Source organism: Sorex araneus, chromosome 2 (assembly GCF_027595985.1).
Source record: "Sorex araneus isolate mSorAra2 chromosome 2, mSorAra2.pri, whole genome shotgun sequence".
Lineage (NCBI taxonomy): Eukaryota > Metazoa > Chordata > Mammalia > Eulipotyphla > Soricidae > Sorex > Sorex araneus.
Window position 1 is genome coordinate 220,811,455 of NC_073303.1, and position 72,089 is coordinate 220,883,543.

Consider the following 72,089-nt stretch of genomic DNA (forward strand, 5'->3'; position numbering starts at 1 on the left):
TGCCAAACCACATTGATGAATGAGCTCAAGAGTTTCCGAAGACAGGCATCTGTTTGTGGCTTTCCCACTCTCGGCATTCTTCGCACAGACATGGAGGGGCTGAACCAGTCACTCGTATTCCTCGACGATGTTGTCAAGGACGGCATCTTCTCACATTGCTGCAGTAGTGCCAAAGAGCTCCTAGTTGGTGCTCATTCTGGGAGTGGCCTTCTTAGACTTAAATATTGCAGACTTTTCTCCCTGCTCTGTGAAGTAGAATTTTGCACGAAGGAGACCGTGGTCCGATCCTGTTTGGAATTTTGGGACAACAGTGACATCGGTCAGGCAAAACATTCGATTGAATATGATGCGGTCAATTTCATTGTGGAACTGTCCACCGGGAGACTCCTATGCTGAGCATTTAGATTCAGCCTTCTGGAACTGTGAGTTACCATGGATAGTCTTGATCAACATTATGAATTCAGACAGTCTCTCACCCTGATCCTTCCATTCTAGGCCATGTGTCCCAATGTGAGTTCTTCGGGCGACCTTCTCGGACCTATCTTGGCATTAAAATCACCAACAATGATCTTGTAGAAGGTGTGGTCTTCTTTATAGAACTTTTCCAGTTCCATGTAGAACCTCTCAATTTCTTCTTCATCGTAGTTGGAAGTTGGTGAGTAGACAATGAAGATAGAAACTGCAGGCATTGAGCCACATCTATTCAAGCATAATCATCCAATTCGGGTTGGTAGGCATTCGAATGAATCGATGCTCATGGCCAACTTTGTGTTGACAAGGACACCAACGCCACCAACCAACACCTCTGTTGTCGCATGTTCCGAGGAACAATTCTTCTGCAATGTCGAAAATGGCGTGATGTGATTGATGTCTCCTCATTTCGGTCAAACCAATGACATTGTACTTGATCTTCTGTGTTTGCACCAGCAGGTCCTCGATGGATGCTTCTGATGCCAGTGACTGTGCATTGAAAGTACAGACAGTCATTTTAGTCTTTCTAGTCAGTCTAGTTCGTCCCTGAGATTTTTTCAGCCTGTTCTTGCTCATATTTATTAATGCAGCTATATTGGGGGCTCTTTCAGTGACAGATGAATGAGACCAATTGTTGTTACTGTTGTTGGCATATCAAATATGCCACGGGTAGCTTGCTAGGCTCTGCCGTGTGGGCGGGATACTCTCGGTAGCTTGCCGGGCTCTTCGAGAGGGACGGAGGCTTTTAGGGCAGCCTCCAATTGTCCTTAGAGGTGTTACCATGGTTCACACCAAATTTGAATAGAATATTCATCCTGAATAGAATAGGCAGAACACTAGATGAAGGACAACCATGCGAGCAAGCTGGGTTCCGAAGGGGATTCAGCACGATAGACCATATCCACACAGTGACCAAACTCATTGAAGTTTCGAGAGAGTTCAAGATGCCACTCTGTCTAATGTTCATCAACTTTAAGAAGGCCTTTGATTCTGTTGAGACTGAGGTGGTCATCGAAGCTCTGGCCAAACAGGGCGTTCAAAATCAGTATATCAAAATCCTCCGTGAGCTGTATTGTGGATTCACCACCAGGATCTCACCATTCTACAGGGAAGTGATGATTGATGTAAAGAGAGGGGTGTGGCAGGGTGATACCATTTCACTGAAACTTTTCAGTGCCACCGTAGAGAACATCATGTGACGACTGGAATGGGAAGGAATGGGAGTGAACTATACTAGACGGTCGGCAACTATACCACCTCCACTTCACTGATGACATCGTTCTCATAACACCAAACATTAGCCAAGCTGCATAAATGCTGGCCGACTTCGACCACGAGTGTGGAAAGATCAGACTGCAGCTGAATCTCAACAAGACGATGTTCATGAAAAACGAACTGGTCCCTGAAGCTCCATTTGCTCTCAATGAAATGAACATCTCCGAATGCAGCAGCTATGTGAACCTGGGTCGAGAAATCAATATGAGGAACGACTTGGCACTAGAACTGTGCAGGAGAAAGAGAGCAGTGTGGAATGCCTTCAAGAGCGTCGAAGAAGTGGTTGAGAGAACAAAGAACCTCCGGGCACATCTTTTCGATTCCACCGTTCTTCCACCACTAACATATGCCTCAGAGACCTGGGCCCTATGCAAACAGGATGAGAACGCTATTAGGGTATCCCAAAGAGGAATTGAAAGAGCTATGCTGGGAATATCATGTCTCACTCAAGTGAGAGAAGGAATCCGGAGTTCTGAATTCTGTTGATGATCAAAAATCAGGGATACTGTCTTGTTTGCCAAGGCATCAAAAATCAGATGGGCCGGTTATGTAATGCGATTCAGAGAAGACCATTGTACTAGAGCTGTTACCAACTGGATTCCATGGGACGTCAGAAGATATCGTGGCTGCCCACCAACCAGATGGTGAGATTTCTTCGTCAAATCCCTGAATGAATGATTTGAGGCTCTTCCCGTACCTAGAGCAAGGAGAAATCATTGGGCTGCACTCGCACGAGACAGGGACAAATGGAGACATTGCTGGCAATCACTCTAGCAAATCGAAGATCAACGGGACTGCAAGTGATACAAATGATACAAAAAAGTGATCCAAGTGTGGATCACTGAACCAAGAGGCCTACATCTCCTTGAGCACTATCATTAGGAGTACTGCATGATATTCTGAGCACTGCTTGGTAGTACGAAAAATAAAGTAAAATAAAAACAAAGAAGAGCTGTAAACGGGAATTTGAGATGATGTCATTGACCATATTATACTAAAGAAAAACACCAAAAAACACTAAATAGGTAATTCTTTTTTCTTAGAGAACATGTTGATCAAAACTCATATGAAAAAGGTAGTAAGTTTATAGCCATGTTAACAAAACATTCCTAAAAAGCAAATATTTTTGATAGAGATTATTGAAATGAGAAAGCTTATTTCAAAATCATTTTTGATAGTTAAACTTTGTTCACTTTCATGTAACTATAAACATTTGTTAGTTACCTTTTATTTATTACATATGCATGTACATAGAGATGACATATAGATATGAACTAGACATAAAATCATTTACATAGACATACTGCCAATCAATATATGGGGTGATTATTATTGATTCATAAAATAATTTTCAGTTAGAAGTTTTTGCATTTTAATCAGGGAAGCTAGTCTATATGGAGAAGAGTGACTTGATCACCATTGGTATACATTTTAAAAGATTACAAAGGGACTAAATACATAAGGCTTGAGTTTGCTGCATGTTTAATTACCATACTCTTAATTTCTTCAGAGCAGTAGTTTTTGTGTTTTTTTTTTATTTTATTTTTAAAAGGAGGCACACCAGGAATTTCCCAAGGCTTACTGCTTGATTTGATTTTCAGGAATCACTCTCAGCTGTACTCCTGGGGCAACCCTGATTAGCTACATGCAAGGCAACTTCCTTAACTCTAGTGATATCTCAAGAGCAGTAGTTTTTTAAAAATATCATTTAAGGCATTTTTCACTTGCTTGTTTCGAAGAGTATAAATAAATGGGTTTAACATGGGAGAGATGGAAGTAACTAATATTGATACTCCTTTATTACTAGCCATTTCATCTTTTGCAGAAGGTTTGATATAGATGAAGATACAGCTGCCATAAGTGATGGAAACCACAATCATGTGGGAGGAACAAGTGGAAAATGCCTTTTTCTTTTGCTGAGCAGAGGGGAACCCAAGAATTGTGTGAACGATACTTCCATAGGACCAAACCACAAATGTGAGAGTAACTAGTAGGATAAATGAAGAGCAGAAAAGAACCATCTTCTCTATGAATTCTGTATCCGAACATGAGATCTTCAGGAGGGGATTAGCATCACAGATATAGTGGTCCATTACAGAGTCACAGAATTCCAGTGTCAGCGCATAGCCAAGTGGTGGTATCATGAGCAACAGTGTAATTAACCAACAGCCAGAGAGTAGCTTTTTGCAGACCAGGGGATTCATGATAGTCATGTAATGAAGGGGTTTGCAGATGGCTACATAACGGTCATAGGACATAGTTGCCAGAAGAAAGAATTCTACTATTCCAAATAAGTCTGTGAAAAATAACTGAGATATACAAGCGTTATAGGTAATGGTTCTATCTCCTGTTGCTATACTGTACAAGAATCTAGGGATACAGGCAGATGTGAATGAGATTTCTAAGAAGGAAAAGTTTTGCAGAAAATAGTACATGGCAGTTTTAAGGTGAGCATCCACAATGGTAAGAATGATGATGACCAGGTTTCCAACAAGGCTCAACATGAAGAAATATAAAAAGTATAATCTGCAGTTGTGGATCATCTGTCAATCCCAGGAGGATGAATGTGGTTATTGCTGTGTGATTTCTCATTCTTGGTTTCTGAGTCTTCTTGATCTGTGTGTAAAAGGGAGAGAGATGAGTGAATAATGAAGAAAAAGAAAACAATGTTTCTTTCACTTAGATTTTGTTTAGAAATATCAATTTATTAGTTTTTTATTTGACTTGTATTCCAAATCCTATGTACTTTTCAATAGTTTAATGGCATTCACTTCATTTGAGGCCTTGATTTTTAATATCATAAAGAAAACTTAAGTGAAGGTATTTCACATGGAATCAGATATGGAATGTTTATAAATGTGCACCTTTGTCTATACAATGACAATATAGTTTAACAGGCCAAAGAAACAGTACTGCAGATAAGCTTTTGCTTTACATATTTTCAACCCAGGTTAGATCCCCAATACTGCATGTGGTCCCCTGGGTTTTGTCAGGAGTAATCCCTTAGGGGGTGCTAAAAGTATGCCCAGTCTAACTTGGCTAGGTATGGTCCAAAGCAAACAATAAATAAATTAATAAATAAAACAAAAGATGAAAAATGAAAAAAGAAAGAATTTCTTTAAATTTTATAATGGGGAAGATTCAGGTAAACCTGAATTATTTTTGGTATTTCTGGCTTTGAATACAAGAATTCTTTCAGGCTCTGCTCTGGGAAATATATCTGGTGCTGAGGATTGAACCTGGGTCACCTAGTAAGGACAGTACTTTAAACCCTGTATTATTTTTCCAGATCTATGGTCATGAGTTCAAAAGTCCCCAAACATTGATATAACTGCCATCTTGATTCATTTTCTAACATATGAGACGAATACAGATTGTTTATTTCTTAAAGCAAATATCATTAAATAAGAAATTTCTAGACATTGCCTAGGAAATGTCTAGAAATTTCTAGACAACACCTATGGTTTGTAAGCAACAGTCATTTTTAGATTAATTCAACAATACAATCCAAGGAACATAGAATATTTTGCATCATTATCAAAACTTGCTTTACCTTCTTATCTAATCTTTAGAACAGGATTATTCACAGCATATATTTCATAAGTATAATGGCATAAAGAAATTAAACGATTTCTTTTTCTTCTATAAACCAAAATCCAGCTTTTATTTTTATTAATCCACCTGAATATTTTTTGTGGATAATTTATAACTCTTGGAATATTTATCATTGAAGACCTCCAGAACCCAGCCACAGCCATGCTCAAGGCCACTTTCTACATGTTCGGACAAGTCTCATGCAAGAAGGCACCGGCAGAGGCATCCAGGTATGTGGGACCTGGGGCCGAGATCTCCAAGGCTGCTCAGATTGGGACTGGGCCTTTTTCACCCAGATTCCCCATTTTTCAATAGCTAGGCAGTCACACCCAGAAACTGCACCCGGTGCCGTGTAATCTCATCAACGGCCAATATCCAGAGATTATACAACCAAGCTTCTGGAAGCAACATCTGATAACCTAGTTATCCCTCTTGAAGAACCTGACAAGCTACCGAAAATTTATTGCCCGCATAGGGGAGAGCCTGGCAAGCTTCCCATGGCATATTCCTATGTCAAATACAGTATCAATGATGGGTCTCATTTCCCTGACCCTGAGGAGCCTCTAATGCAGCACCGTTGGGAAGGATTAGTAAAGAGAGGCTGCTAAAATCTCACGGCTAGGACGAATGGCGACATTACTGGGCCTGCTCGAGCAAATCAATGATCAAAGAGATATCAGTGATATAGTGATTTATCATATATTTTCATTCTGTATCTTATGACTATTGAAAATCAACGACATGCAAGGCATATTCCTGAACTCTGGTTAAGGAATAATTTATTATTAATAATTCAATAATAATTTCATAGAATTATTAGTTAATTTAAATGGAATCTGAAGTTTTAATTTATATATTTTAAATTGTATAATAAAATATTTACCTACCTCCAGCAGAAAGTAGAAAGTCTTTCAAACTTTACAGTCACCTGGAAATAGAGGGAGGATTGATTCAGTTTGCAGGCTATGGAGAACACATTAATCACTGTCCTAATACTGAAAGCAAGACTAGTTTATATCACATTAGAAAAAATGGAACCCGAGATTATGTATTCAATTAGATTAGTACTTCAAAGGAGGGATAGTGTTGGTGGATGTGATATGTTGGTATTGTACTGCAAAACATAAATAATTATTTACACTCTTGTTATGCATTGTATCAGGACAAATTAAATCAATTTTATAGATAGAGAAGAACATGTAATAGCCAGCATTTCTAGATTCATTGATTTATGCAACACTTGAGCTTAAGGATTTCGTAAATTTTATACCTGGGAGATTTTTCTGGAGACCTGCTGAAACAACATGACTAAATGCTGTGGAAAAAAAAAACATTAGAAACCTTCATATACTTGATTCTTCTCTCATTTTTACATATGTCTTTTAATTCGTGAAAGGTACATTGTACTGTTATCTAACAAATTAACATTTATTCATAAAAAATAAAAAATAATCAATAAGAAAAACACCTATTTTGTACATGCATTTTGTCTTTCAGTATTGCATAACAGTGACCATAGATTATTAGATAATCTATCATAGATCATTTTGTTTCTAATTTTTGTGCTACACTCAGCAGTGCTTAGGTCTTAGTCCTTGGTCTGCACTCAGGGATCACTCCTGATGGTGCTTGAGTGATCACATGTGTTGCTGGGGATTAAACCTTGGTAAGATGTGTGCAAAGCAAGTACTCTGTTTGCTATTCTATTTCTCCATATTCTTGATTATTTTAAAGGTTAGAAGAGTGAAAAAGAATGTATTTAGAGAGATTTGCATATGGACAGCTATTCACTCTTTGTGGCCCTCCTCAGAAACCACTTTAGGATGGCATTGATCGTCTCATCTTTCCTTTTTCAAACATGGTTTTCAAATTTTATCGTTTTATCACAATTTTGTGCAAAGGCAAAAGAATATGATGACCACTTTCTTGTTTGGAAAGGGATTATATTTATTAGTGTAGTTTTAGGAGCAAACTGTAACAATATGTAAATAAGCAAGACAGTTTTGTATTTGAGAATTTTTTTGACATCTTATTGAATGGGAGAAAATATTACAGGTAACATACATTTGACAATCTGGTTGTTTCATGACTTCCTAATAAATTCACAAAATTAAATCAGAATACTGGCTGTTAAAACCTGGGAGAAAGAACTGAGCAGAAAGAGAGACACAGAGATGGCTCTTATGCATATAAAAAAAAAACCCAACTCATTATAACTAGTTATCAGTGCAACAGAAATCAAAACATTAACAAAATATCAGCTCAAACCTGTGAGAATGTCTAGCATGAAGCTAACCAGACACCAGCTCCCTGCTGCAGGTAAGGAGAAAGGAAACTTCAAACCCTGTAAATAGGAATACAAACTGTTTTTAGTCTCCATGAAAAGCAATAGAAAATATCTGAACAAACTAAAAATAGATCAATCATATGTTGCAGTAGGTTAGTAACTAAGTAGTGTTAAAATTGTGTATTTCTAAAATTAATATATTTGTAACTTAAGATTACAGATTTCATGTAAATAGAATATGTTCATGAATAAAGTTATGAATAACATAACTTATGAATTATGTTATGAATAACGAATGTTGTTAGTTAATAATGTTGTTAGTTAATGTTAATAGCTATGAATTAGTTATGAATAACAAATTAAATATTTGTAAAATTCGATTAATAAATATAGAGTAAACAGAGAAGTGATCACCAACTACATTGTAGTCGAAGGCCATGTGGGGGAAGGGAGTTGCGGGCTGAATGAGGGCTAGAGACTGAGCACAGCGGCCACTCAACACCTTTATTGCAAACCACAACAGCTAATTAGAGAGAGAAAACAGAAGGGAATGCCTTGCCACAGTGGCAGGGTGGGGTGAGGGGGAGATGGGATTGGGGAGGGTGGGAGGGACACTGGGTTTACGGGTGGTGGAGAATGGGCACTGGTGAAGGGATGGGTTCCCAAACTTTGTATGAGGGAAGTATAAGCACAAAAGTGTATAAATCTGTAACTGTACCCTCACGGTGATTCTCTAATTAAAAATAAATAAATTTAAAAAAAATAAATATAGAATAAAATAACAATTTATAAGAATAAATACATTTCTTATATTAAAAAACACAGTAAAGTAAAATCTTTTCAAATATAGTTTATAAAAATACTTTAAGGGAATAGAGTTTAAAGTTTCTTAATCTTTTATATAATAGTATACACATAACAATACAAAAAATATATCTTCATTTTTTTCTGCTGATTTACTGTAGAAAAGTTTATAATTTTTAGGAGTATTTTTATGGAGGGTTTGAGGTTTTTCTACGTACAATATTATGTCATCTGGAAGTAGTAATAGATTAACTTCTCTACCAATTTTTATTCATGAAATTTCTCTGTCTTGTCTAATTGTGTTAATTAGGCTTTTCAGTATGATGTTGGATACAAGTAGTATTTATGGATATCTTTGACTTGCTTCTGTCATAAAAAGTTAGTATAGATTTTCTCATTTAATGATGTTAGATCTGAGTTGTGCATATATTGTCTTTATGATATTGACATAGGCTTCTATATTTCCATTTGATTAAGAGTTTTTATTATAAATGTTTGCTTAATGTTGTCAGAGAAGTCAAACACTGAAATATATCTAGCACTCAGTCCAACAAATTAAACAACATTCGTGTTAACTATCTATTTCTGAAAGAAATAGCGAGCAAAAAGAAATGAAAACAGCCCTGCTACAGACCTGAGGGAGCAGCATCATTTAACTAACCAACTTCTTCAAGGCAATTTAAGGATGCAACGTGATTTGGTTGCAGGTCAGCCATTTGCAAGGCAAGTGCATCCATTAATGGTTCGAAGGTATTATGTAATGACACAGAAAAGCACTTCTAAAACTCAAAAGGAATCATAAAACTCCGTAAATAGACAAAATAATTCTGAGAAAAAATATTCCCAGATTTTAGGTTTAACTACAAATCTTTAGAAATCTAAATCTGATAATAGAAAAAAAGGTAAACTCTAAGACCACTAAATTGAATTGACATAAAGTCTCAAATGTCTGAAAGCTCTTTTACAACAAATTAGTGTACAAGAACCCCTAACCTTATTAGAGCAAAGAGAACCACTTCAACAAATTGTGCTGGGAAATCTGGTTGGCCAAATAGTTAGTGCAAAAATGAATGTATGTCTCTATCTCGTGCCATTCAAAAAGGTTAACTCACAGTATAATTAAAGACCTTAATCACAAATCTGTAACTATAAAGTACTTTTTTGAAAACATTGGAGAACTCTTCCAAGCTTTTACCTGAGAGGAGCCTTAATGATAAATCACAAAGGAAAATCAGATAAAAAAGGAAATAAATAAATGAGAGTATAGCATACTTATAAAATATTCTACATTGCTTTTGTAAAAGTTTCAAATGGCTTATCAATTTGGGAGTATTGATTGCAATATTGCACATAGAATATCTAGGAATAAAGGAGATTAAAATTTTTTTGTTTGTTTTTGTTTGTTTGGGACCCACCTGGCAGTTCTTAGGGATGACTCCGGCCCTTGGCTCTGAGCTCAGGAATCACTCTAGGCAGGTCTTGGGGTCATCACGGGATGTGAGAATCAAATTCAGGTCAGCCATTTGCAAGGCAAGTGCACTTTCCTCTGTACTATCGCGCTGGCTCAAGGAGTTAAAATTTTGACCCTTTATTATTTTCTCTGGTATTATCCTTATTGCCCATATTACTTGTTATTTGATTTAATCTGAAGCTTATGATATTACATTTTTACATTAAATAAAATCCTTTGTGATCAGTGTTTTGCATTTTCTGTATTATTCATATAACAGGTGAATTTTGCTGACTATAAATATCTTTTATTAGTTAAGTAATTAAGGCCAGAGGCTGTACTATTTTTAGTATTTCACTGTCACTGTCATCCCGTTGCTCATCAATTTGCTTGAGCGGGCACCAGTAATGTCTCCATTTTTGATACTTGTTGTTACTGTTTTTGGCATATTTAATACTCCACGGGTAGCTTGCCAGGCTCTGCGGTACAGGCGAGAGATACTCTCGGTAGCTTGCCAGGCTATAAATCATTCTATTTTCAAATTTTTTCTCAAGCATTATTATGTAAAAATTATATGGGAAGATATTTTCAATAGTTAACAAAAACATAAAGTAAATCATTTTCCTCCATGGTAACACACAAAGAAATTCAACACTAAGAATACTATTAGCTAACTCTACTGTGGTTTCTAGATATTTACTCTAGATTTATCCATAAGAACTCTAAGTTTGAATTTTATCAGTGCCTAGATTATTCAGGTTTTATTTTTCCCTATCAAATATGACAGATGACAGTCATGACTTTCTAAAAATTAAAATAAGTCTAATTAGTAAGCTAATAATATGTGATAACAGCAATAATTTCATCTCAAAAGGAGAATAACCATCTAGTAATCTGAATATGTTCAACAATCTTTTTAAATTGAACTTTCTTAAGTAAATGAGAAAATTCCTCAACTTGCACTTTAAGAGTGTCATTTGAACTCAAAACCATTGATCCACCTCACAGTCCATGTCTATCATTGGTGATAGTCAGAAGAATGAATTTTGAAAAAACAAATTATTCAATGCATATTTTCTTTTTAGTGCATTTCCATTTAATTAAATTGATAATCCCAATTGCAACAATGTTATTTTGGTTCTAATAGGTGATATAGGTTTACCTTCGTATAAACAATATTTTGGAACTTACAGTATGAAGAATCTTACTTCAAAGTATTCAGAAAGTTATTTTATTCTAATGAGTAATTTGAATTCATTTGAAACAGTGCTTAACCTAATCATCCAAAAAAGAAAAAGTAAATGGAATATATGAACTTTCATGAAAAATTGTTTCTATCAAGTGTGATTATTTTGTATTTCATTGTCTAGAACAAAATGACAAAGAAATATTTTCTGAAAATATCTGGCTTGTTACTGCCCTTTTTTTTAAAAAAAAAGAGGCAAAAATTATCTTACACCAAAAAACTAGAATGTAAAAAAAAAAAGAAATATGCTAGTATCACAAAATTCTAGAATACTTACCAATAGTATGGAAGATCATAAAGCCTCAGTTGAACACATAACCATAATAGTTCTACCATAGTTTTAAGTGTCTTTCCTTGTTACCACCCCATTGATGGGATATTAAGAATTTTCAGTTAATCTTGCAATAAACAGTCATTTTTGAAGAACTTAATACACTTTCAATTAAGGAACTGATTTTTGGCAACAGTACTAAAACAAAACTGTTTCTGTAAAAGTCTGACAAATATAAAATGACTTTCAAAAGATACAGAAACAGATACAACCTAATTGCTCTAGACAAAGATCAACTTTCTTTTTGTTCATCGGTGGAACAAGTAGCAATTCTCAGGACTTACGTGGATCACTCCAGTTGGTACTGGGCAGCCGACCTGGCATGCAAAGCATGCACCATACCTGCTCTACTTCCTCCAACCCAAGGATAGAATTTTAAAGACTGGCTTGGGATAAATGTCTTATTACCACGGTGTCTTATGATATATAACTCACTCTGTGTAAAAGTGAATGGCCCTTGTGACTAAATTTTACGCCTGACTAATGAAACTACCAGGATGGAAACCTGGCAAAGTTTTACACAGAGGTGTCATTGGGAACTATGTCTTTGGGGACAAGAAATAATAACTCTAATAGATATGTAATAGGGTTTTACAGTAGCCTGTTGACAACCCCTACTTAAGGGAATCTCTGAAACTCATATATCCAAATGCAAACAGAACATATTCTGAGTTTACTACAGAAAAGTGCATGTATGCACAGAAGTGCTACTCAATATTACCATGAAATTTAGTTACAATTTTCCATGCAAATAAGTATAGATTTGGTGGAACAGTAGAGATAGTACAGCAGGTAACGTGATTGCCTTGTATATGACTGACCTGGTTCAATGTCCTGCACCAGACTCCTGGCACTACATATGATCTCCAGGCACTGAGAGAATTGACCTTTGAGCAACTAGCTAGGAGTGATCTCTGAGCATATTCGGGTGTGATTCCAATCAAACAAAAACAAAGAAGGAAAAAAAAAACTTTTCTGTGGAGTCTTTAAATTATGGTCTCAGAAATTTCTTGTTAATTTCATTGTTTCTGAATAATACTTTGGTATCACTTGTATCACTTGTCATCCCACTGATGTTTGGTTTGCTTGAGCAGGAGCCAGTAACGTCTCCTTTCGTCCCTGTCTCATGCTAGTATATCACAATGGTATCTATTCACTCCAGGAACAGGAAGAGCCTTAAACTGTTTGTTCAGGGTTTTGACGAAGAAGTCAGACCATCTCATTGGTGGATGACCAGACGGTCTTTTGACGTCCCATGGAATTCAGTCAGTAACAACTCTAGTCCAGCAGTCATCTCTGAATTGCATTACATGTCCGGCCCATCTGATTTTTGACGCCTTGGCAAACAAGAAAGTTCCCTGATTCTTGTCGTCAGAATCAATGTCTCATCAATGGAGGTCAGAACTCCGATTTGTTCTCTCACTCGAGTGAAACGTGATACTCCAAGCATAGCTCTTTCGATTCCTCTTTGGGATACCTGAATAGCGTTCTCATCCTGTTTGCATAGGGCCGAGGTCTCTGAGATGTATATTAGTGCAGGAAGAACAGTGGCGTCAAAAAGATGTGCCCAGAGGTCATTCGTCCTCTTAAGCACTTCTTCAACACTCTTGAAGGCGTTCCACTCTGCTCTCTTCCTCCTGCGCAGTTCTAGTGCCAAGTTGTTCCTCATGTTGATTTCTCGACCCAAGTACACATAGCTGCAGCATTCGGAGATGTTCGTTCCATGCGTTCGATGTGCATTGAGTATGATAGTCATTTTGAAAATGCATATTCTCCAAACTATGAACATGGAATATTTAAGCAATTTCTGCTGTTGTCTACTATTTCTCCTAATAATGATTTATAGGTTTTACATATGTAAGTCTTTCACCTCTCTTGTTAAGTTGAATTGTAGGTATTTCATAATTTTGAACTGGAATGATAGCACAGCAGATAGGGCGTTTGCCTTGCACACCACCAACCCAGGTTAAATTCCTCTGTCCCTCTCAGAGAACCCGGCAAGCTACCGAGAGTATCCTGCCCGCATGGCATGGAGTATTCACTATGCCAAAAACAGTAACAAGTCTCACAATGGAGACATTCCTAGTGTCTGCTCAAGCAAACTGATGAACAACAGGACAACAGTGCAGTACAATGCTTTTGGACGTCACATAAATCCACCTTTGAGTGTAGTAGTAGAATTGGTTGGTGGGGAGTTCAAGCAGTGCTCAGGATGCTTAGGACGCTCAGTGGGGCCCACCAGAGATTCTTGGCCAATCAGTCTGGTGGTTCAATACTAAGCTCATGGATGCAATGATCTTAAACAAGCTTCCACAGCAGTCACAGAAGTCGGGGCATCTAAGCTGTACCAAAGTTGCTTAAGTGACAAGGTGGTACTGGGATGATAGGTGGGTCAGTTATACCTTATATACTGTACTCTTCTAGGACTTGAAGAAGCATTTTATTTCTTTACTAAATCCTTAACTGTATATAGAAATGCAAACCCTAGATTATAGAAACAAAGCTGCATGTAAGAGAAGCTAGAAAAATTGATCTGAAGGAATTTAGGGACAAGATGTAAAGTCAAGTTATCTTCATATGACTAAACTACTAGATACTAAACTGCAGTGAGTATGGACAATAAATACTCTGAAATATGTGTTTATTAATGAGACAGTTTTGGGCTGGAAAAGAACCTGTGATTATTGGTGGAGAGATGTAGATATTTGTTATTGTATTGCAATTAGCATGTCATTTGCCTGTTAAAACTAAAATACAGAACTTGCATATATGGCAGCACATATACTAAAGTTGGAATGATACAGAGAAGATTAGCATGGCCCCTGCACATAGATTACATGCAAATACATGAAGCGCTCCATATTTTAAATACTATGCATTTGTCATTGTGGCCACACGACCTCATATCTCTTCATTCTCTGCAATGGAAAACAAATTATCAAATTCTTCCTTTCCAGCAGGTCCAACTTTGGGGGGGTACTCCAAACAATAATTGTGAGTTTTTTATTGAAATATTGAATGTGATCAAGGTAAAGAGAAAGTAAAGTGAAATTTATCAGGTACACAGGAAGGGTGAGGGTTGGAGGAGTGGGGGAGTCGATGGGGGAGGTATACTGTGGTTCTTGGTAGTGGAATCTGTGCACTGGTGAAGGGATGGGTGTTTTGTGAACATTATATAACTGAGACTTAAGCCTGAAAGCTTTGTAACTTTCCACATGGTGATTCAATTAAATAAATAAATAAAATAAAATAAAAAAAGAAAAGATGAAATCATGAAATTTGTATATAAGTGGATGAACATAGAAAGTATCATGCTAAGTGAAATGAGTTTGAAAGAGAGGAACAGACATAGACTGAAACTTAAGGACATGGTTTAAAAGCCAGCCTTACATGCTGTGGGCAAAAGCAGTTGGGATAGAGAAGGGACCACTAAGTAAATGATGGTTGGAGAGATAGCTTGGAAAGGGAAATGTGTGCTGAAAGTAGACTATGGACCAAACATGATGGCCACTTAGTACCATATTGTTATTGCAACCCATAACACCCAAAAGGAGAGAGAGAGAATAAGAGGGAATGTGCCTGTCACAGGAAGAGCGGATGGGAAGGGATGGGAGTGGCAGGAGGGTTACTGGGAACACTGGTGGTAGAGAATGGGCACTGGTGGAGGAGTGGGTACTCGATCATTGTATGACTAAAATGTAATTATAAAAGTTTGTAAGTCTGTAACTGTATCTCATGGTGATTCAATAAAAAATAGTTGCAAGTTAAAACAAAAAAAGAACTTACGACACAAAACCCATGAATTTGAAAGGATATATGCACACCTATGGTCATCCCTGAACTTAGTTGAATAGCCAAACTATAGATAGAATCCAAATACCTAATCACAGATAAATTAATTAAGATGCGTGGCATATGTATATACATAGTGGAATATTAAGCAGCTCCATGTAGCATATTCGATATGCCAAAAACAGTAACAACAAGGCTCACAATGGAGATGTTACTGATGCCCACTCAAGCAAATTGATGAACCACGGGATGAACGACAGTGTGACAGTGCTACAGATTTTTAACTATGCAATACTAGTTTTACAAGAACAGTCCTCAAGTGGCCGTGACACTACAAAAGTCTCAAAGCATGTAAATAATGTATGGCATATCTTTGAGCTAAAGTCATGACACCATATCCACTTTTAAAAATTATTATTGAAGGGCAGATCTAGGGTGGCAAGCAGGGGAGCCTGGGGTTGGTATGCCATGAAACAAGAGTACCCCAAAGAAATGCATAAATTCCTATATTCCTACAATCTCCCAAGACTGAACCCAGAAGACTTGGAATACGTGAATAGACTCATTAATATCAAGGAAATTGAAACTGTGATCAAAAGTGTTCCCAAAAACAAAAGCCCAGGTCAAGATGGATTCACTAGCGAATTCTTCCAAACATTTCAAGAGGACCTGTTGCCAGTTCTTCTCAAGTTTTTCCAGGAAATTGAAAAACCAGGAACTCTCCCAAACAGTTTCTATGAGGCACATCCCTCCACCAGTGCCCATTGTCCTCCACCAATGTTTCCAGTATCCCTCTCACCACCCCCACCCCATCCCACACCACCCCACCCTGCCTCTGTGGCAGGGCATTCCCCTTTGTTCTCTCTCCTTTTGGGTGTTGAAGTTTGCAATAGAGGTATTGAGTGGCAATCATGTTCGGTCTATAATCTACTTTAATCTCGCATCTTTCAACCAAAATGGGTCCTCCCAACATCCATCCTCCACTTGGAGTTCTCTTTGTTATCTCTGCTGCCTGTATAATGCTTTGGGTAGTATTGCCATTTTGACAATGTTGATTCTCCCTATCCATGAGGGGGGAGGAGGGGAGATATGTTTCCATTTCCTAATGTTCTTTTTTATTTCATGAAGTAGCTTTTTATAGTTTTCTTTGTAGAGGTAGGAAGGCCTTTCGATGTTGATTTTGCTACCAGAGTGGGGATAGCCTGCACCCAGAGGGCAAGGGGTGGAGAGATGAGTGGGGGAGAGGCAGAAAAAAAGAGTCATGGAGTCATCAGAGAGAAGATATCAGTAAGAATCCAGAGGTCAGAGTCAGAAAGAGAATCCGGAGATCTGGGATCTAGGAACGAGGGGCTAGGAAGGAAGGTCTGTGAGATGGAAGAGATGAGAGATTGAATAAATGGCAACTAATCAGCAACCAGGTTTGTCCTCGTTCTTCTTTCATCTAAACCATGGCATGGGTCATCCCATCTGGGCGAGTGGTTCAAGACCCCCCAACCAGGGCAGTGAGAGGGAGAGCATCTGGGGTTCCCCTGGCAGCCTCAGAGATTAAACACAGAGTAAAAACTAATACAAATTTTTTTAAATTTTATGTAAACTGTAATTCTCTAAACAAATGTAGGTTAATTTAAATTTATTGATTAAATTTAAAATTGGACAAATTTTGAGAATTACACCATTAGATACAGTGGATAGATTGTTAGATATCTGTTAAGATCCCTGTCTTATCTATGGGTGACAATTTTTCTATCCCCATCGTTGCAAGTTTTCCTGGGCACTGTTAGGAGTAATCACTGAACACTGAGTCACTAGTAATACCTACCTGAGCACAGTTGGTTTGGCCCAACCCCACTCCTTGAAAAACAACAAAACTAAATCATAACGCATAGTATAATGTTTGACATATAGTGGATAGAGCACTGTGGTCCACCATGGGTTAATCCTTGCCATCCCATGTAGTCTTTTGGGCCCTGCAAGCATTGATCATCAGTTGAACACAGAGTCAGGATTCGCCCTGAGCAAGCCACATGTTAATTCAAGACCCAAAAATGTTTTATTCTGATACTTTTAATAAGTTCATGTTAATATTTGACATTAAGTGACTTTGTTTAGGCCTCATGAATACCTTATGTATGATATGAACATAACTTCTGGAAGTAAGGAATAGAAATATAAATACAATAAATTTTTTGAAGAAATGTGCAGCAATAAATATTCAAAAGTAGTGTCTACTTATTTTTTAAGCTCTTAATAACTTATAAACATCAATATTTCATTAATAACAAGTTCATTATATTTTTATTAACTCGCAGATACAACTCCCAAAAGATAGTTAGTCATACCTATTCTATTTCATAGTGTTACTTTTTACCTTTTTTGGGGAAAGGGAGCACCCCAATTGTTGTTCAGGGGTGACTCCTGGCTCTGCACTAAAAAATCACTCCTGGGAATACTTGGGGTACCATGTGGGTAGCTGGGAATCAAACTTACGTCGTCCATTGCAAGGCAACTGTCCTACCAACAGTACTCTTGGCCTCTCAGACTGTAAGTTTTAAGATTTTTCCTACCTTGTTGGACTTTCTGAACTGACACAATATGACACCAACTTTATTAGCTCATTTCTGAACATATGATAAAATAGTTGATTATTCTCTTCTTTGTTGGTGAATTAAATAAATTAGAACATTACAAATTTTATGTCACAGTATACTATTTAACAAATGTTTAATTGTTTAATAATAAAACAAATACTTCACTGTTCATAGTTGACATTTGCTCTCAGGGATAAATGTCCTGGAAGTGAACTTTTGACAATACAAACTATGTTTACAACTAACAGTTTTCAGGTTGCTGTGATACTACCAAAGTTCTCGAAGAACAAAAGCCATGTACTGCACTCTTTGAGTTATATTCATAACTCCCATATCAACTTCTAAAGATCATTATTGACCCCTACTTCAGATGGAATCTTGGTGACAAAGAGCCTCCACAAGCAAGGCCCAGTTATTTGGGTTCCAGGACTGTATCTCTAGGTTTCGTGGCAACCTAGGATCCAGGCTGCCCCTCCCCAGGTCCCTGCCCACCCAGCTGATTGGCTATCACGTTCACAAGTTGCCTCTAGGCTCCATCTTAGCACACCAACATCCCTGCCCAGAGACTCCCAACTGAATCCCATAATGGATTAGTGCCATACAGAGATGTCTCTGGAACCCAATCATTTACACTTTAAAAATTTACACTTACAATCACGGCCATGTGAGGTCTTATGATATTCAAAATGAGCAATGAAAAATAAAATATCTAGCATCTGCCCCTGGCAGGTAGTTTGAATGGTGGTGGGAAATTTTGAGCTAAACTAATGCCTAAAATTTGATAGAGAGTCTTGGGAAATTGTATGCCATAGAGGCAGGGTGAGGCCTGGGAAGTGGGTGTCAGAAAATGTGCACTGGTGGAGGGATGGGTGTTTCATCATTGTATGGCTGAATCTCAAACATGAAAGCTTTGCAACTCTATCTCATGGTGATAAAATTTAAAAAAAAAGCAATGTGAAGTTTGTGCCCAATTCAAACAGCTTAATAAGTGGCTGAACAAATAGCAGTATACTCCTACATTATTTAAAATAAAATAAAATAAAATAAAGTAAAATAATGATTCAGTCACACTGACCATTGGTAGAACATACACCTGCCTCAGTGTTCATATGGAGTATTGGACAATTAATGTGCATTGGCCATATGCAAGGTAAGAGCCTAATTAACCTGTACAATTTCATCAGAGTTCAATAGAGTATATATGTATTTGTGTGTATATATACAATATTTTTAGAAAAAAGTTTATTAGAGGAACGATAAAGGGATGCAGGCAACTTACCAGATTAGGGGAGGTGCCTTCAAAAGAAGGATTCCCCTCACATATTTTTAATGGCTTCAGTTCTCCTAGACATTATACTTTAGTCATCAGACATTGCATATGTCTTAGACATAACACATTAGGTATAAATTATGTTGAATTAAAATATAATGAATGAATTTGTTTTGCTGTAAGTAAATAATATTTGATCATTTATCCAATTGACTACACTTATTTTTAGAAATTTTTCTTTTTGCTGTTTTTTACTATGCTCTGTTGGATTTTTGGGGCATAGAATCAAGTAAATTACAAAAGTAATAATTCCCCATTGAAAGTGTATAATTAGCAATTATGTTATCTTGTTTGGAGAATATAATGACTCTGGTGTGAAGGGCTATTTTGTTCTTGCATTTCTATTACCAATTTTAAAAATTGTAATGCATTATTATTTTCCACCAATAAATGTGTAAATATTAGAAATGAATATGCTAGAGATAGAAACCTGGAATTTTGTAGTTTTAGCTACATAAACTAAGATTGTAGACATTTTAAATAATATGCTAAAGTATAATTAGTGTTGGAAAATTTCAAAGAGAAAGAAATTAGAGATCAAAAAAGACAATATGAGATAAAGTCATTAACTGCATAATTATTTTACAATGAATAACTTACATATTATTATTTCATTTATTATTAAAAGTCTAAACCTACCCCAACTGTATTCTTCCTACCATTTAAACTAGTCCCTACTGTCTTGTTTGATAACTTCTGGAACAAAATACAGATTCATCAAAAAAATTAAGCATAAATGCCTCAAAATTCCAGTATTTTGCACAATGTAAATTAAAGCAACTGCTGATAGAATCAAAACCAAATGTGTCTACTATTTTATCTTTTGTTTGTATTTGAAATGCACTCAATGGTGTACAAGTAAGTGTACTCCTGATTTTTCATTCAGAGTTTATGTGTGGGGTACTCAGGGAACCATATGTCGTGCTAGGGATTGAATTGGGATTGTCTGTGTGAAAGGCATGAACATTACTACCTGTTCGATCTCAATAGCCTCTTTAATTTTTACTTTGTGATTAATAATTATAAAATATTTTATAGCATAGTCTTAAGGACATAAAACTCGTTCAATATGCTAAATTCTCTGGCCAACGATCATATTCATTGCACATTAAACTTGACAACCAGAAGCTGAGCAAACACTGTCAGTCACTGTAGAGACATATTTCCTCTATTACAATCATTTAAATGTACATTCTTAGAACTTTTTAAATAGAATTCCAGAAATGCATTATTTCTTTAAGTAATGCAAACAATCCAAATAGATGGTAAATGTACAACAGAAGTTGTAATTAGGGTTTTATTGTCACTCCTTAGTCAATGAACTATAAAGCTGTTTTAGCCTTAGAAAAAGATCAAAATTATCACAAATAGTTCTTACTTGATTATAAAAATCATTATCAAACTTAGACAATCCTCTAGACAGGCACATACATATTCATCAAACTAGAAGGAAACTTTCCTTGTTTGTATGTTTTGGCATCACATCGTGCTGTGTCACAGGCGTACTTGTTCTCTGAGTGTAGAGATCACTCCTGGGAGTGCATGGGGAACATACAGGCTGCTGGGGAAAAAACCCGGGTGGGCTGTGTGCAAGGCAGTTGCCCTCCCAGCTGTCCTACCTACTCTAACCCTGAAGTAGAAGGAAATGGTAGGAGAAAAAAATTACTCTGATGGCTAGACATAAATTTTAAAATTAAGGATGCTGCAAAAATATACCAAAATTAAAAGGTAAACTATCAGATAGTTTACTCAGTTGGGGTACTTACTCTCAGCTGTGCTCTGGGACAACTCTGATCAGCTAAAAGCTACATGCAAGACAAGCTCCTTAACCCCTGTGATATCTCAAGAGCAGTAGTTTTTTAAAAATATCATTCAAGGCATTTTTCACTTGTTTGTTTCTCAGAGTATAAATAAATGGGTTTAACATGGGAGAGATGGAAGTAACAAATACTGCTGCGACCTTATTAGTAGCCATTTCCTCTTTTGCAGAAGGTTTGATATAGATGAAGATACAGCTGCCATAACTGATGGAAACAACAATGAAGTGGGAGGAACAGGTGGAAAATGCCTTTTTCTTCTGTTGAGCAGAGGGGAACCCAAGAATCGTGCAAATGATACTTCCATAGGACCAAACCACAAACATGAGAGTCACCAGTAGGAAAAATGAACAGCTGAAAAGAACCATCTTCTCTATGAATTCTGTATCAGAACATGAGCTCTTCAGGAGGGGATTAGCATCACAGATAAAATGGTCCATTTCAGAGTTACAGAATTCCAGGGTCAACCCATAGCCTAGTGGTGGTATTAAGAGCAGCAGTGTAATTATCCAACAGCCAGAGAGAAGTTTTTTGCAAACCATGGGATTCATGATAGTATTGTAATGAAGGGGTTTGCAGATGGCAACATAACGATCATAGGACATGGCTGCCAGAAGAAAGAATTCTACTATTCCAAATAGATCTACAAAAAATATCTGACATATACAAGAGTTATAGGTAATGGTTCTGTCTCCTGTTGCTATACTGTACAAGAATCTAGGGATGCAGGCAGATGTGAATGAGATTTCTAAGAAGGAAAAGTTTTGCAGAAAATAGTACATGGCAGTTTTTAGGTGGGCATCCACAAAGGTCAGAATGATGATAGCCAGGTTTCCAAGAAGGCTCAACATGTAGGCAATAAATAGAAATATGAAAAGTAGAATCTGCAGTTGTGGGTCATCTGTCAATCCCAGGAGGATGAATGTGGTTATTGTTGTTTGATTTGTCATGCCTGGCTTCTGAGTCTTCTTGATCTGTATGTAAAAGTGAGAGTGATGTGTGAGTGATAAAGAAAACAATGTTTCTTTCACTTGGATTTTGTTTAGAATTGTCAATTATTTAGTTTTTTATATGATTTGTATTCCAAATCTTATGTACTCTTCCATAGTTTAATGGTATTCACTTCATTTGAGACCTTGATTTTTCAATATCCTAAGGAAAACTTAAATAATTAGTTTTTATTTCCATAAATAGGGAAAACTTAAATAATAGTTTGATATTTCACATGGAATCAGATAAAAAAATTTGTATAAATTTGCACCTTTTCATCCAGGATGAGAATTTTTTGTAACGGGCTAAAGATACAGTACTGCCGGGAAGCTTTGGCCCTACATATTGCCTACCCAGGTTGGATTCTCAACACTGCATGTGTCTCCTGGGTTTTGGCTGGAGTAATCCCAGAGAGGGTGCTAAAACTATTCCCAGTCTATCTTGGTTAGTTATGATTCAAAGCAAAAAATAAATAAATGAATGAATAAATAAATTAAAAGAAGAAGAAAAGAAAAAAGAGAATTCCTTTAAATTTTGGAATGGGGAAGATATAGGGAAAACCTGCTGAATTTTGGTATTTCTGGATTTGAACACAGGAATATTTTCTGTTCCATGCTGGGGAATTTATCTAGTACTGGGGATTGAACCTTGGTCACCTAGTAAGAAAAGTACTTTAAACTCTGTATTTTCTTTCCAGACCCATGGTCAAGAGTTTTAAAATAATATCCAAACATTGATATCACTGCCATTTTGATTCATTTTTCCATATATCATAAAAATGGGCTGGAGTGACAGCACAGCGAGTAGGGTGTTTGTATTGCATGAGGCCAATCCGGGTTCGATTCCTCTGTCCCTCTCAGAGACCCTGGCAAGCTCCCAAAAGTATCCCGCTTGCACGGCAGAGCCTGGCAAGGTACCTGTGGCATATACGATATGCCAAAATCAGTAAAAACAAGTCTCAGAATGAGACATTACTGGTGCCTGCTGGAGCAAATCGATGAGCAATGGGATGACAGTGATACAGTGATCATACGAATGCAGATTATTTTAATTCTTAAAGGAAATATCTTTAAAAAAGAAAGTAATTATCACATTTTGTTTCATGTCTTATGACAATTGAAAAATATTTTTATTACAATAAATATATATGCTATGCATTTATAAACCATAATGATCTCTTTAAATATTTCTTTGGGTCACTGCAATGAATATTCCTTGCCTTTTTGAACTCACTCACTAACTATTTATTTTATTTCTCTTATGTAAAATAGAGATTGGAACATATGATGCAAGTTTGAATAAAATACTGATTTTGTTACTCACAATGAAAAGTTAAGAAGACTGTATATCATGCTCACTTTTAGGTGAGTTAGTCTCTGTTTTTGATAAAACATTTGTATTCTTTCCTTAATTTAGTCACTGATATTATTATTAACTCTGTGGTATCCATGGTCTAATTTCAATTAAGATAAAAGTTTTCTACAACTTTTAATTTCCAGATTTGTTCCCCAGTTCTATGACACAACTTCTAGAGAAACCAAAGCAGAAAAAAAAAGTCACTGGGTGAGAACTCTTGGTTCCAATTCAAACCATCAACAAATCAAGCTGACTGTTCCAGGGGGTGATTTTTAGGCTTCCAGAGTGCTGCTGGGAAGTTCTTTGATTATTATTTTTAATTTGTTGATATCTTACTAGTTCAAATCAAAGTTAGCCACTTTAGTTTTTTTTTTTTGAAGTTGACATTTTCCTCTACATTTTACACTCAAGACCTTTCACTTGCATCAGAATCCTCATTCTTATGCTTTTTCTGTTTCTGATTTTCCTTCATGGATTTCCTTTATTTTGTACTTATTTAATGACATTTACATTTGTCAGACTTCACTCCTCTGTTTCCTTTTGTGTTTCTTCTCTGTTCTTAATGAACACTCACTGTGCACTGAGTTCAATTTTGTGTTTAAGATATGATGTGTCTAATATACATATATGAACACACTGTTGAAATCAGGAATCTTCCTATTTTACTAACAGCTTCATATCCATTATGGAATGACCTTGCCCTTAGTCCTGTATTGTTTCTTGTCTCATTCTTCGCTTATTATACGCAAATGAAAAGCCAACATTTACCTCTCTATTTTCCAAATTGAAATCTGTCATGCTTCTTTGTTATCTCCTGTTTCCACAATTGTGTCTCTGATATCTAAATATCAGATTCTTCTTCAAAACTGAGCATAAGAGTTTTTACTTGGAGTTTGCCCAGAAGTTGCTCCATTTTTGTTCCCCAGGAAAGCCCATGGATTATGTAGCATATCTTCTAATACCTTTGTTTCCAATGCTTCTTCCAGACCATCATGAGATTTTCCTGATCAACAAATAGAGTCAAATAAATTCATAGAAATATGAATTAATTTAAATGGAATCTGAACTGCCAATTTAAATATTTTAAATTGTATACTAATGTATTCCCTACTTCTAGCAGACAGGAGAATGTCTTTAAAACTTATAGTCACCTAGAAATAGAGGAAAATTGATTCAGTTTGCAGGCTATGTGGAGCATTTATCATTTTCCCAATACTGAAACAGCACATAGTTTATATCACATTAGAGGAAATAGATGCCTAGATTATGTATTCAAATAAATTGGTATATTAGAAGAGGCATAGTAGTGGTTGTTGTGATATACTAATATTGTACTGAAAAATATAAAGAATTATTTACACCCTTGTTTTTCAGTGTATCTGGACAGATGCAATCAATTTTATAGATAGAGAAGAGTATGCTACAAGTTTGTATTTCTAGATTTGTTGATTTATACAGCAGTCGAGCTTGAAGGTTTAATAAATTTTATACCTGGGAGATTTTTCTGGAGATCTGCTAAAACAATATGACTAAATGATGTGAAAAAAAAAACCAGTAGAAACTTTCATATGTTTGATTCTTCTCTCACTTTACATATATTTTTATATTCCTGAAAGTTACATTATACTATTATCTAAAAGGTTATATACATGTCTTCTTTTAATACTAAATTATAATTGCAGCTCACAATTTGTGCCTCTACAATTCTGATTAAAGAATAAGATTCATTCATAAGAAAAAATTAAAAATACTCAACAAGAAGAACGCCTACTTTGTATATTCATCTTTTTGTCTTTTAGCATAGTATATCAGTGACCGTAGATTATTTGGTAATTAGTCATTGATTCCTTTGTTCCTATTTTTGTGCCACTCAGCAGTGCTTAGGTCTTAGTGCTGGGTCTGCACTCAGGGATCACTCCTGATGGTGCTTGAGTGACCACATGTGTTTCTGGGGATTAAACCTTGGTAAGCCATATGGAAAGCAAATACCCTGCTTGCTATTCTATTTTTCAATATCTTGATGACTTTAAAGGTTAGAAGAGTGAAGAGGAATGTATTTAGAAAAGTTTGTCTACAGACAGGTTATCACTCATTATTGGTCAAATAAGGCACAAAACCCACTTTAAAATGGCATTGATCTGTTTCACCTTTTCCTTTGTAACACATGGTTTTGAAATTTTATCTTTTAATCATGATTTTAGGGCAAAGGAATATCATGACCACTCTCTTATTTAGAGAGGAATTATATTTGTTAGTGTAGTTGTAGGAGCGAACCTTAACAATATGTAAATAAGCAAGACATTTTGTTATCATGATTTTAGGGCAAAGGAATATGATGACCACTCTCTTATTTGTAAAGGGATTATATTTATTAGTGTAGTTTTACGAGCAAACCGTAACAATATGTAAATAAGACATTTTTGTATTAGAGAAAAATTTTTGGTATCCTACAGAATGGGAGAAAATATTACAGATAACATCCATTTGACAATCTGGTTGTTTCATAACTTCATAATAAATTCACAAAACTAAATAAGAATACAGTCTTTGAAAACATGGGAGAAAAAACTGAGCAGACAAGGAGACACAGAGATGGCCCTTATGCATATAAAAAACCCAATTCATTATAACTAGTTATCAGTGTAACAGAAACCAAAACATCGATAAAATATAGCTCAAACCTGTGAGAATGTCTAGCATGAAGCTAAGCAGATACCAGCTCCCTGCTGGAGATAGGGAGAAAAGAAACTTCAAACTCTGTAAGAAGGAATACAAACTGTTTTTAGTTTCCATGAAATGCAATAGAAAATATCTGAACAAACAAAAAATAGATCAGTCATATGTTGCAGTAGGTTAGTAACTAAATAATGCTAAAATTGTATATTTCTAAAATTTTTATATTTGTAATTTAAGATTACAGATTTCATGTAAATAGAATATGCTCATGAATGAAGTCCATTGTTATGAATAACAAATCAAATATTTGTAAAATTCAATTAATAAATACAGAGTAAAATTACAATTTACACGAATGCAAAACGTTTCCTACATTAAAATATTAGTAAAGAAAATTTTTTCAAAGATAAAAATTTTGAAAAAATTTTGTCAAAGATAATGTATAAAAATACTTCAAAGGAATATATTTTAAAATTTCTTAATCTTTTTATATCATAGAAAACACATAACAATGCAAAAATTTATCTTTATCTTATTGTCTGATGATATACTCTACCAGCTCATAACTTTTAGAAGTATTTTTATCAAGGGCTTGAGGTTTTTTTTGGTATGATATTATGTTCTCTGGAAGCAGTGATAGATCAATTTCTTTTCCAATTTTGTTTCATTCAATTTTTCTGTCTTGTCTAATTGCATTAGTTAGGACTCAGCTGGAGCGATAACACAGTGAGTAGGGCATTTGCCTTGCATGCAGCCAAGCCAGGTTCAATTCCTCTGCCCCTCTCAGAGAGCCTAGCAAGCTACCGACAGTGTATCACCCCCATGGTAGAGCCTGGCAAGCTACCCGTGGCGTATTCGATTTGCCAAAAACAGTAACAACAAGTCTCATAATGGAGACGTTACTGGTGCCCGTTTGAGAGAATCGATGAGCAATGGGATGGCAGTGACAGTGACAGTATGATGTTGAGTATGAGTAGCACATGTGGATATCTTTGATTTGTTTCTTTTATAAAAAGATATTGAAGATTTTCACATTTAAGGATGTTAGATCTGAGCTTTTGTGTATATTGTCTTTATGCTATGGACATAAATTTCTATATTTCCACTTGGTGTAAAGTTTTTATCATGAATGCATGCTTAATCTTGTCAGAGAAGTCAAAAGCCATCACATATCCATATCTAGCAATCAATCTAACAAAGAAGTTGAAAAACTCTTGAGTTTTAACTATTTATTTCTGAAAGAAATAGCAGAACAGAATGAAATGAAAACAATCCTGCAATATACCTGAAGGATTGTCATCATTCAACTAACCTTCTTCAAGGCAGTTTAAGGATGCAATGTTATCTCCATTAAATGTTCCAAAGTGTTATGTAGTGACATAGTAATGCACTTCTAAAATTACAAACTAATCATAAAACTTTAGTAGCCAAAATAACTCCTAGACAAAGATAGATTGTAAGATCTCTAAATTGAATTGAGATCCTAAATATAAACCCTTAAACGTTCAAAAAAGATTTTACAACAAATTAATGTATGAGATGGGGCAAAAGAACCTCTTCAAGAAATGGTGCTGGGAAATCTGTTTAGCCATATGTAAAAAAATGAATGTAGACCTCTATCCCATGCCATAAAAAATGGTCAACTCACAATGTGATTAATGACCTTAATAATAAATCTATTTCTATAAAATACATGTAGGAAACCATCAGAGAACTATTTCAGGCCTTTTTATGAGAGGAGCCTTCAATGATACAACCACAGTGGAAAATCAAATAAAAGAGAAAAAAATAAGTGGGAGTATTCCATATCTATAAAATCTTCTACATTGCTTTAGAAAAAGTTTCAAATGGTTTAACAATTTAGGAATATTGATTGCAATATTGCACACAGAATGTTTATGCATGAAGGAAATTGAAATCTTTTTGTGTATGTTTTGATTGTTTGGAACCCCACCTAACAGTTCTGAGGACTGACTCTGGTTTGGCCTTTGACTCAAAGCTCAGGGATCAATCTAGGCAGGGCTTGGGGGCATCATGGGTGTGGGGATCAAATTCAGGCCAGCCATTTGCAAGGCAAGTGCCCTACCCTCTGTACTATGGCTCTAACCTAGGGAGTTAAAATCTTGACCCATAATTATTCTTTCTTTAATATCCTCTTTGCTCATATTATTTGCTATTCGCTTTACTCTGAAACTTATGATCTTACATTTTCACATCAAACAAAATCCCCTGTGACCAGTGTGTTTCATTTCCTGTATTATTCATATACCAGGTGAACTTTGCTGACTATAATTATATGCTAGTAGTTATGTATTTAAGGCCAAAGATTGTTCCAATTTCCAATTTCAGTATAAAGCATTATATTTCCAAATTTTTTCTCAAGCATTAGTATGTAGTAAATGATATAGGAAGATATTTCCAATAGTTGACAAAAACTTCAAGGAAATAATTTTCCTCCATGGTAACATAAAAAGAAATTCAACCCCAGAAGTATTATTAGCTAACTCTACTTTAGTTTCCAGATACTTACTCTAGATTATACCTATAGGAATTTCATGTACGTATTTTATCAGTGCCTTGATTATTCAGATTTTATTTTTTCCCTATCAAGAAAATAACAGCCCTATCAAGACAATAACAGATGATAGTCATGATTTTCTAAAAATTAAAATGTCTATAATTAGTAAGCTAATAATATGTTATAACAGAGAAAATTTCATCTTGATAGAGTAAAACCATCTGGTATTCTCAAAATCTTCAAACAGATTCTCTGGATATTGTTGATCCACTTCACATTCCATGCTATGATAATCAGGGAGATCAAATTTTGATAAAATAAATTAATCTATGCATATTTTATTTTAAGTATATGTCCATTAATGTTTTCATTTAATTAAATTGGTAAAACCAGTTGCAATGATGTTACAATTTTTATACTAATTAGGTGGTATAGGTTTACCTTGGTATAAAAATATATTTTGAAATAACATTATGAGGAATTTTACTTCAAAGTATTCAGGAAGGTTTTTTATTCTAATTGCATACTTGAATTCATTTGAAAACATGCTTCTCCTGATCATCTGATAAAGGAAAAGTAAACAGGAAATATATGAATTTTCATAATGCATGTATTAAATGTGATTTGTTTTTATTTCAGTTGTCTTGAACAAAATGACAAAAATTTTTAATTTTTCTGAAAATATCTGGCTTGTTATTGCTCTTTTTAAAAAAGAGGCATGAATTATGTATCTCACACCAAAAAATTAACATAGAAAGAAATTCAACCCCAAGAGTATTATTATCTAACTCTACTGTAGTTTCTAGATATTTACTCTAGATTATACCTGTAAGAATTCCATATGTGTATTTTATCAGTGCCTAGATTATTCAGGTTTTATTTTTTCCTCTTTCAAAATAATAACAGATGATAGTCATGATTTTCTAAAAATTAAAATGTCTATAATTAGTAAGCTAATAATATGTGATAACAGCAATAATTTCATTTTGATAGAGAATAACCATCTGGTATTCTCAAAATCTTCAAACAGATTCTCTGGATATTGAACTTTCTAAAACAAATGATAAAATTCTTCATCTCTCAGGACTTTAAGAGTATTATTGGAACAAAAACCCATGTCCTAAAGGTTCAACATTGCTGATCCACCTCACATTCCATGCTTATGATAATCAGGAAGAAAGAATTTTGATAAAGCAAATTAATCTACCCATATTTTCTTTTAAGTGTATTTCCATTAATATTTTCATTTAATTAAATTGGTAAAACCAGTTGCAATAATGTTAACTATTTTTGTGCTATTTAGGAGATATAGGTTTACCTTGGTTTAAAAATACATTTTGAAATAACATTATCAGAATTTTTTTTCTTTGCCTTTTGGGTCACACCCGGTGTTGTTCAGGGGTTTCTCCTGGCTCTGCACTCAGGAATCACTCCTGGCAGTGCTCGGAGGACCATATGGGATGCAGGGAATCGAACCCGGATTGGCATCGAGCAAGGCAAATGCCCTAACCCACTGTGCCATCCTTCCAGCCCCCAGAAATTTTTCTTCAAAGTACTCAGAAAGATTTTTTATTCAAATTGCAAACTTGAATTCATTTGCAAATATGCTTCACCTGATCATCTGATGAAGGAAAAGTAAACAGGAAATATATGAACTTTCATAATGCTTGGAAAAATGATTTTATTTAATTGTGATTTGTTTGTATTTCAATTGTCTAAAAAAATGAAAAAAGTTTTAATTTTTCTGAAATATCTGGATTGTTATAGCTCTTTTTTTCAAAAAGACATAAATTATATATCTCACACCAAAAACCTAAAACACAAGTAAAAGAAATATACTAATATTAGAAAATTCTAGACTACTTACCAATAGAATGGAAGGTAATACAGCCTAAGTTGAACACATAGACATGGTAGTTCAGCATATTTCTAAGTGTCTCTCCTTGTTACCACCCATTGATGGAATATTAAGAATTTTCAGTTCATCTTGAATGAAAAGTCATTCTTGAAGAGCCTAATCTACTTTCAATCTAGGAACTGAGTGTTGGTAACTCAGTACTAAAATAAAATTGTTTCTTTAGTAGTCTGACATATATAAGATAACTTTTAAAAGATACAGAAACAGATAGAATCTAATTGCTCTAGACAAAGATATGAGTGTCTTTTTTTTTTTGGTAGGTGTAACAAGTAGTAGTTCTCAGGACTTACTCCTGACTCCACACCCAGGGATCACTGCAATTGGGACTGGACAGAGAACCCGGCATGCAAAGCACTCACCCTTCCTGCTACACTTACTCCAGCCAAAGATAGAATTTCAAAGAATGGATTGGGGAAAATGTTTTATTACCAGAGTGTCTTGTGATACAGAAGTCACTCTATGTAAAAATGAGTGGCCCTTGTAACTGAAGTTCAAACATGAGTAATGAAACTAAGAATGGAAAAATGGCCAAGACATATGCAGAGGTGTCATTGGGAACCATGTCTTTGGGGACTAGAAATAATAACTCTCCTAGATAGTAACAAGGGTTTAACAGTTGCCTGTTGACAACCCGTCATTAGGGAATCTCTAAAGTTCATACACCCAAGTGTAAACAGAATATATACTGATTTTTATACTGATTTTAATATAAAAATATATGTATACATACAAAGAAGTGCTACCCAATGTTACCATGAAACATAGCTACAGTTATCCATGCAAATAAATACAGATTTGGTGGGACCGTAGATATAGTATAGCAGGTAAAGTGATTGCCTTGTATATGACTGACCAGGGTTCAATGGCCTGCTCCACACTCCTAACTCTACATATAGTCTTCAGGTACGGTCAGGATTGATCACTGAACACCAAGCTAGGAGTGAGCCCTGAGCACATTCAGGTGTGATCCCAATAAAAAAAGACACAGGAGGGAAAAAAAGCTTTACAGTGGAGTCACTGTCACTGTCACAGACATCCTGTTGTTCATCGATTTGCTCGAGTGGGCACCAGTAACATCTCCATTGTGAGACTTGTTACTCTTTTTGGCATATGAAATACGCTTTGGATGGCTTGTTCAGGCTCTGGCATGTGGGTGGGATACTCTCGGTAGCTCGCTAGTTCTCCGAGTGGAACAGAGGAATTGAACCCGGGTCAGCCGTGTGCAAGGCAAAGGTCCTACCCGCTGTGCTATTGCTTCTGTGCAGTATAAGTCTTTAAATTATGGTCTTGGAAATTTCCTGTTAATTGCATTGTATCTGAACATTGCTATGGGTGGGATAGTCATTTTGAAAATGTGTATTTTCTAAACTATGCATGTGGGATCTTTAAACAATTTCTGCTATTGTCTTCTATTTCTTTCAATAGTGTTTTATAAGCAAGCAATAGCACAGAGGTAGGGTGTTTGCCTTTTATGCAGCTGACCCTCGTGTTCGATTTCTCTGCCCCTCTTGTAGAGTGTAGAGCCCGGCAATTACCGAGAGTATCGCGCCTGCACGGCAGAGACTAGCAAGCTACCCATGGTATATTGGATATACCAAAATCAGAAACAATAAGTCTTAGAATGTGAAACGTTTTGGTGCCCGCCCGAGCAAATCCATGAGTAATGGGATGACAGTAACAGTGACAGTGTTTTATAGTTTTCTATATTTAAGTCTTTCAACTCCTTTACTAACTTGAATTGCAAGGTATTTTATATTACTGGACATCACATAAATCCACCATTAAATATAGTAGAGTTGAATACTGGGGATTTCAAACAATGCTCAGGATACTGATGATTCTTAGTGAGTCCAACCTGATATTCTTGCCCAATCAGTCTGGTGGTTTAATACAAGGGTTCATGGATGCAATGCTCATTAAATGAGCTTCCAAAGTAGTCACAAATGGTTGGGCCATCTAGGCTGTTTCAAAGTTGCTTAAGTTGCTACCAATGCACTGGGATGATATGTTGGTCAGTTAGATCTTATATACTGTACTCCTCTAGGACTTGAATAATTATTTTATTTCTTTACTATATCCTTATTTGCATATAGAAATGTAACCCTAGATTACAGAAAATAAAATATACATAAGTGAATCTAGAAAGGATCTGAAGGAACATAGGGACAAGATGTATAGTCAAGATATCTGTGTATAACTAAACCATCAGATACTAAACTACAGTAAATATGGGGTGTATGTCTTAAAAATACTCTTAAAGTTTTGTTTATTAATGAGAAAGCTTTGGATTAAAAGGAAACCAGTGATTAAGAGGCATGGTAAATATACATAGTGGAATATTAAGCAGCTCCCCGTACCGTATTCGACATGCCAAAAATACTAACAACAAGTCTCACAATGGAGATGTTACTGGTGCCCACTCAAGCAAATTGATGAACAACGGGATGAATGACAGTGCGACAGTGGTACAGATTTTTGACTATGCAATACTAGTTTTAATATAACAGTCCTCAAGAGGCCATGACACTACCAAAATCCTCGAAGCAAGCAAGTAATATATGGCGAGCTAAAGTCATGACACCATATCCACTTTTAAAAATAATTATTGAGGGGCAGATCTAGGGTAGCAAGCAGGGGAGCCTGGGGCCAGTATGCCATGAAACAAGAGAACCTAAAAGAAATGCATACATTTCTTGATTCCTACATCGCCCAAGACTGAACCAAGAAGACTTGGAATATGTGAATACACTCATTAATATCAAGGAAATCAAAACTGTAATCAAAATCTTCCCAAAAACAAAAGCCCAGATCAAGATGGATTCACTAGCGATTTCTTCCAAACATTTCAAGAGGACCTGTTTCCAGTTCTTCTCAAGTGTTTCCAGGAAATTGAAAAACCAGGAACTCTCCTAAACAGTTTCTATGAGGCACATATCTCCCTAATACCAAAAGAAAGCACAGACACCACTAACTAAGAAAATTATAGACCAATATCCCTGATGAACACTGATGCCAGGATCCTCAACAAAATATTAGCAACATGAAAAAGTAATCCTGTTCACAATCTTGCCCTAGAAAATCAAGTACCTCGGAATCAGCTTAACTAAGGAAGTAAAGGACCTCTACAAAGAAAACTATCAAATGCTACTCCAGGAAATAAAAGACGAAATGAGGAAATAGAAACATATCCCCTGCTCATGGATAGGAAGAATCAACATTGTCAAAATGGCAATACTCCCCAAAGCATTACACAGATTGAGTGCGATCCCTATAAGGATACCCATAAAATTCTTCAAACAAATGGATCAACCAATCCTGAAATTCATATGGAACAACAAACACTCACGTATAGTAAAGCAATGCTTGGGAAAAAGACGATGGGAGGCATCACCCTGCCCAACCTTAAGCTCTACTACAAAGCGGTAACTGAGTTTTGGAGTTTAGTCAACATCATATGGGAAGTAGCATGAAAGTTGCCCTGTCTACCTGCTGCCAGAAGCAGCCATTTCAGCATTGCCTACCAAATTCAGCATCTCATGCTCCTGTCAGAGATTGGAACATTTTTTCATTTATGATAATTAGTACTTTTTTCATTATACAGACTATTGTGCTCATATTTGGGCTAGGCAAATTGTCCAGACAACCTCTTGAGAGCTATGCAGTTTTATGGATCCAAAGATATTTGAACTCGAAGCCAGACATATCTGAAGAGTACAATATTCATTTATTTAAAGAATAATATGTCGACTAGTGTCCAAGATAAAATAAATAAATAAAGATGTCTCTTTAAATGTCAATACCTGTCACAATCCCTCCCATCATTATTTTCAAAGTTCCAGGTCTATAAATTCTAAAGAGGACAAAAATAAGTCTTAAAAATCTTCTCCATAAACACTACACTTGGCTACTGCAGTTGGTTTCCAAATACTTGGAAAATTTTTAAACATTCTAAAACATAAACATTCTTTTTGTGTTGTTTTATTTTGTATATATATATTATAATGATAAATATGTGATACTAAATTGGTGGTACTTAAAAATTTAACTCTTAATTTAAGTGTTCTAAAATCTAAAAGGTTATAAACTAATACAAAGTTGTAGGATAACATTGGTTTGTCCTTTCTGCCTTGCAGCAGGGAGCTTAGGTTATTTGAGTTATTTCCATCACAGTGCTCCCATTCCTATGTGTTTATTTATAACTTTTTTCTTTGTGCTCTGTTGACTTGTAAATATTGTTTTCCTCTTTTCTTTAAGTCCTTTTCATAGTTTATTCAGAGCAATGTTCTTTTTATATGGACACAGGAGACAGTAAATGACATGCTTTAGTAACATAGGAAATAATATGACTCTCGAGACAGTAAATGACATGCTTTAGTAACATAGGAATTAATTTGACTCTCAAAGATATTTTCCTCCTGGGCATCTGTTCTCTCAACTTAAGCCTCAGTTGCCTGAGATGGGCCTGACCAAAATGCCATAATGCTTAACTATAAGTTAAGAGCATGATCATGGATAAATTCTCTCATGATCCAAAAAGTAATAACTAGATTCGAACCCTGCTAGGGTTAGGAATGATGAATCTGGCCTGAGAATTGTAGTCTGTGTCTGTGGCAAGGGCTAGGAAGGAAGGTCTGTGAGATGGAAGAGATGAGAGATTGAATAAATGGCAACTAATCAGCAACCAGCTTGGTCCTCGTTCTTCTTTCATCTAAACCATGGCATGGGCCACCCCAGCTGGGCAAGTGGTCCAAGACCCCCTAACCTGAGCAGTGAGAGGGAGAGCCGCTGGGGTTCCCTGGCCACCTCAAAGATTAAACACAAAATAAAAACTAATGCAATTTTTTTCAATTTTATGTAAACTGTAATTCTTTTAATAAATGTAGGTTAATTTGAATTTATTGATTAAATTTAAAATTGGACAAATTTTGAGAATTACACCATTAGATACACTGGATAGATTGTAAGATATATGTTAAGATCCTTGTCTTGTCTATGGATGACAATTTTTCTATCTCCATTGTTGCAAGTTTTCCTGGTCACTGCTAGGAGTAATCCCTGAACACTAAGTCAGTAATAATACCTACCTGAGCATAGCTGGGTGTGACCCAACTCCACTCCTTGAGAAACAACAAAACTAAACCACAACCCATAGTATAATGTTTGACATATAGTGCACAGAGCACTGTGGTCCAACATATGTAAATCCTTGCCATCCCATATAGTCTTTTGGGCCCTGTAAGCATTGATCCTCAGGTGAGCACAGAGTCAGGATTCGCCCTGAGCAAGCCACATGTGATTCAAGACCCAAACAGGTTTTATTCTGATATTTTTAATAAGTTCATGTTAATATTTGACATAAGTGACTTTGTTTAGGCCTCATAAATACCTTATGTATGATATGAACATAACTTCTGGAAGCAAGGAATAGAAATATAAATACAATAAATTTTTGAAGAAATGTGCAGCAATAAATATTCAAAAGTAGTGTCTACTTATTTTTCAAGCTCTTGGTAACTTATAAACATCAAGAATTTGTTAATCACAAGTTCATTATATTTTTGTTAACTTGCAGATACAACTCCCAAAAGATAGTTAGTCATACCTATTGTATTCCATAGTGTTACTTTTTAACTTTCTTGGGGGAAAGGAGCACCCCATTGTTGTTCAGGGGTGACTCCTGGCTCTGCACTCAAAAATCACTCCAGGGAATACTTGGGGTACCATGTGGAATGTTGGGGAACAAACATGTGTCGTCCATTGCAAGGCAACTGTCCTACCAACAGTACTGTTGGCCTCTCAGACTGTAAGTCTTAAGATTTTTCCTACCTTGTTGGACTTTCTGAACTGACAGAATATGACAGCAACTTTATTAGTTCATTTCTGAACATATGATAAAATAGTTGATTATTCTTTTCTCTGTTGGTGAATTAAATAAATTAGAACATTACAAATTTTATGTCACTGTATACTATTTAACTAATGTTAAATTGTTTAATAATAAAACAAATGCTTCACTGTTCATAGTTGACGTTTGCTCTCAGGGATAAATGTCCTGGAAGTGAACTTTTGACAATACAAACTATGTTTGCAACTAACAGTTTTCAGGTTGTTGTGGTACTACCAAAGTTCTTGAGGAACAAAAGCCATGTACTGCACTCTTTGAGCTACATTTATAACCCCCATATCAATTTCTAAAAATTATTATTGACCCCTACTTCAGATGGAATCTTGGTGACCAAGAGCTTCCACAAGTAAGGCCCAGTTATGTGGGTTCCAGGACTGAATCTCCAGGATTCGTGGCAGCAGAGGATTTGGGCTGCCCCTCCCCAGGTCCCAGCCCACCCAGCCGACTGGCTGTCATGCCCACAAGTTGTCCCTGGGCTCCATCTTAGCACACCAACATCCCTGCCCAGAGACTCCCAATTAAATCCCATAATGGATTAATGCCATACAGAGATGTCTCTGGAACCCAATCATTTACACTCTAAAAATTTCACTTACAATCACGGCCATGTGAGCTCTCATGATATTCAAAATGAGCAATGGAAAATAAAATTATCTAGCGTCTGCCCCTGGTAGGTATCTTGAATGGTGTTGGGAAATTTTGAGCTAAACTGATGCCTAAAATTCGATAGAGAGTGTTGCAGAAATTCTATGCCATAGAGGCAGTTTAGGACTGGGATGTGGGTGGCAGAAAATGTGAACTGGTAAAAGATAGATGTTTCATCATTGTATGGCTGAATCTCAAACATGAAAGCTTTGCAATTTTATCTCATGGTGATAAATTTTTTTGAAAAAAGTAATGTAGAGTTCATGTACAATTAAATAAGTTTAATCAATGGCTGAATAAAGAGCAGTATACCACTACATTATTTAAAATAAAATATAATAAAATAATTATTTAGTCACACTGACCGTTCGTAGAACTTACGAACGTTGTTTTGATGGAGAACTTATGTCTCGTTGTTTTGATGGAGTATTGGGAAACTAATGTGAGTTGGCCATAAGCAAGGTAAGAGCCGAATTAACCTGTACAATTTCACCAGAGTTCAATATATACATATATATATACTCTATTGAACTCTAATATATATATAATATTTTTAGCAAAACGTTTATTAGAGGAAGGATAATTCTTATTTTCAAGAAATTTTTCTTTTGTACAGTTTTTTACTATGCCCTGTTGGATCTTTGGGGCATAGAATCAAGTAAATTACAAAAGTAATAATTCCCCATTGAAAGTGTATAATTAGCAATTATGTTATCTTGTTTGGAGAATATAATGACTCTTTAGTGTGAAGGGCTATTTTTTTCTTGCACTTCTATTACCAATTTAAAAAATTGTAATGCATTATTATTTTCCACCAATAAGTGTGGAAATATTAGAAATTAATATACTGGAGATAGAAACCAGGAATTTTGTAGTTTTAGCTATATAAACTAATATTGCAGACATTTTATATAATATGCAAAAGTATAATTAGGGTTGGAAAATTTCAGAGAGAAAGAAATTAGAGATCAATAAAAGGCAATATGAGATAAAGTCATTAACTGCATCATCAAATTACAATGAATAATTCACATATTATTATTCCATTTATTATTAAAAATGTAAACCTACCCCAACTGTATTCTTCCTACCATTTAAACTAGTACCTACTGTCTTGTTTGATAACTTCTGGAACAAAATACAGATTCATCATAAAAATTAAGTATAAATGTCTCAGAATTCCAGTATCTTGCACAACGTAAATTAAAGCAACTGTTGAATCAAAAACAAGTGTGTCTACTATTTTATCTTTAGTTTGTACTTGAAATGCACTCAATGGTGTACAAGTGAGTGTACTCCTGATTCTGCCTGGTGGTATTGAGGTAACCATATGTCATACTGTGGATTGAATTGGGGTTGTCTATGTGCAAGGCATGGACATTACTTCCTGTTCTATATCTATAGCCTCTTTAATTTTTAATTTGTGATTAATAATTATAAAATATCTTATAGCTTATGTCTTAAGGACATAAAACTTTTTCTATATACTGAATTCTCTGATGTACTATCACATTCATTGCACATTAAATTTGATAATCAGAAATCACTGTAGGTCACTATAGGGACAAATTTTCTCTATGACAATCTTTTAAAAGTATATACTTAGAACATATTTTCATAGAGTTCCAGAAATGTGTTATTTCTTTAAGCAATTAAAAAAATCAAAATAGATGCTAAATGCACAACAGAAGTTGTAATTAGGGTTTTATTTTCATTCCTTACTCAATGAACTATAAAGCTGTTTTAGCCATAGAAAATATCAAAATTTTCACAAATAGCTCTTAATTGATTATGGAAATCATTATCAAACTTAGACAATCCTCTAGACAAGTACATACACTTTAATCACACTAGAAGGAAAGTTTCACTGTTTGTTTGTATGTTTGGGGTCACATCCTGCGGGGTCACAGTCTTCCTTGTCTCTGAGTGTAGAGATCACTCCTGGCTCTGCATGGGGAACATACAGGCTGCTGGGGAGCAAACCCGGGTGGGCTATGTGCAAGGCAGTTGCCCTCATGACTGTCCTACTCTAGCCCTGAAATAGAAGGAAATGGTAGGAGAAAACAAACTACTCTGATGACTAGACATAAACTTTAAAATTAAGGATGCTGCAAATATATACCAAAAGTAAAAGGTAAACTATCAGATAGTTTACTCAGTTGAGGTACTTACTCTCAGCTGTGCTCATGGGACAATCCTGATCAGCTACCAGCTACATGCAAGACAAGCTCCTTAACCCCTGTGATATTTCAAGAGCAGCAGTTTTTTAAAAAAGTCATTCAAGGCATTTTTCACTTGTTTGTTTCTCAGAGTATAAATGAATGGGTTTAACATGGGGGAGATGGAAGTAACAAATACTGATGCGACCTTATTAGTAGCCATTTCATCTTTAGCAGAAGGTTTGATATAGATGAAGATACAGCTGCCATAAGTTATGGAAACCACAATCATGTGGGAGGAACAGGTAGAAAATGCCTTTTTCTTTTGCTGAGCAGAGGGAAAACCAAGAATTGTGCGAATGATACTTCCATAGGACCAAACCACAAATGTGAAAGTCACGAGTAGGATAAATGAACAGCAGAAAAGAACCATCTTCTCTATGAATTCTGTATCAGAACATGAGCTCTTCAGGAGGGGATTAGCATCACAGATATAATGGTCCATTACAGAGTCACAGAATTCCAGTGTCAGCACATAGCCCAGTGGTGGTATCATGAGCAACAGTGTAATTAACCAACAGCCAGAGATAAGTTTTTTGCAGACCATGGGATTCATGATAGTCATATAATGAAGGGGTTTGCAGATGGCTACATAACGATCATAGGACATAGTTGCCAGAAGAAAGAATTCTATTATTGCAAATAGGTCTGCAAAAAATACCTGAGATATACAGGAGTTATAGGTAATGGTTCTGTCTCCTGTTACTATACTGTACAAGAATCTAGGGATACAGGCAGATGTGAATGAGATTTCTAAGAAGGAAAAGTTTTGTAGAAAATAGTACATGGCAGTTTTAAGGTGGGCATCCACAAAGGTCAGAATGATAATAACCAGGTTTCCAACAAGGCTCAACATGTAGTTGATAAGTAGAAATATGAAAAGTATAATCTGCAGTTGTGGGTCATCTGTCAATCCCAGGAGGATGAATGTGGTTATTGCTGTGTGATTTCTCATTCCTGGCTTCTGAGTCTTCTTGATCTGTATGTAAAAGTGAGAGTAATGAGTGAGTGATAAAGAAAACAATGTTTTTTACTTGGATTTTGTTTAGAATTGTCAATTATTTAGTTTATTATATGACTTGTATTCCAAATCCTATGTACTTTTCCATAGTTTAATGGGATTCCCTTCATTTGAGACCTTGATTTTTCAATATCATAAGGAAAACTTAAATAATTAGTTTTTATTTCCTTAAATAGGGAAAACTTAAATAATAATTAGATAGTTCACATAGAATCAGATATAAAATATGTATAAATTTGCACCTTTGTATCTAGGATGAGAATTTCTTGTAACTGGCTAAAGATACAGTACTGCTGGGAAGCTTTTGCCTTACATATTGCCTACCCAGGTTGGATTCTCAACACTGCATGTGTCTCCTGGGTTTTGGCAGGAGTAATCCCTGAGGGGGTGCTAAAACTATGCCCAGTTTAACTTGGCTAGTTATGATTAAAAGCAATTAATTAATTAATTAATTAATTAAAAGAGGAAGAAAAGAAAAAAGAATGAATTTCTTTAAATTTTGGAATGGGGAAGATATAGGGAAAACCTGCTGAATTTTGCTATATCTGGATTTGAACACAGGAATATTTTCTGTTCCATGCTGGGGAATATATCTAATACTGGGGATTGAACCTGGGTCACCTAGTAAGAAAAGTACTTTAAACTCTGTATTTTCTTTCCAGACCCATGGTCAAGATTTTTAAAATAATATCCAAACATTGGTATCACTGCCATTTTGATTCATTTTTCCAACATATCATAAGAATGGGCTGGAATGATAGCATGGCAGGTAGGGTGTTTGCCTTGCACGAGGCTGATCTGGGTTTGATTCCTCTGTCCCTCTTAGAGAGCCTGGCAAGCTCCCAAGAGTATCCCACCTCTTGGCAGAGCCTGGCAAGCTACCTGTGTTGTATTTGATATGCCAAAAACAGTAACAAGTCTCACAATGGAGATGTTACTGGTGTCTGCTGGAGCAAATCGATGAGCAATGGGACGACAGTGATACAGTGATCATACGAATGCAGATTATTTTAATTCTTAAAAGAAATATCTTTAAAAAAGAAAGTCATTATTACATTTTTTGTTCTATGTCTTATGGCAATTGAAAAATATTTTTCTTATAATAAATATATATGCTATGCATATATAAACCATAATGATCTCTTTAAACATTTCTTTGGGTCACTGCAATGAATATTCCTTGCCTTTTTGAACTCACTCACTAACCATTCATTTTATTTCTCTCATGTAAAATAAAGATTAGAATATATTATGCAAGTTTGAATAAAATACTGATTATGTTACTCACAATAAAAAGTTAAGAAGACTGTATATCATGCTCACTTTTAGGTGAGTTAGTCTCTGTTTTTGATAAAACATTTGTATTCTTTTCTTAATTAAGTCACTGATATTATTATTAACTATGTATTATCCATGGTCTAATTTCAATTAAGATAAAAGTTTTCTACAACTTTTAATTTCTATTTTTGTTCTCTAGTTCTATGACACAACTTCTAGACAAACCAAAGCAGTATAAAAAAAAATCACTGGGTGAGAACTCTTGGTTCCAATTCAAACCATCAACAAACCAAGCTGACTGTCCCTGGGGTGATAGGCTTCCAGAGTGCTGCTGGGAAGTCCTCTGTGATTATTATTTTTAATTTGTTGATATCTTAATGGTTCTAATGAAAGTTAGCCACTTTAGTTTTTTTTTTAAGTTGAAATTTTCCTCTACATTTTACAAACACTCAAGACCTTTCACTTGCATCAGAATCCTCATTCTTACCGCTTTTTCTGTTTCTGATTTTCCTTCACGTGTTTCCTTTATTTTGTACTTATTTCATAATATTTACATTTGTCAGACTTAATTCAATGTTTCCTTTTGTGTTTCTTCTCTGTTCTTAATGAACACTCACTGTGCACTGAGTTCAATTTTGTGTTTAAGGTATGATGTGTCTAATATATGAACACACTGTCGAAATCTGGAATCTTTCTATTTTACTAACAGCTTCATATCCATTATGGAATGACCTTACCCTTAGACCACTATTGTTTCTTGTATCATTCTTGACTTATTATACACAAATGAAAAGCCAACATTTATCTCTCTATTTTTCCAAATTGAAATCTGTCATGCTTCTTTGTTATCTCCTGTTTCCACAATTGTTCCTCTAATATCTAAATACCAGATTCTTATTCAAAACTGAGCATAAGAGTTTTTACTTGAAGTTTCCCCAAGAGTTGCTCCATTTTTGTTCCCCAGGCAACCCCATGGATTATGTAGCATATTTTCTAATACCTTAGTCTCCAATGCTTCTTCCAGACCATCATGAGATTTTCCTGATCAACAAATAGAGTCAAATAAATTCATAGACTACATCAGAAAATGGGGCGAAGAAGTGAACAGAAACTTTACCAAGGAAGAAATACGAATGGCCAAAAGGCATATGAAAAAGTGCTCTACATCACTAATCATCAGAGAGATGCAGATCAAAACAACCATGAGATACCACCTCACACCACAGAGACTGGCACACATCCAAAATAAGAAAAGCAACCGCTGTTGGTGAGGATGTGGGGAGAAAGGGACCCTTCTACACTGCTGGTGGGAATGCCGACTGGTTCAGTCCTTTTGGAAAACAATATGGACGATTCTCAAAAAATTAGAAATTGAGCTCCCATTTGACCCAGCAATACCACTGCTGGGAATATATCCCAGAGAAGCAAAAAAGTATAGTTGAAATGACATCTGCACTTATATGTTCATCGCAGCACTATTTAAATCTGGAAAAAACCCAAGTGCCCTAGAACAGATGACTGGTTGAAGAAACTTTGGTACGTGTATACAATGGAATACTATGCAGTTGTTAGAAAAAATGAGGTCATGAACTTTGCATATAATGGGATCAGCATGGAAAGTATCATGCTAAGTGAAATGAGTCAGAAAGAGAAAGACAGACATAGAAAGATTGCACTCATCTGTGGAATGTAGAATATCAGAGTAGGAGACTAACACCCAAAAATAGTAGAAATAAGTACCAGGAGGTTGACTCCATGGCTTGTAAGCTGGCCTCACATTCAGAGGAGAGGGCAGCTCAGATAGAGAAGGGAACACCAAGTAAAATGCAGTTGGAGGCCAGCCAGGGCAAGGGTGACGCCTGCTGAATGTAGACTAGATTCTGAACACAATGGCCACTCAACATCTTTATTGCAAACCACAACACCTAATTAGAGAGAGAGAACAAAAGGGAATACCCTACACAGGGTATTGTGGGGAGAGGGTGGTGTGGGGGGAGATGAGATTGGAGGGGTGGTGTGGGGGGAGATGAGATTGGAGGGGTGGGAGGGATGCTAGGTTTATTTGTAATGGAGAATGGGCACTGGTGAAGGGATGGGTTCTCAAACTTTGTATGAGGGAAACATGAGCACAAAAATGTATAGATCTGTAACTGTACCCTCATGGTGATTCACAAATTAAAAAATAAATAAATTTAAAAAGTTCATACAAATATGAATTAGTTTAAATGGAATCTGAACTTTCAATTTAAACATTTCAAATACTAACGTATTCCCTAATTATAGCAGAAAGGAGAACGTCTTTTAAGACTTATAGTCACCTAGAAATAGAGGGAAAATTGATTCAGTTTGCAGGCTACGTGGAGCATTTATCATTTTCCCAATAGTGAAAGAAGCACATAGTTTATATCACATTAGATAAAATAGAACCTTAGATTATGTATTCAAATAAATTGGTATTTTAGAGGAGGGATAGTAGTGGTGGGTGTAATATATTAATATTGTACTGAAAAATATAAAGAATTGTTTATACCCTTGTTATTCAGTGTATCTGGACAGATGCAATCAATTTTATAGATAGAGAAGAGTATGTTAAAAGTCAGTATTTCCAGATTTGTTGATTTATACAGCAGTCAAGCTTGAAAGTTTAATAAATTTTATACCTGGAAGATTTTTCTGGAGATCTGCTAAAACAATATGACTAAATGATGTGAAAAAAAAAGTAGAAAATTTCATATGTTTGATTCTTCTCTCATTTTACATATATTTTTATATTCCTGAAAGTTACATTATACTATTATGTAAAAGATTATATACATGTCTTCCTTTAATACTAAATTATAACTGCAGCTCACAATTTGTACCTCTATAATTCTGATTAAAGAATAAGATTTATTCATAAGAAAAAATTAAAAATACTCAACAAGAAGAACGCCTACTTTGTACATGCGTCATTTTGTCTTTTAGCATAGAGTATAACAGTGCCTGTAGATTATTTGATAATTTATCATTGATTCATTTGTTCCTGTTTTTTGTGCCACACTCAGCAGTGCTTAGGTCTTAGTGCTGTGTCTGCACTCAGGGATCACTCCTGATGGTGCTTGAGTGACCACATGTGTTGCTGGGGATTAAACCTTGGTAAGCCGTGTGCAAAGCAAATACCCTGCTTGCTATTCTCTTTCTCAATATCTTGATGACTTTAAAGGTTAGAAGAGTGAAGAGCAATGTATTTACAGAGGTTTGTCTACAGACAGGTAATCACTCATTGTGGACCTGATAAGGCACAAAAGCCACTTTAAAATGGCATTGATCTGTCTCACCTTTTCCTTTGTAACACATGGTTTTGAAATTTTATCATTTTATCATGATTTTGTGCAAGGGCAAAGGAATATGATGACCACTCTCTTATTTGGATAGGGATTATATTTATTAGTGTAGTTTTAGGAGCAAACCTTAACAATATGTAAATAAGCAAGACATTTTTGTATTAGTGAAAAATTTTTGGCATCCTACAGAATGAGAGAAAATATTACAGATAACATCCATCTGACAATGTGGTTGTTTCATAACTTCATAATAAAATCATAAAACTAAATAAGAATACGGGCTGTGAAAACATGGGAGAAAGAACTGAGCAGACAAGGAGACACAGAGATAGCTCTTATGCATACAAAAACCCAGCTCATTATAACTAGTTATCAGTGTAACAGAAACCAAAACATCGATAACATATCAGCTCAAACCTGTGAGAATGTCTAGCATGAAGCTAAGCAGACACCAGCTCCCTGCTGCAGGTAGGGAGAAAGGAAACTTCAAACCCTGTAAGAAGGAATAGAAGCTGTTTTTAGTGTCCATGAAAAGTAAGAGAAAATATCTGAACAAACTAAAAATAGATCAGTCATATGTTGCAGTAGGTTAGTAACTAAATAATGCTAAAATTGTATATTTCTAAAATTTTTATATTTGTAATTTAAGATTACAGATTTCATGTAAATAGAATATGTTCATGAAGTACATAGTTATGAATAACAAATTAAATATTTATAAAATTCAATTAATAAATACAGAGTAAAATAACAATTTACATGAATGAAAAACATTTACTATATTAAAATATTAGTAAAGAAAATTTTTTTAAAGATAAATTTTCTTGAGATAAAAATTTAGAAAAAATATTGTCAAAGATAATGAATAAAAATACTTCAAGGGAATAGATTTTAAAGTTTCTTAAACTTTTTATATCATAGTATACACTTAACAATGCAAAAATTTATCTTTATTTTATTGTCTGCTGATGTACTCTACCAGCTCATAATTTTTAGAAGTATTTTTATGAAGGGCTTGAGGTTTTTTTACGTATGATATTATGTCCTTTGGAAGTAGTGATAGGTTAGTTTCTTTACCAATTTTGTTTCATGCAATTTTTCTGTCTTGTCTAATTGCATTATTTAGGACTGTCAGCTGGAGCGATATCACAGCAAGTAGGGCATTTGCCTTGCATACAGCCAACCCAGGTTCAATTCCTCTGTCCCTCTTAGAGAGCCTAGCAAGCTACTGAGAGTGTCTTGCCCCCATGGCAGAGGCTGACAAGCTACCCGTGGAGTATTTGATTTGCCAAAAACAGTAACAACAAGTCTCACAATGGAGACATAACTGGTCCTCGCTCGAGAAAATCGATAAGCAATGGGATGGCAGTGACAGTGACGGTATGATGTTGAGCATGAGTAACAATGTGGATATCTTTGACTCGTTCCTGTTATAAAAAGATACTGTAGATTTTCACATTTAGGGATGTTAGATCTGAACTTTTATGTATATTGTCTTTATGATACTGACATAAATTTCTGTATTTCCTTTTGGTGTAGAGTTTTTATCATGAATGCATGTGCTTAATCGTGTCAGAGAAGTCAAAAGCCATCACATATCTAGCAATCAATCTAACAAAGAAGTTGAAAAACTCTTGAGGTTTAACTATTTATTTCTAAAAGAAATAGCAAAATAAAAAGATATGAAAACAACCCTGCAATAAACCTGAATGATTGGCAACATTCAACTTAGCTTCTTCAAGGCAATTTAAGGATGTAATGTAATCTCCATTAATGGTTCCAAAGTGTTACGTAGTGACATAGTAAAGCACTTCTAAAATTACAAACGAATCATAAAACTTTAGTAGCCAAAATAACTCCTAGACAAAGATAGATTGTAAGATCTCTAAGTTGAATTGAGAGCCTAAATATAAACTCTTAAACTTTCAAAAATGATTTTACAACAAATTTATGTATGAGATGGGGCAAAAGAACCTCTTCAAGAAATGGTGCTGGGAAATCTGGTTAGCCATATGTAAAAAAATGAATGTAGAACTCTATCCCATGCCATACATAATGGTCAACTCACAATGTGATTAATGACCTTAATAATAAATCTATTTCTATAAAAATATGTTTAGGAAACTATCAGAGAACTATCCCAGGCTTTTTCATGAGAGGAGCCTTCAATGATACAACCACAATGGAAAATCAGATAAAAGAGAAAAAAAAATAAATGGGAGTATTCCATATCTATAAAATATTATACATTGCTTCAGAAAAAGTTTCAAATTGTTTATCAATTTAGGAGTATTGATTGCAATATTGCACACGGAATGTCTATGCATAAAGGAAATTAAAATATTTTTGTGTATGTTTTTGATTGTTTGGGGGCCCCACCTGGCAGTTCTTAGGGCTGACTCTGGTCTGGCCCTTGGCTCTAAGCTCAGGGATCAATCTAGGCAGGGCTTGGGGGCATCATGGGTGTGGGGATCAAATTCAGGCCAGCCATTTGCAAGGCAAGTGCCCTATCCTCTGTACTATCGCTCTGACCTAGGGAGTTAAAATCTTGACCCTTAATTATTCTCTCTGTTATTATCCCCTTTGCTCATATTATTTGCTATTCACTTTACTCTGAAACTTATGCTCTTACATTTTCACATCAAACAAAATCCCCTGTGACCAGTGTGTTTCATTTCCTGTATTATTCATATACCAGGTGAATTTTGCTGACTATAATTATATGCTAGTAGTTATATATTTAAGTCCAAAGGCTGTACTATTTTCTATTTTCGGTATAAAGCATTATATTTCCAAATTTCTTCTCAAGCATTCGTATGTAATAAATGATATTGGAAATATTTCCAATGGTTAACAAAAACTTCACGTAAATCATTTTCCTCCATGGTAACATAGAAAGAAATTCAACCCCGAGTATTATTATCTAACTCTACTGTGGTTTCTAGATATTTACTCTATATTATACCTGTAAGAATTCCATATGTGTATTTTATCAGTGCCTAGATTATTCAGGTTTTATTTTTTCCTCTATCAAAATAATAACAGGTGATATCATGATTTTCTAAAAATTAAAATGTCTATAATTAGTAAGCTAAAAATGTGTGATTACAGTAATAATTTCATCTTGATACAGAATAACCATCTGGTATTCTCAAAATCTTCAAACAGATTCTCTGGATATTGAACTTTCTAAAACAAATGATAAAATTCTTCATCTCTCAGGACTTTAAGAGTATTATTGGAACAAAAACCCATGTCCTGAAGGTTCAACATTGTTGATCCATCTCACATTCTATGCTTATGATAATCAGGAAGAAAGAATTTTGATAAAGCAAATTAATCTATCCTTATTTTCTTTTAAGTGTATTTCCATTAATACTTTCATTTAATTAAATTGGTAAAACCAGTTGCAATAATGTTAACTATTTTTGTGCTAATTAGGAGATATAGGTTTACCTTGGCATAAAAATCTATTTTGAAATAACATTATGAGAAATTTTACTTCAAAGTACTCAGAAAGATTTTCTATTCTAATTGCAAACTTGAATTCATTTGAAAATATACTTCACCTGATCATCTGATAAAGGAAATGTAAACAGGAAATATATGAACTTTCATAATGCTTGAAAAAGTTATTTCATTTAAGTGTGATTTGTTTGTATTTCAATTGTCTAAAACAAAATGAAAAAATTTTTAATTTTTCTGAAAATATCTGGCTTCTTATTGCTCTTTTTTAAAAAAAGATATAAATTATGTATCTCACAACAAAAAACTAAAATGCAAGTAAAAGAAATATACTAATATTAGAAAATTCTAGATTACTTACCAGTAGAATGGAAGGTAATAAAGCCTCAGTTGAACACATAGATATGGTAGTTCCAGCATATTTCTAAGTGTCTCTCCTTGTTACCACCCATTGATGGAATATTAAGAATTTTCTGTTCATCTTGAATAAAACGTCATTCTTGAAGAGCCCAATCTACTTTCAATCTAGGAACTGAGTGTTGGTAACTCAGTACTAAAATAAAATTGTTTCTTTAGAAGTCTGACAAATATAAGATGACTTTTAAAAGATACAGAAACAGATACAACCTAATTGCTCTAGACAAAGATAGACGTGTCTTATTTTGCATTTTCCTTTGGTAGGTGGAAAAATTAGAAGTTCTTAGGACTTACTCCTGGCTCAACACCCAGGGATCACTCCTGTTGGGACTGGACAGAGAACCTGGCATGCAAAGCATGCACCCTGCCAGCTTCACTTACTCTAGCCAAAGATAGAATTTCAAAGAACAGATTTGAAAAATGCTTTATTACCAGAGTGTCTTGTGATATAGAAGTCACTCTATGTAAAAATGAGTGGCCCTTGTGACTGAAGTTCACACATGAGTGAAATGAAACTAAGAGAATGAAAAAATGGCCAAGACATATGCAGAGGTGTCATTGGGAACCATGTCTTTGGGGACAAGAAATAATAACTCTCCTAGATACTAACAAGGGTTTAACAGTTGCCTGTTGACAACTCCTCATTAGGGAATCTCTTAAGTTCATACACCCAAGTGTAAACAGAATATATACTGATGTTAATATAAAAAATATATGTATACATACAAAGAAGTGCTACCCAATGTTACAATGAACCATAGCTACAATTTTACATGCAAATAAGTTCAGATTTGGTGGGACCTTAGATATAGTATAGCAGGTAAAGCGATTGCCTTGTATATGACTGACCTGGGTTCAATGGCCTCCTCCATACTCCAAGCTCTACATAGGGTCTTCAGGTACTGTAAGGATTGATCGCTGAGCACCAAGCTAGGAGTGAGCCCTGAGCACATTCAGGTGTGATCCCAATCAAACAAAAACACAAGAGGGAAATAAAGCTTTACTGTGGAGTCACTGTCACTGTCATAGACATCCTGTTGTTCATCAATTTGCTCGAGTGGGCACCAGTAATATCTTCATTGTGAGACTTGTTACTGTTTTTGGTATATTGAATATGCCTCAGGTAGCTTGTTCAGGCTCTGCCATGTGGGTTGGATACTCTCGGTTGCCCGCCAGTTCTCCAAGTGGAATGGAGGAATCGAACCCGGGTCAGCTGTGTGCAAGGCAAAGGTCCTACCAGCTGTGCTATCGCTTCTGTGGAGAATAAGTCTTTAATTATGGTCTTGAAAATTTTCTGTGAACTGCTTTTTATCTGAACATTGCTTTGGATGGGATAGTCATTTTGAAAATGTGTATTTTCCAAACTATGCATGTGGGATATTTAAATAATTTCTGCTGTTTTCTTCGATTTCTTTCAATAGTGTTTTATAAGTAAGCAATAGCACAGCAGTAGAGTGTTCGCCTTTCACGCGGCTGACCCCCTTGTTCTATTTGTCTGACCCTCTCAGAGAGCCCGTCAAGCTACCAAGAGTATCGAGCCTGCACAGCAGAGCCTGGCAAGCTACCCATGGTGCATTGGATATGCCAAAATCAGTAACAATAAGTCTCACAATGAGAGACGTTACTGGTGCCCGCTCGAGCAAATCCATGAGTAATGGGATGACAGCGACAGTGACAGTGTTTATAGTTTTCTATATGTAAGTCTTTCAACTCTTTTATTAACTTGAATTGTAAGGTATTTTATGTTTTTGGACATCACATAAATCCACCATTAAATATGGTAGAATTGGATACTGGGGATTTCAAACAATGCTCAGGATACTGAGGTTTCTTAGTGAGTCCAACCTGAGATTCTTGGCCAATCAGACTGGTAGTTTAATACATGGGTTCATGGATGCAATGCTCATTAAATGAGCTTCCAAAGTAGACACAAATGGCTGGGTCATCTAGGCTGTTCCAAAGTTGCTTAAGTTACTACATGGCACTGGGATGACAGGTTTGTCAGTTAGATCTTATATACTGTACTCTTTTAGGATTTGAATAAGCATTTTATTTCTTTACTACATCCTTATTTGCATATAGAAATTTAACCTTAGATTACAGAACCTAAAATATACATAAGAGAATCTAGAAAGGATCTGAAGGAACATAGGGACAAGATGTATAGTCAAGATATCTGTATATAACTAAACCAGATACTAAAGTCCAATAAACATAGGTTATATGTTACCAAAATAATACACTTAAAGGTTTGTTTATTAATGAGACAGTTTTGGGTTGGAAGGAAACCTGTGATTATAGCTGGAGAGATGAGGACATTCATTGTTGTATTGCAATTAACATGTTTTTTTGTCTGCTAAAACTAAAATACAGTGTTTGAGGGAATGTGCCTGTCACAGGGACAGCGGGTGGGAAGGAGTAAGAGTGACAGGAGGGATACCGGGAACATTGGTGGTGGAGAATGGGCATAGTGGAGGTGTGGGTACTTGATTATTGTATGACTATAATGTAATTATAAAATTTGGTAAGTCTGTAACTTTATCTCATGGTGATTCAATAAAAAAAATAGTTGCAATTAAAAAAAAAGAACCTAAGACACAAAACCCATGAATTTGAAAGGATATATGCACACCTATGATCATCCCTGAACTTAGTTGAACAGCCAAACTATGGAAAGAATCCAAATACCTAATCACTGATGAATTAATTAAGAGGCGTGGTATATATACATAGTGGAATATTAAGCAGCTCCCCATAGCGTATTCAATATGCAAAAAACAGTAACAATAAGTCTCGCAATGGAGATGTTACTGATGTCCGCTCAAACAAATTGATGAACAACGGGATGAACGATAGTGCGAAAGTGCTACAGATTTTTAACTATGCAATACTAGTTTTACAATAACAGTCCACAAGAGGCCATGACACTACCAAAAGTCTCGAAGCATGCAAGTAATATATGGCATATCTTTGAGCTAAAGTCATGACACCATATCCACTTTTAAAAATTATTATTGAAGGGCAGATCTAGGCTGGCAAGCATGAGAGCCAGGGTTCGGTATGCTACAAAACAATAGAACGTCAAAGAAATGCATAAATTCTTAGATTCCTACAATCTCCCAAGACTGAACCAAGAAGACTTGGAATACGTGAATTCCAATACGTGAATTCAAGGAAAACAAAACTGTAATCAAAAGTCTTGCCAAAAACAAAAGCCCAAGTCAAGATGGATTCACTAGCGAATTTTTCTAAAAATTTAAAGAGAACCTGTTGCCAGTCCTTTTTTCCAGGAAATTGAAAAACCAGGAACTCTCCCAAACAGTTTCTATGGGGCACATATCTCCCTAATACCAAAAGACAGCAGAGACACCACTAACTAAGAAAATTATAGACCAATATCCCTGATGAACACTGATGCAAGGATCCTCAACAAAATATTAGCAATTAGAATCCAACAACTCATCAAAAAGTTCATACACCACAACCAAGCAGGATTCATCCCGGGGATGCAAGCATGGATTAACATTTGGAATTCAATCAACATAATCCATCATATCAATAAATATAAAGATAAAAACCATATGATCATATCAATAGATGCAGAGAATGCAGTTGACAAGATCCAACACCAGTTTATGAGGAAAACTCTCACCAAGATGGATTTTGAAGGAATTTTCCTCAAGATAGTGAAAGATAGTCAAACCCATGGTAAGCATTGTCCTCAATGGGGAAAACCTAAGGGTCTTTTCTCTAAGATTAGGGACAAGACAAGGATGCCCACTCTCACCACTTCTGTTCAATGTAAGCACTGGAAGTACTTCCACTAGCGGTTAGGCAAGAAAAAGATATTAAGGGCATCCATAGTGGAAAGGAAGAAATCAAACTCTCACTATTCGCAAATGACATGATACTATATCTAGAGAATCCTAGAGTACCAAATAACTCTTAGAAACAATAGACCTACACAGTAAAGTCACAGGCTATAAAATCAACACCCAAAATTCAATGGCCTTCCTATATGCAAATAATGAGGCAGAGGAAAGCAACATGCAAAAAGCAATCCTGTTCACAATCCTGCCCATATATATAAAATTCTAAAGAGGACAAAAATAAGTCTTAAAAATCTTCTCCATAAACACTACACTTGGCTACTCTAGTGGGTTTCAAAATACTTGGAAAATTTTTATACATTCTAAAACATAAACCTTCTGTTTGTGTTGTTTTATTTTATATATTTTATAATGCTAAATATGTAATACTCCATTGGTGGTACTTAAAAATAAAACTCAATACAAACTTAAGTGTTCTAAAATCTAAAAAGTTGTAAACTAATACAAAGTTGTAGGATAACATTGGTTTTTCCGTCCTTCCTTGCAGCAGGAAGCGTAGGTCTATTTGGGTTACTCCCATCACAGTGCTCCCATTCCTTTGTGTTTATTTATAACTTTTTTCTTTGTGCTCTGTTGATTTGTGAATATTGTTTTCCTCTTTACTTTAAGTCCTTTGCATAGTTTATTCAGAGCAATGTTCTTTTTGTATGGACACAGAAAGACAGAAAATGCTATGCTTTAGTAACATGGGAATTAATTTGACTCTCAATGATACTTACCTCCTGGGCATCTGTTCTCTCAACTTAAGCCTCAGTTGCCCTTACTTCCTAGCCTCCCAAAAACAGGGACCAGATGAAGAACTGGATGGAGATGGATCCAGGACAAGCGGTGAGTTATGTTCTACCCTGGTATGGAGATGGGCCTGACCAAAATGCCATAATGCTTAACTATAAGTTAAGAGCATGATTATGGACAAATTCTGTCATGATCCAAAAAGTAATAACTAGATTCAAACCTTGCTAGGGTTAGGATTGATGAATGAATCTGGACTGAGAACCATAGTCTGAGTCTGTGGCAAGATGTTCCCAGGAGAGCTGCCAGACAAGCCTCAATCTATCTCTTACTGTGTCTATACAAAAATAACTAATATTAATATGTTAATTAAGATGCTAGGAGAAAAGGTATACCCCTAGGTGGTGTTTCCCTCCCCCCTGGAGTCTGATGGGCAGTCAGGAAGGGCTTTGGAATACCCCTACCTGGTGTTTCTGCCCTTGAGCCTGATGGGTAGTCAGGAAGGCCTTTCTTATGTTGATTTTGCTACCCTGCACCCAGAGGGCAAGAGGTGGAGAGGAGTGGAGGAGAGTCAGAAAAAGAGAGTCATGGAGTCATCAGAAGAGAAGCAATCAGTCAGAATCCAGAGGTCAGAGTCAGAGAGAGAATCCGGAGAGCTGGGATCTAGGAACGAGGGGCAAGGAAGGAAGGTCTGTGAGATGGAAGAGACGAGAGATTGAATAAATGGCAACTAATCAGCAACCAGCTTGGTCCTCGTTCTTCTTTCGTCTGCACCATGGCATGGGCCATCCCAGCTGGTCAAGTGGTCCAACACCCCCCAACCTGGGCAGTGAGAAGGAGAGACGCCGGGGTTCCCCTGGCCACCTCGAAGATTAAATACAAAGTAAAAACTAATGCAAATTTTTTTTCAATTTTATGTAAACTGTAATTCTCTTAATAAATGTAGGTTAATATGAATTTATTGATTAAATTTTGCACCATTAGATACACTGGATAGATTGTAAGATATCTGTTAAGATCCTTGTCTTGTCTATGGATGACAATTTTTCTATCCCCAGCATTGCATGTTTTCCTGGTCACTGCTAGGATTAATCACTGAACACTGAGTCAGTAGTAATACCTACCTGAGCACATCTGGGTGTGGCCCAACTCCACTCCTTGAAAAACAACAATACTGAACAATAACCCATAGTATAATGTTTGACATATAGTGATAGAGCACTGTGGTCCACCATGGGTAAATCCTTGCCATCCAATGTAGTCTTTTGGGCCCTGTAAGCAGTGATCCTCAGGAGAGCACTGAGTCAGGATTAGCCCTGGGCAAGCCACATGTGATTCAAGACCTAAAAATGTTTTATTCTGATATTTTTAATAAGTTCATGTTAATATTTGACATAAGTGACTTTGTTAAGAAATATAAATACAATAAATTATTGAAGAAATGTGCAGCAATAAATATGTCAATGTAGTGTCTACTTATTTTTCAAGCTCTTGGTAACTTATAAACATCAAGATTTTGTTAATCGCAAGTTCATTATATTTTTATTAACTCTCAGATACAACTCCCAAAAGATAGTTAGTCATACCTATTCTATATCATAGTGTTACTTATTACCTATTTTGGGATGGAGAACCCCCATTGTTGTTCAGAAGTGACTCCTGGCTCTGCACTCAAAAGTCACTCCTGGGAATATTTGAAGTACCATGTGGGATGCTGGGGATCAAACTCATGCCGTCCATTGCAAGGCAACTGTCCTACCAACAGTACTCTTAGCCTCTCAGACTATAAGTTTTAAGATTTTTCCTACCTTGTTGGACTTGATGAACTGACAGAATATGACACCAACTTTATTAGCTCATTTCTGAACATATGATAAAATAGTTGATTATTCTCTTCTTTGTTGATGAATTCAATAAATTAGAACATTACAAATTTTATGTCACATTATACTATTTAACTAATGTTTCATTGTTTAATAATAAAACAAATACTTCACTGTTCATAGTTGACGCTTGCTCTCAGGAATAAATGTCCTGGAAGTGAACTTTTGACAGTACAAACTATGTTTGCAACTAACAGTTTTCAGGTTGCTGTGATACTACCAAAGTTCTCGAAGCACAAAAGCCATGTACTGCACTTGTTGAGCTATATTCATAACCCCCATATCAATTTCTAAAAATTATTATTGACCCCTACTTCTGATGGAATCTTGGTAACCAAGAGCTTCCACAAGCAAGGCCCAGTTATATGGGTTCCAGGACTGAATCTCCAGGCTTCCTGGCAACCTAGAGTCCAGGCTGCCCCTCTCCAGGTCCCTGCCCACCCAGCCGACTAACTGTCTTGCCCACAAGTTGCCTCTGGGCTCCATCTTAGCACACCAATAGCCCTGCCCAGTGACTCCCATCTGAATCCCAAAATGGATTAGTGCCATACAGAGATGTCTCTGGAACCCAATCATTACACTCTAGAAATTTACACTTACAATCATGGCCATGTGAGCTCTCATGATATTCACAATGTGTAATGGAACATTAAATTATCTAGAATCTGCCCCTGGCAGGAAGCTTGAATGGTGGCAGGAAATTTTGAGCTAAACTTAATGCCTAAAATTTGATAAGAGTGTTGGGGAAATTGTATGTCATAGAGGTAGAGTGAGGCCTAGGATGTGGGTGGCAGAAAATGTGCACTGGTAAAAGGATGGGTGTTTCATCATTGTATGGCTGAATCTCAAACATGAAAGCTTTGCAATTCTATCTCATGGTGATAAAATTTAAAAAAAAGTAATGTAGATTTCATGCCCAATTCAATCAGCTTAATCAATGGCTGAATGAATAACAGTATACTCCTACATTATTTAAAATAAAATAAAATAAAATAATAATTGAGTCACACTGACCCTTGGTAGAAAACACACTTGTCTCGGTGTTCAGATGGAATATTGGGGTGCTAATGTGGAAATGCCATAAGCAAGGTAGGAGCCTAATTAACCTGTACAATTTCATCAGAGTTCAATAGAGTATATATGAATATACACAATATTTTTAGAAAAATGTTTATTAGAGGAACGATTAAGGGATGCAGGCAATTTACCAGATTAGGGGAGGTGCCTTCAAAAGATTAATTCCCCTCACATATGTTTAATGGCTTCAGTTCTCTTAGACATTATAGCTTAGATATCAGACATTGCATATGTCTTAGACATAACATATTAGATATAAATTAATATATAAATTACGTTGAATTAAAATATAATGAATGGATTTGTTTTGCTATAAGTAAATAATCATGTGATCATTTATCCCATTGACTGGACTTATTTTTCAGAAATTTTTCTTTTGTGTTTTTTTTACTATACCCTGTTGAATCTTTGTGGCACAGAATCAAGTAAATTACAGAAGTAATAATTCCCCATTTAAAGTATAAATTTAGCAATTAGGTTATCTTGTTTGGAGAATATAATAACTCTTTGGTGTGAAGGGCTATTTTTTTCTTGCATTTTTATTATCAATTTTAAAAATTGTAATGCATTATTATTTTCCACCAATAAGTGTGGAAATATTAGAATTTAATATACTGGAGATAGAAGCCAGGAATTTTTTAGTTTTAGCTATATAAACTAATATTTCAGACATTTTAAATAATATGCAAAAGTAAAATTAGTGTTGGAAAATTTCAGAAAGAAAGAAATTAGAGATCAATAAAAGGCAATATGAGATAAAGTCATTAACTGCATCATCATTTTACAATGACTAATTTACATATTATTATTCCATTTATTATTAAAAGTCTAAACCTACCCCAACTGTATTCTTCCTACCATTTAAACTAGTCCCTACTGTCTTGTTTGATAACTTCTGGAACAAAATACAGATTCATCAAAAAAATTAAGCATAAATGCCTCAGAATTCCAGTATCTTGCACAATGTAAATTAAAGAACTGTTAAGAGAATCAAAACCAAGTGTATTACTATTTTATCCTTTGTTTGTAGTTGAAATGCACTCAGTGGTGTACAAGTGAGTGTACTCCTGATTCTGCATTCAGAGATTATGCCTGGTGGTACACAGGGGACCATATTACACGCTGTGGATTGAATTGGGGTTTGTTAGGGGTTGGCAGATCTCTGCCAGGGGATTGTATCAAAGGGACACACATTGGACCAAAGGGAATTACACCTATTGGATCAAAGGAAATCACACCTATTGGATCAAAGGGGATCACACATAGGTCACTAAATTTGCTTATCTCAACATTTGTTGACTGTTAACTGTTTCCCTGAAAATGTTTGCTTACAGTTGCTAGGGCAGTTTGTTGGCCCATTTGGTGACAGTTTCCTGCCCAGCAGTAGGTCAAGAAAACATCTTTCAAAGCAGCCAAGCAGTTACAAAGTCAAATTTAACACTTAACTTGCCCTCCTCTTCAGGTTGTCTGTGTGCAAGGCATGAATATTACTTCCTGCTCCATCTCTATAGCCTCTTTAATTTTTAATTTGTGATTAATCATTATAAAACATTTTATAGCATATGTCTTTTTTTTTTTTTTTTTTTTTTTTTTTTGCTTTTTGGGTCACACCTGGCGATGCACAGGGGTTACTCCTGGCTCTGCACTCAGGAATTACCCCTGGCCGTTCTCAGGGGACCATATGGGATGCTGGGATTTGAACCCGGGTCGGCCGCGTGCAAGGCAAACGCCCTACCCGCTGTGCTATCTCTCCAGCCCCCTATAGCATATGTCTTAAGGACATAAAACTTGCTCAATATACTGAATTTTCTGATGAACAATCACATTCATTGCACATTAAATTTGACGATCAGAAATCACTGTCAGTCACTATAAAGACATACTTCCTCTGACAATCATTTAAAAGTATATCCTTAGAACATTTTTTATAGTGTTCCAGAAATGTGATATTTCTTTAAGCAATTAAAAAAATACAAATAGATGCTAAATGCACAACAGAAGTTGTAATTAGGGTTTTATTGTCATTCCTTAGTCAATGAACTATAAAGCTATTTTAGCCATAGAAAATATCAAAATTATCACAAATAGCTCTTAATTGATTATGGAAATCATTATCAAACTTAGACAACCCTCTAGGCAAGTACATACACTTTAATCACACTAGAAGGAAACTTTCATTGTTTGGTTGTATGTTTTGGGGTCACATCCTGCGGTGTCACAGGCTTCCTTGTCTCTGAGTGTAGAGATCACTCCTGGCTCTGCATGGGGAACATACAGGCTGCTGGGGAGCAAACCCGGGTGGGCTATGTGCAAGGCATTTGCCCTCCCGACTGTCCTACTCTAGCCCTGAAATAGAAGGAAATGGTAGGAGAAAACTAATTACTCTGATGACTAGACATAAACTTGAAAATTAAGGATGATGTAAAAATATGACAAAAGAAAAATGTAAACTATCAGATAATTTACTCAGTTGAGGTACTTACTCTCAGCTGTGCTCATGGGACAACCCTGATTGCTACCAGCTATATGCAAGACAAGCTCCTTAACCCCTGTGATATCTCAAGAGCAGTAGTTTTTTAAAAATATCGTTCAAGGCATTTTTTACTTGTTTGTTTCTCAGAGTATAAATAAATGGGTTTAACATGGGGGAGATGGAAGTAATAAATAATGCTGAGACCTTATTAGTAGCCGTTTCATCTTTCGCAGAAGGTTTGACATAGGTGAAGATACAGCTGCCATAACTGATGGAAACCACAATCAAGTGGGAGGAACAGGTAGAAAATGCCTTTTTCTTCTGCCGAGCAGAGGGGAACCCAAGAATCGTGCGAATGATACTTCCATAGGACCAAACCACAAACATGAGAGTCACAAGTAGGAAAAATGCACAGCAGAAAAGAACCATCTTCTCTATGAATTCTGTATCAGAACAGGAGATCTTCAAGAAGGGATTAACATCACAGAGAAAGTGGTCCATTTCAGAGTCACAGAATTCCATTGTCAGTAGATAGCAAAATGGTGGTATCATGAGCAACAGTGTAATTATCCAACAGCCAGAGATAAGTTTTTTGCAGACCATGGGATTCATGATAGTCATGTAATGAAGGGGTCTGCAGATGGCTACATAACGATCATAGGACATAGTTGCCAAAAGAAAGAATTCTACTATAGCAAATAGGTCTGTTAAAAATAACTGAGATACACAAGCGTTATAGGTAATGGTTCTATCTCCTGTTGCTATACTATACAAGAATTTCGGGATACAAGCAGATGTGAATGAGATTTCTAAGAAGGAAAAGTTTTGTAGAAAATAGTACATGGCAGTTTTAAGGTGGGCATCCACAAAGGTGAGAATGATGATAGCCAGGTTTCCAAGAAGGCTCAACATGTAGGTGATAAGTAGAAATATGAAAAGTAGAATCTGCAGTTTTGGGTCATCTGTCAATCCCAGGAGGATGAACGTGGTTACTGTTTGATTTCTCATTTTTGCCTTCTGAGTCTTCTTGATCTGTATGCAAAAGTGAGAGTGATGAGTGAGTGATAAAGAAAACAATGTTTCTTTCACTTAGATTTTGTTTAAATGTCAATTAATTAGTTTATTATATGATTTGTATTCCAAATCCTATGTATTTTTCCATAACTTAATGGTATTCACTTCATTTGACACCTTGATTTTTTAATATCATAAGGAAAACTTAAATAAAGGCAGATATTTCACATGGAATCAGATATAAGATATGTATAAATTTGCACCTTTGCAGTTAGGATGAGAATTTCTTGTAATGGGCTGAAGATCCAGTATTGCCGATAAGTTTTTGCCTTACTTATTGCCTACCCAGGTCGGATTCTCAACCCTGTATGTGTCTCCTGAGCTTTTGCAGGGTGCTAAAACTATGCCCAGTGTAACTTGGCTAATTATGCTTCAAAGCAAAAAGAAATAAATGAATAAATAAAATTAAAGAGGAAGAAAAGAAAAAAGAAAGAATTCCTTTAAATTTTGGAATGGGGAAGATATAGGGAAAACCTGCTAAATTTCGGTATTTCTGGATTTGAACACAGGAATATTTTCTGTTCCATATTGGGGAATAGATCTAGTACTGTGGATTGAACCTGGGTCACCAAGTAAGAAAAGTACTTTAAACCCTGTATTATCTTTTTAGTCCCATGTTCAAGAGTTTTAAAGTAATATCCAAACATTGGTATCACTGCCATTTTGATTCATTTTCCAAAATATCATAAGAATGTGCTGGAGTGATAGCACGCCAGGTGAGGCGTTTGCCTTGCACGTGGCCAACCCAGGTTCGATTTCTCCATCCCACTCAGAGAGCCTGGAAAGTTCCTGAGAGTATCCCGCCTGCTCGGCAGAGCCTCCAAGCTACCAATGGTGTATATTATATGCCAAAAACAGTAACAGCAAGTCTCACAATGGAGAGGTTACTGGTGCCCGCTGGAGCAAATTGATGAGAAATGGTAAGATAGTGATACAGTGATCATACGAATTAGATTATTTTAATTCTTAAAAGAAATATCTTTAAAAAAGAAGGTCATTATCACATTTTTTGTTCCATGACTTATGGCAATTGAAAAATATTTTATTATAATAAATATATATGCTATGCATTTATAAACCATAATGATCTCTTTAAATATTTCTTTGGTCACTGCATTGAATATTTCTTGCCTTTTTGAACTCACTAAGTGTTCATTTTATTTCTTTTATGTAAAAAAGAGATTAGGATATATGATGCAGGTTTGAATAAAATACTGATTATGTTACTCACAATAAAAAGTTAAGAAGACTGTATATCATGCTCACTTTTAGGGGAGTTAGTCTCTGTTTTTGCTAAAACATTTGTATTCTCTTCTTAATAAAGTCACTGATATTATTATTAACTATATATTATCTATGGTCTAATTTCAATTAAGATAAAAGTTTTCTACAACTTTTAAATTCCATTTTTGTTCTCCAGTTCTATGACAACACTTCTAGAAAAAGCAAAGCAGTAAAAAAAAAAGAAAAGTCACTGGGTGAGAACTCGAGAACTCTTGGTTCCAATTCAAACCATCAACAATCCAAGTTGACTGTCCCAGGGGGTGACTGTTAGGTTTCCAGAGTGTTGCTGGGAAGTCCTCTGAGATTATTATTTTTAATTTGTTGATATCTTAATGGTTCAAATGCAAGTTAGTCACTTTAGTTTTTCTTTTTCTTGAAGTTCACATTTTCCTCTATATTTTACAAACATTCTAGACCTTTCACTTGAATCAGAATCCTCATTCTTACGCTTTTTCTGTTTCTGATTTTCCTTCATGGATTTCCTTTATTTTCTACTTATTTAATGACATTTACATTTGTTAGACTTCACTTCTATGTTTCCTTTTGTGTTTCATCTGTGTTCTTAATGAACACTCACTGTGCACTGAGTTCTATGTTGTGTTTTAAATATGATGTGTCTAATATATATATGAACACACTGTTGAAATCAGGAATCTTCCTATTTTACTAAAAGCTTCATATACATATGGAATGACCTTGCCCTTAGTCCACTATTGTTTCTTGTCTCATTCTTCGCTTATTATACACAAATGAAAAGCCAACATTTACCTCTCTATTTTCCAAATTGAAATCTGTCATGCTTCTTTGTTGTCTCCTGTTTCCACAATTGTGTCTCTAATATCTAAATATCAGATTCTTCTTCAAAACTGACATAAGTGTTTTTACTTGGAGTTTCCCCAAGAGTTGCTCCATTTATGTTCCCCAGACAACCCCATGGATTATGTAGCATATTCTAATACCTTTGTTTCCAATGCTTCTTCCAGACCATCATGAGATTTTCATGATCAACAAATAGACTCAAATAATTTCATAGAAATATGAGTTAATTTAAATGGAATCTGAACTTTCAATTTAAATATTTTCAGTTGTATACTAATGTATTCCCTACTTCTAGCAGAAATGAGAATGTCTTTTAAAACTTATAGTCACCTAGAAATAGAGGGAAAATTGTTTCAGTTTGCAGGCTATGTGAAGCATTTATCATTTTCCCAATACTGAAAGCAGCACATAGTTTATACCACATTAGAGAAAATAGAACCTTAGATTATGTATTCAAATAAATTGGTATATTAGAGGAGGGATAGTAGTGGCGGGTGTTATATATTAATATTGTACTGAAAAATATAAAGAATTGTTTACACTCTTGTTATTCAGTGTATCTGGACAGATGCAATCAATTTTTTAGATAGAGAAGTATACCTTAAAAGTCAGTATTTCCAGATTTGTTGATTTATACAGCAGTGGAGTTTGAAGGCTTAATAAATTTTATACCTGGGAGATTTTTCTGGAGATCTGCTAGAACAATATGACTAAATGATGTGGAAAAATACAGTAGAAATGATTCTTCTCTCATTTTACATATATTTTTGATATTCCTGAAAGTTACACTCTACTATTATCTAAAACGCTATATACACGTCTTCCTTTAATACTAAATTAATAACTGCAAGCTCACAATTTGTGCCTCTATAATTCTGGTTAAGGAATAAGATTTGGGGGCCGGAGAAATAGCACAATGGGTACGGCGTTTGCCTTGCATGTGGCCGACCCAGGTTCGCGATCCCCGGCATCCCATATGGTCCCCCAAGCACTGCCAGGAGCAATTCCTGAGTGCAAAGCCAGGAGTAACCCATGAGCATTGCTGGGTGTGACCCAAAAAGAAAAAAAAAATAATAAGATTTGTTTATAAGGAAAAATTAAAAATAATCAACAAGAAGATCGCCTACGTTGTACATGCGTTTTGTCTTTTAGCATAGTATAATAGTGCCTATAGATTATTTGATAATCGATCATTGATTACTTTGTTCTTATCTTTTGTGTCACACTCAGCAGTGCTTAGGTCTTAGTGCTGGGTCTGCACTCAGGGATCACTCCTGAAGGTGCTTGAGTGACCACATGTGTTGTTGGGGATTAAACCTTGGGAAGCCATGTGCAAAGCAAATACCCTGCTTGCTATTCTCTTTCTCAATATCTTGATGACTTTAAAGGTTAGAAGAGTGAAGAGCAATGTATTTACAGAGGTTTGTCTACAGACAGGTAATCACTCATTGTGGACCTGATAAGGCACAAAAGCCACTTTAAAATGGCATTGATCTGTCTCACCTTTTCCTTTGTAACACATGGTTTTGAAATTTTATAATTTTATCATGATTTTGTGCAAGGGCAAAGGAATATGATGACCACTCTCTTATTTAGAAAGGAATTATATTTGTTAGTGTAATTTTAGGAGCAAACCTTAACAATATGTAAATATGCAAGACATTTTTGTATTAGAGAAAAATTTTTGGCATCCTACAGAATGGGAGAAAATATTACAGATAACATCCATTTGACAATGTGGTTGTTTCATAAGTTCATAATAAATTCACAAAACTAAATAAGAATATGGGCTATGAAAACACGGGAGAAAGAACTGAGCAGACAAGGAGACACAGAGATGGCTCTTATGCATATAAAAACCCAGCTCATTATAACAGGTTATCAGTGTAACAGAAATCAAAGCATTGATAAAATATCAGCTCAAACCTGTGAGAATGTCTAGCATGAAGCTAACCAGACACCAGCTCCCTGCTGCAGGTATGGAGAAAGGAAACTTCAAACCCTGTAAATAGGAATACAAACTGTATTTAGTCTCTATGAAAAGCAATAGAAAATATCTGAACAAACTAAAAATAGATCAATCATTTGTTTCAGTAGGTTAGTAACTTAATATTGTACATTTCTAAAATGTTTATATTTGTAATTTAAGAATACAGATTTCATGTATATAGAATATGTTCATGAATGAAGCCCATAGTTTTGAATGACAAATTAAATATTTATAAAATCCAATTAATAAGTGTAGAGTAAAATAACAATTTACATGAATGAAAAACATTTCCTATATTAAAATATTAGTAAAAAATTTTTTTCAAAGATAAAGTTTTTTCAAAGATAAAAATTTGGAAAAAATTTTGTAAAAGATAATCTATAAAAATACTTCAAGGGAATAGATTTTAAAGTTTCTTAAACTTTTTATATCATAGTATACACATAACAATGCAAAAATTTATCTTTATTTTATTGTCTGCTGATGTACTCTACCAGCTCATAATTTTTAGAAGTATTTTTATGAAGGGCTTGAGGTGTTTTTACGTATAATATTGTGTCCTCGGGAAGTTGTGATTGATTAGTTTCTTTAGCAAATTTGTTTCATGCAATTTTTCTGTCTTGTCTAATCGCATTAGTTAGGACCGTCTGCTGGAGTGATAGCAGAGTGACTGAGGCATTTGCCTTGCATGCAGCCAACCCAGGTTCAATTCCTCTGTTCCTCTTAGAGAGCCTAGCAAGGTACCGAGAGTGTCTTGCCCCCATGGCACTGCCTGGCAAGCTACCAGTGGCATATTTGATTTGCCAAAAGCAGTAACAAGTCTCACAATGGAGATGTTACTGGTGCCTGCTCAAAAAAATCGGTGAGCAATGGGATGGCAGTGACAGTGACAGTATGATGTTGAGTGTGAGTAGTACATGTGGATATCTTTGACATGTTCCTGTTACAAAAAGATACTGAAGATTTTCATATTTAAGGATGTTAGATCTGAGTTTTTGTGTATATAGTCTTATGGTGCAAAGCGATAGCACTGCGGTTTGGCTTTCGCCTTTCATGGGGCCGACCCAAGTTTGATTCCTCAGCCCCTCTCGGAGAGCCTGGCCAGCTACCAAGAGTATTGCGCCCGCGAGGCTGAGCCTGGCAAGCTACCCGTGCATATTGGATATGCCAAAAACAGTCTCAATGAGAGACGTTACTGGTGCCCGCTCGAAAATAATGGATGAGCAATGGGATGACAGTGACAGTGATTGTCTTTATGATATTGACATAAATTTCTATATTTCCATTTGGTGTAGAGTTTTTATTATGAATGCATGCTTAATCTTGTCAGAGAAGTCAAATGCCATCACAGATCTAGCAATCCATCTAACAAAGAAGTTGAAAAATTCTTGAGTTTTAACTATTTATTTCTGAAAGAAATAGCAGAACAAAAAGAAATGAAACAACCCTGCAATATACCTAAAGGATTGGCATCATTCAACTAACCTTCTTCAAGGCAATTTAAGGATGCAATGTTATCTCCATTAAGGGTTCCAAAGTGTTATGTAGTGACATAGTAAAGCACTTCTAAAATTGCAAACGAACAATAAAACTTAAGTAGCCAAAATAACTCCTAGACAAAGATAGATTGTAAGATCTCTAAATTGAATTGAGAACCTAAATATAAACCCTTAAACGTTCAAAAATGATTTTACAACAAATTAATGTACGAGATGGGGCAAAAGAACCTTTTCAAAATATAGTGCTGGGAAATCTGTTTAGCCATATGTAAAAAAATGAATGTAGACCTCTATCCCATGCCATGCAAAATGGTCAACTCACAATGTAATTTACGACATTAATAATAAATCTATTTCTATAAAATACACGTAGGAAATCATCAAAGAACTATTTCAAGCTTTTTTATGAGAGGAGCCTTCAATGACACAACCACAATGGAAAATCAGATGAAAGAGAAAAAAATAAGTGGGAGTATTCCATATCTATAAAATCTTCTACATTGCTTTAGAAAAGTTTCAAATGGTTTATCAATTTAGGAGTATTGATTGCAATATTGCACACAGAATGTCTATGCATAAAGGAAATTAAAATCTTTTTGTATGTGTTTTGATTGTTTGGGGCCCCACCTGACAGTTCTGAGTACTGACTCTGGTCTGGCACTTGGCTCTGAGCTCAGGGATCAATCTAGGCTGGGCTTGGGGGCGTCATGGGTGTGGGGATCAAATTCAGGCCAGCCATTTGCAAGGCAAGTGCCCTACCCTCTGTACTATCGCTCTGACCTAGGGGGTTAAAATCTTGACCCTTAATTATTCTTTCTGTTATTATCCTCTTTGCTCATATTATTTGCTATTCGCTTTACTCTGAAACTTATGCTCTTACATTTTCACATCAAACAAAACCCCCTGTGACCAGTGTGTTTCATTTCCTGTTTTATTCATATACCAGGGGGATTTTGCTGACTATAATTATATGCTAGTATGCATTTAAGGCCAAAGGCTATTTTAATTTCCAATTTCAGTATAAGGCATTATATTTCCAAATTTCATCTCAAGCATTAGTATGTAGTAAATAATATGGGAAGTTATTTCCAATAGTTAACAAAAACTTTAAGGAAATCATTTTCCTCCATGGTAACCTAGAAAGAAATTCAACCCCATAAGTATTATTAGCTAACTCTACTTTAGTTTCCAGATAGTTACTCTAAATTATACCTATAGAAGTTCCATGTATGTATTATATCAGTACCTAGATTATTCAGATTTTATTTTTTACCTATCAATATAATAACAGCCCTATCAAGAAAATAACAGGTGATAGTCCTGATTTTCTAAAAATTAGAATGTTTATAATTAGTACACTAATAATATGTAGTAACAGCAATAATTTCATTTTGATAGAGAAAAACCATCTGTATTCTCAAAATCTTCAAACAGATTCTCTGGATATTGTTGATCTACCTCACATTCCATGCTTATGATAATCAGGAAGATCAAATTTTGATAAAAAAATAATCTATACAGACCGCCGAGATGTGATCCCGGGGGCTGCACGCATGTGCGGCCTCTCCGCAGCTGTACAAGCGTGAATCCAGACCCAGCAAAACCTCTTTCAGTGTGAGCAACTCCTCGCAGAATGTCTCCAGCCTGAGAATTAAGCCTCGGTCCCGTGCCCGCCCAGGAGGGGAAAGGTATTTCTCTCTCTCGCCTCTTTCTCTCCGGGGATGAAGGGCTCGGTGGCCGCCATATTAAGACGACCACAGATTGGGTTTTCAAGCCTGCAATTATCTAATATCTGGAAGAAATCTCCTGGACTTCTTGTTAAAGTACAGAAATTAAAAACTGTGCGGCCGCGATAGCGGCCGCGCGATCTTATTTGTCTTCACAGTAGGTCTGGATCTAGTGGGGTACTCCTAACAGCAATAGTGAGGTTTGTGTTGAAATATTGAATGTAACCAAAGTAAACAGAATGTGAAATGAAACTTATCAGTTACAGGGTAGGGGGTGGGGGGGCGGGATGGGAGGTGAACTGTGTGGGTTTTTTTTTTTTTTTTTTTTGGTGGTGGTGGTATATGGGCACTGGTGAAGGGATGGTTGTTTCAGCATTGTATAACTGAGACCTAAGCCCGAAAGCATTGTAATCTTCCACACGGTGATTTAATAAAATAAAATTAAATTAAAAAAATAATCTATACATATTTTATTTCAAGTATATTTCCATTAATGTTTTCATTTAATTAAATTGGTAAAACCAGTTGCAATAATGTTACAATTATTTTCTAATTAGGTGATATAGGTTTAACTTGGTATAAAAATATATTTTGAAATAACTTTATGAGGAATTTAACTTCAAAGTATTCAGAATGGTCTTTTATTCTAATTGCAAACTTCAATTCATTTGAAAACAAGCTTCACTTGATCATCTGATAAAGAAAAAGTAAACAGGAAATATATGAACTTTCATAATACATGTATTAAGTGTGATTTGTTTGTATTTCAATGGTCTAGACCAAAATTACAAAAATTTTTAAGTTTTCTGAAAATATCTGGCTTGTTATTGCTCTTTTTAAAACAGAGGCATAAATTATGTATCTCACACAAAAAAATTAAAATGCAAGTAAAAAAAACTATACTAATATTAGAAAATTCTAGAATACTTACCAATAGAATGGGAGGTAATACAGCCTCAGTTGAACACATAGACATGGTAGTTCCAGCATATTTCTAAGTGTCTCTCCTTGTTACCACCCATTTAGGGAATATTAAGAATTTTCAGTTCATCTTGATTAAAACGTCATTCTGAAGAGCCTAATCTACTTTCAATCTAGGAACTGAGTGTTGGTAACTCAGTACTAAAATAAAATTGTTTCTTTAGTAGTTTGACAAATATAAGATGACTTTTAAAAGACTCAGAAGCAGATAGAATCTAATGGCTCAAGACAAAGATAGACGTGTCTTACTTTGTCTTTTCCTTTGGTAGGTGGAACAAGTAGCAGTGCTCAGGACTTATTCCTGGCTCCGTACCCAGGGATCACTCCTGTTGGGACTGGACAGAGAACCTGGCATGCAAAGCATGCACCCTTCCTGCTACACTTACTCCAGCCAAAGATAGAATTTCAAAGAACAAAAAAATTTTTATTACCACAGTGTCTTGTGATATAGAAGTCACTCTATGTAAAAATGAGTGGCCCTTGTGACTGAAGTTCACACATGAGTAATGAAACTAAGAATGGAAAAATGGCGGACATATGCATAGGTGTCATTGGGAATTATGTCTTTTGGGACAAGAAATAATTAGTCTCCTAGACACTAACAAGGGTTTAACAATTGCCTGTTGACTTCCCCTAATCAGGGAATTTCTTAAGTTCATACACCCAAGTGTAAACAGAATACATACTGATTTTAATATAGAAAAATATATGTATACATACAAAGAAGTGCTACCCAATGATACTATGAAACATAGCTACAATTATCCATGCAAATAAGTACAGATTTGGTGGGACCTTAGATATAGTATAGCAGGTAAAGTGATTGCCTTGTATAAGACTTACCTGGGTTCAATGGCCTCCTCCAGACTCCAAGCTCTACCTACGGTTTTCAGGTACTGTAAGGATTGATAACTGAGCACCAAGCTACGAGTGAGCCCTGAGTATATTCAGGTGTGATTCCAATCAAACAAAAGCACAGGAGGGAATAAAAGCTTTACTCTGGAGTCACTATCACTGTCACAGACATCCAATTGTTCATCGATTTGCTTGATTGGGCACCAGTAACATCTCCATTGTGAGACTTGTTACTTTTTTTGGCATATTGAATATGCCACCCGTAGCATTTTTCGGCTCTGCCATGTGGGTGGGATACTCTCGGTAGCCCTCCAGTTTTCCGAGTGAAATGGAGGAATCGATCCCGGGTCAGCTGTGTGCAAGGCAAACGTCCTACCCCCTGTGCTATTGTTACTGTGGAGTATAAGTCTTTAAATTATGGTCTTGGAAATTTCCTGTTAATTGCATTGTATTTGAACATTGCTTTGGGTGGGATAGCCATTTTGAAAATGTGTATTTTTCAAATATGCACGTGGGATATTTAAATAATTTCTGCTGTTGTCTTCTATTTCTTTCAAAAAGATCTTACACCACAACCAAGCAGGATTATTCCTGTGGATGCAAGGATGGTTTAACATATGGAAATCAATCAACATAATCCATCATATCAACAAAAATAAAGATAATAACCATGTGATCATGTCAATAGATGCAGAGAAAGCATTTGACAAGATCCAACACCCATTTATGATTAAAACTCTCCCTAAAATGGGTTTTGAAGGAATTTTCCTCAAGATAGTAAAAAATAGTCAAATCCATGGCAAGCATTATCCTCAATGGGGAAAACCTAAGGGCCTTTTCTCTAAGATCAGGGACAAGACAAGGATGCCCACTCTCACCACTTCTGTTCAACATAAGTACTGAAAGTGCTTGCAATAACAGTTAGGCAAGAAAAAGATAGTAAGTGCATCCAGATTGGAAAGGAAGAAATCAAACTCTCATTATTCGCAGATGATATGATACTATATCTAGAGAATCCTAGATCGTCTACCAAGAAACTCTTAGAAACAATAGACCTATACAATAAAGTCACTAGCTATAAAATTAACACCCAAAACTCCATGGCCTTCCTAAACTTAAATAATGTGGCAGAGGAAAGCAACATGCAAAAAGCAATCCTGTTCACAATCGTGCCCCAGAAAATCAAGTACTTCAGAATCAGCTTAACTAAGAAAGTAAAGGCCTTCTACAAAGACAACCATAAAATGCTACTCCAGGAAATAAAAGAGGACATGAGGAAATGGAAACATAGCCCCTGCTCATGGATAGGAAGAATCAACATTGTCAAAATGGCAATACTCCCCAAAGAATTATACAGATTCAGTGCGATCCCTATAAGCATACCCATGAAATTCTTCAAAGAAATGGATCAACCAATCCTGAAATTCATATGGAACAACAAATACCCACGAATAGCTAAAGCAATACTTGGGAAAAAGATGATGGGAGGCATCACGCTCCGCAACCTTAAACTCTACCACAAAGCGGTAACTGAGTGTTGGAGTTTAGTCAACATCATATGGGAAGTAGCATGGAAGTAGCCCTGTCTACCTGCTGCCAGAAGCAGCCTACCAAGGAAAACACATTTTGGTTGGTCAATACTAAAAGCATCTCACAATCCTGTCAGAGATTGCAATATTTCTTAATTTTTTGATAATTAGTACTTTTTTCATTATATAGACTAGTGTGCTCATGTTTGGACTTAGCAAATTGTCCAGACAACCTCTTGAGAGCTATGTATTTTTATGGATCCAAAGATATTTGAACTCGAAGCTTGACATATCAAAAGAGTATAGTATTTATGTCTATAAAGAATAATACGTCGGCTAGTATCCAAGATAAAAATAAATAAAAAAAGATGTCTCTTTAAATGTCGATACCTGTCACAACTTCTCCTCCCATTATTTCTCAAAGTTCTAGGTCTATGAAATTCTAAAGAGGACAAATATAGTCTTAGAAATCTTCTCCTTAAACACTACACTTGGCTACTGCAGTGGGTTTCCAAATACTTGGAAAATTTTTAAACATTCTAAAACATAAAGTTTCTGTTTGTGTTGTTTCATTTTGTATATATATATATATATATATATTATAATGATAAATATGCGATACTCATTTGGTGGTACTTAAAAAATTTAACTCTTCTACAAATATAAGTGTTCTAAAATCTAAAAAGTTGTAAACGAATACAAAGTTGTAAGATAACATTGGGAGCTTAGGTTTATTTGGGTTACTCCCATCACAGTGCTCCCATTGCTTTGTGTTTATTTATTACTTTTTTCTTTGTCCTTTGTTGACTTGTAAATATTGTTTTCCTCTTTTATTTAAGTCCTTTGCATAGTTTATTCAGAGCAATGTTCTTTTTTTATGGACACAGGTAAACAGTAAATGCTATGCTTTAGTAACGTGGGAATTAATTTCACTCTCAATGATATTTACCTCCTGGGCATCTGTTCTCTCAACTTAAGCCTCAGTTGCCCTTACTTCCTAGCCTCCCAAAAGCAGGGTCCCGATGAAGAAATGAATGGAGATGGACCCAGGACAAGTGGTGTGTTATGTGCTACCCTGGTATGGAGATGGGCCTGACCAAAATGCCATAATGCTTAACTATAAGTTAAGAGCATGATCATGGACAAATTCTGTCATGATCCAAAATGTAATAACTAGATTTAAACGCTGCTAGGGTTAGGGATCATAATCTGGCCTGAGAACTGTAGTCTGAGTTGTGTCAAGATGTTCCCAGGAGAGCTGCCTAACAAGCCTCAATGTATCTCTTACTGTGTCTATACAAAAATAACTAATATTAAGATGTTAATTAAGATGCTAGGAGAAAAGGAATACCCCTAGGTGGTGTTTCCCCCCTGGAGTCTGATGGGCAGTCAGGAAGGGCTTGGAATACCCCTAGGTCGTGTTTCTGCCCTTGAGCCTGATGGGTAGTCAGGAAGGCCTTTCTTATGTTGATTTTACTACCAGAGTGGGGATAGCCTGCACCCAGAGGTCAAGGGGTAGAGAGAAGAGTGGGTTAGAGGCAGAAAAAGAGAGTCATGGAG

At 35.6% G+C, this 72,089-nt stretch overlaps 3 protein-coding genes, 1 non-coding gene and 1 pseudogene across 4 annotated transcripts in view; 1 reads left to right on the forward strand and 4 right to left on the reverse strand.

The window, feature by feature from the left end:
- Positions 1-3,413: 3,413 nt before the first annotated feature.
- On the reverse strand, positions 3,414-4,338 carry LOC101538497 (olfactory receptor 6C2-like; annotated as a pseudogene).
- Positions 4,339-14,219: 9,881 nt separating this feature from the next.
- LOC129402841 (U6 spliceosomal RNA) lies at positions 14,220-14,325 on the forward strand. The gene has a single exon (XR_008628880.1). It is a non-coding gene; the product is annotated as a U6 spliceosomal RNA (small nuclear RNA).
- Positions 14,326-33,925: 19,600 nt separating this feature from the next.
- On the reverse strand, positions 33,926-40,167 carry LOC101537958 (olfactory receptor 6C2-like). Its single transcript, XM_004601889.2, has 2 exons — positions 39,289-40,167; positions 33,926-33,985 (listed from the first exon to the last, which is right to left on the reverse strand). Exons 1-2 carry the CDS (start codon positions 40,165-40,167, stop codon positions 33,926-33,928), a joined length of 939 nt encoding a protein of 312 aa, XP_004601946.2.
- Positions 40,168-58,840: 18,673 nt separating this feature from the next.
- Positions 58,841-59,779, reverse strand: LOC129401745 (olfactory receptor 6C2-like). The gene has a single exon (XM_055124565.1). The coding sequence runs from the start codon at positions 59,777-59,779 to the stop codon at positions 58,841-58,843; it is 939 nt and encodes a 312-aa protein (XP_054980540.1).
- An 8,066-nt stretch (positions 59,780-67,845) lies between these two features.
- The window catches only part of LOC129401746 (olfactory receptor 6C2-like), a 9,722-nt gene continuing 5,478 nt past the window's right edge, over positions 67,846-72,089 (reverse strand). The window contains exon 2 of the mRNA XM_055124567.1: positions 67,846-67,857. Within this exon, the coding sequence (XP_054980542.1) occupies positions 67,846-67,857 (12 nt within the window). The remainder of the gene's footprint in view (positions 67,858-72,089) is intronic.

Bases quoted from the DNA above. Each gene is read 5' to 3' on its own strand.
- LOC101537958 (XM_004601889.2), bottom strand. From the start codon at position 40,167: ATGAGAAATCACACAGCAATAACCACATTCATCCTCCTGGGATTGACA. The intron at 33,986-39,288 runs GTGAAAAATGCC...AATCTCTGACAG, and splicing joins ATACTCTGAGAAACAAACAA to GAGCATGAGATGCTGAATTT.
- LOC129401745 (XM_055124565.1), bottom strand. From the start codon at position 59,779: ATGAGAAATCAAACAGTAACCACGTTCATCCTCCTGGGATTGACAGAT.